At 42.9% G+C, this 72,089-nt stretch overlaps 3 protein-coding genes and 1 pseudogene across 3 annotated transcripts; 3 read left to right on the top strand and 1 right to left on the bottom strand.

The window, feature by feature from the left end:
* Positions 1–14,478: 14,478 nt before the first annotated feature.
* LOC108412890 (olfactory receptor 1-like) lies at positions 14,479–16,617 on the top strand. The gene is made up of 2 exons (XM_037547563.1): positions 14,479–14,516; positions 15,618–16,617. The coding sequence occupies exon 2, from the start codon at positions 15,622–15,624 to the stop codon at positions 16,615–16,617; it is 996 nt and encodes a 331-aa protein (XP_037403460.1). The 5' UTR covers positions 14,479–14,516; positions 15,618–15,621.
* Positions 16,618–24,459: 7,842 nt separating this feature from the next.
* Positions 24,460–25,221, top strand: LOC119266012 (annotated as a pseudogene).
* Positions 25,222–37,548: 12,327 nt separating this feature from the next.
* LOC108412892 (olfactory receptor 1496-like) lies at positions 37,549–38,559 on the top strand. The gene has a single exon (XM_017685121.1). The coding sequence runs from the start codon at positions 37,549–37,551 to the stop codon at positions 38,557–38,559; it is 1,011 nt and encodes a 336-aa protein (XP_017540610.1).
* A 16,129-nt stretch (positions 38,560–54,688) lies between these two features.
* Positions 54,689–59,829, bottom strand: LOC119266011. Its single transcript, XM_037547468.1, has one exon. It carries the CDS (start codon positions 59,617–59,619, stop codon positions 55,558–55,560), a length of 4,062 nt encoding a protein of 1,353 aa, XP_037403365.1. The 5' UTR covers positions 59,620–59,829; the 3' UTR covers positions 54,689–55,557.
* Positions 59,830–72,089: the final 12,260 nt, after the last annotated feature.

Here is a 72,089-nt window from a genome sequence, read left to right as displayed (position 1 = left end):
GTCTTCAGCATTAAAGGTTGGTGAATTAGCTACATTCACTCCAGTATTTAAGACTATTTACTGTGAAAACTGTGAGTTGACATAAAAGATCTGGCGGTAGGCGATTTCCAACTATCGGCAGTTTGTGTGAGTGACACTTCGAAAAGATGCGGTGGATGGCTTCACAGGGCTTGGAGGAGCCTGTGCATAAAAAATGCCTGGATCTTGTGAATAGAATAGAATAGAATAGAATAGAATAGAATAGAATGCCTTTATTGTCACTATACACAGTACAATGAGATTAAGAGCAACTCCATCTCAGTGCAAACACACAATGTAAACAAATGACACGGAATAGAATGGGGAGGGGTTGTGCACAGTTCTATGAGTTTTGTATATATATGTATATGAAATAAATATAGATAAAACAAAATAAAAACTATGTTTTTTACAAGATATAAATATGGAGATATTTACAGCTGTATTGTATGTACAATAAATATTGCACATTGCTAAGTATTGCACATATTCCTGTATAATGTACATACATGTACAGTATGATTGCACATTTCCGTATGCAGAGTATTGCACAGTAGCTGGTAATGGAGTCTGGGAATAGACTGGTATGTAGGTGGTGATGGAAGTCTGGGGATAGACTATCAGTGCATCTGTGAGTTGAGAAGTGTTATTGCTTTTGGGAAAAAACTGTACTTAAGTCTGTTTGTCCTTGATCTGATGCATCTGTACCGCCTTCCTGAGGGCAACAGGTCAAACAGTACAGATCCGGGGTGCGAGCTGTCCATTGTGATGCGTTTCGCTCTGCTGACGCAGCGGGAGGTGTAGATGTCCATCAGGGATTGGAGAGGGCAGCCAATAATCTTCTGTGCTGTCTTTACTACCCTCTGAAGCCTCTCCCTGTCTGCCATGGTGCAGCTGCCGTACCACACTGTGATGCAGTACGTCAGCAGGCTCTCGATGGAAGAGCGGTAGAAGGTCAGCAGCAGGTTGGAATCCAGGTTGTGCTTCCTGAGGACTCTCAGGAAGTGTAGTCTCTGCTGAGCCTTCTTGATGACGGCTGTGATGTTGTCTGTCCAGGTGATGTTGGTAGAGATTTGGACTCCAAGGAACCGGAAGGTGCGGACCCTCTCCACACACTCGCCGTTGATGGACAGGGGGTCTGGGTCAGTGCTGTGCTTCCTGAAGTCAACGATGATCTCTTTTGTTTTCTTGGTGTTCAGAGCCAGGTTATTCTCTGAATACCAAGCTGCCAACTTCAGGACCTCCTTCCTGTAGGCTGTCTCGTCTCCTTCTGAGATGAGTCCGACCACTGTGGTATCGTCAGCAAACTTGACGATGAGGTTGCTGTCACAGGCCGGACTGCAGTCATAGGTGTAGAGGCAGTACAGGAGGGGGCTCAGCACACAGCCTTGTGGTGAGCCGGTGCTAAGCATACGAGTGGAGGAGAGGTGGGGGCCAAGTCTCACAGTTTGGGGCCGGTTAGTGAGAAAGTTCTTGATCCAGGCACATGTGAGGGGGGGGAGTCCGAGGGTGCCCAGTTTGGTGATAAGAATGTCCGGGATGATTGTGTTGAAAGCAGAGCTGTAGTCCACAAAGAGCATTCGGACGTAGCTGTGCTGCTGCTCCAGGTGGCTCAGTGCAAAGTGGAGAGCTGCTGCTATGGCGTCCTCTGTTGACCTGTTTGCACGGTATGCGAACTGGTGGGGGTCGAGGTCTGGGGGCAGAGAGTGCCACTTTAATCTGTTTCCAGCTTTTTAAAAAATGTGGTCTTTGTCATTTCAACATACAATGTACAATGAAGCAGCATCATTGACTTTGAGACACATCTTTTAATACTGTTTTATGACTCCATAATTTCATTTGAGACTAGTGCTGATTTTGCATCATCCATGTGTGTCATCAATCTTTTACATTCCTTGTGTTCATTTCACAGGAAGTTGATCAGCAAGTGACATGTTTGAGAATGTTTGTCTATTGGCACATATTTGTTAACATTAGCAAGATCTAAGCATGTACTGTCACAATGTTATTCTGCTGGTTGATGAACATGATGGCAGCATGTGCACACGCTGTGGCTTCTCTCTCTCTCATCATTTACCTATCTTGAAGTGCACATACAACCGTGAATTCCTGCTCAACATTGGCAGAACCTCATTTTTGAGTTAAACTCACAGCACAAAGAAGAGCTATGGGTCTGTGGTTTGTTTAAGAGTCCAGGACCAACACCGCCCCCCACTCCTGCATCTCACTCAGAGTGGAGTCACCACAAGCAGCATGAGTGGAAGCAGAAGAGGAGTAAGTGCGGAGGTATCCGAGCTAGGTTAGCGGCTAGCCCACACAACCTGGCCATCCCCACCATGCTACAGGCCAACATACGCTCACTGGACAACAAACTGGACTACATACGCCTGCTACTCATAACCCAGAAGTCTGTGAGAGACTGTTGCGTGTTTGTGTTTATGGAAACATGGCTCAGTAACAACATGCCGGACCATGCTATTCAGCTTGAGCGGCTAGCATGCTATCAAGCTGACAGAGCTCTCATTGAAGAAGGTAAGACCCGCAGCGAGGCTTTACATTAATGATGCCTGGTGTCATGACGCTGCTGTGATCTGCAAACACTGCTCACTATTAGGGGAGTTTATGGCTATTAAGTGCGGACCATTCTACATCCTGAGCGAATTTACTGCCATTATAATCATCACTTTTTATTCCCTCTGAACTCCAATAACAATAGGAATGAGGCACTGAATGAGCTGTATCAACACATCAGTGAGCAGCAGACAGTCCACCCTGATGTTTTTCTCATCTTGGCTGGAGATTTCAATCATGCAGATTCAAAGAGTGTGTTTCCAAAAAGATATCAAGACATAGACTTTCCAACATGAGAAAAAACACACTGGACCATGTTTACACCACCCATAAAGAAGCTTACAAGGCCCTCCTCCACCTTGGTGCCTCTGACCACATCACTATTATGCTAATGCCAACATACAGACCACTTGTTAAAGTCACCAAACCAGTTTGGAAGCAGGTACGAGTGTGGCCAGAAGGGTCTTCAGAAACACTTCAGGACTGGAATGTGTTTAAACAAGCGGCGACCTACAACAACACCACAGATCTCCAGGAGTATGCTGACACAGTCATGGTTCAGGCCAACCAGAAGCCATGGCTGACAGGAGAGCTCTACAGACTACTGAAGGCTAGGAATGCTGCCTTCTCAGTAGGAGATGAGGTGGGCTTGAGGGCAGCTAGGACCAACCTGTCTTGCAGCATCAAAAATGTAAACAGACAGTACTCTAGGAGGATAGCCTATCCTATAGCTGCAGCGACAGCAGAGAATACAGAGATACATGAAGCCTGTAGCAGGGGATACAGACCATCACAGACTACAAGCCCCCAACGCAGACCTGTGACAACTCCACCTCTCTGCTGAATGAGCTTAACTTATTCGCCCAGTTTGAGGAATACAAAAACATGCCTGCACAGGAGATCCCAACCACTCCTGGAGACCAGGTGCTGACGCTGTGCGCAGTCAGTGTGAGGAGATCATTCAGCAGGATCAACGCTTGAAAAATTCCTGGTCCTGACAACATACCCGGTCGTGTGCTGAGGGACTGTGCAGGGGAGTTCACAGATGTCTTTACAGATATCTTTAACATCTCGCTGAGTCAGGCTGTTGTCCCCACATGCCTGAAAGCCACCACCATCATCCCTGTCCCAGAGAAAGCATGTCCCTCCTGTTTCAATGACTACCATCCGGTTGCACTCATTCCCATCCTCATGAAGTGCTTCAAACGGCTGGTTGTGCAACACATCAAGTCTGTCCTTCCCCCCTCCCTGGACCCCTTCCAGTTTGCATATCGGCTTAATCACTCAGACGATGATGCCATTTCTATCACCCTCCACTCATCCCTCACACATCTGGACATAAATGCTATTCATAGATTTCAGCTCCACATTTAACACCATCATCCCTCAGCAGCTCGTTCTCAAACTGGACAGGCTGGGGCTGAACACTTCACTGTCTGCTAGACTTCCTGACTGGGAGACCACAGGCAGTACAGGCCAGCAAGAACATACCCCACACCATCACACTGAACACAGGGGCACCCCAAGGACATGATGACATGACTGTGATGGGTCTCATCAGCAACAACGAGTAGAAACTACAGGAGCGAGGTGAGTCGCCTGGCCTTGTAATGTGGACACAACAATCTCCATCATAACATTGAGTAGACAAAAGAGATCGTTGTGGACTTCAGGAGAACGTGCTCCCAGCATGCTCCTCTGACCATCAACGGTGCTGCTGTGGAAAGGGTTCCTTGGCATGCACATCACAGAGGACCTCTCCTGGGCCAACAACACAGCATCACTAGCCAGAAGGGCTCATCAGCACCTCTACTTCCTCTGCAAACTGAGAAGAGCCAGAGCCCCAGCTACAAAGGTACCATCGAGAGCATCCTGACCAGCTGCATCACCCTGTGGTATGGCACCTACACCTGTCCTGCCACAAGACACTCCAGCACATCGTGAGAGCTGCTGAGAAGATTGTTGACACCTCCCTCCCCTCCCTCCAAGAGATACAGCTCCCGTCTCACCCAAAAAGTCCTCTGCATTGCAAGTGATCACACTCACCCACTACACAGCTTCTTCAGCATGCTGCCATCAGGGGGAAGACTGTGGAGTCTCTGGGCCAGGACCAGCAGACTGGGGGACAGCTTCATCCACCAGGCTGTCAGGATGCTCAACTTTTTCCCCACAATGGCTCTAAATTTGGCCAAGATTGCACAGTGTTTGCATTTCAGTAAAGCATAATTCTTAAACCAATTTACTGTAAATAAGTTAAGTGATACTTTTTTAATCCCACACCTGGGGAAATTCTACCTCCACATTTAACCCATCCATGAAGTGAAACACCACATACACACTAGTGAATACACACACACTAGGGGGCAGTGAGCACACTTGCCCGGAGCGGTGGGCAGCCCTCCGGATCAAACCAGCAACCTTCCGGTCACAGAGCCAGTTCCCTAACCTCCAGCCCACAACTGCCCCCAGATTAATGCAATCAGATTACTTAATCTTTAATCATTAATTACTTAATGTTCAGGACTAATTATTTAATGAGATATCTTTATTGTGTCCTGTAGAACTTCAAACCCTCGGGATCCAGGGAATCCAGACTGTTGTCTGCTGCAGTGAAGTTTACTGTTGCACGCTCGGCTACAGAGACACAGCTAGTCAATAAGACATTGGGCTAACATAGTTATATAGCTGGACTGATGCCAAGATTAGACCCAGCTCATACAGAACAAGTAACAGGTGTGACAAAACAACTCTATAGGGAGGGATAACCAATAATAGACAGAAGAATGTTCTAAATACAGTCACAGTACAGGCACACACAATACAGAATATGTAACACAGATATAGCACATTTCAAAACAATACATTGCTTCAGTCCTCATTACAAACATGGCATTATAGATCTATTAAGAGCCTTGTTTAATTTGTTTCTTAAGAGTTTTACTGAGGAGCAGTGCTGTAGGGAATGATTTCACGAGAGACCAAACACACATATAAGTGAGACTTCACAGATATGTTGGCAATCTTTCTCAACGACCTAAGGTACTGTATCAATAGTGCAGGTGTTTTGAAACCAGATGGCCGCTAACTTGACTTCAGTTGTGTCAGCATCATCAACAAATGCAACGTTTATTCATCCCTCCAGCTTTTACATCACTGGACTTTATAATATTCCACATGCAAAGTACTACTATGTGTTTTTGTGCATTGTGTATGCAGTGACTGTTTTGGGGAATTCTTTTATAATGGGCACCATATACCTGGCACACAACTTACACACTGCTAAGTATATAGCTGTCTTCAACCTGGCCTTGTGTGATCTGTGTGGAAGCTCTGCTCTCATTCCAAAGCTTCTGGACATGTTTCTGTTTGAGAATCAATACATATCTTACGAAGCCTGTCTAGTAAACATGTTTTTTGTTTATGTCTTTATGACCCTGCAGTCTCTTACTGTGCTTGCTATGGCCTACGACAGGCTAATTGCTATGTTTTCCACTGAGGTATCATGCAGTTGTCACCAAAACAATGACTTTGATCATCTGTGTTTTGTGGGTAAACTCCAAAATGGAAAAAGCTGTGAAAAACAACTGCAAATTATCCTTGTGAGAGAAACAGTCATGGGATTGTGTTTATTGCTGTTTCAATTATTAAAACCAATACACCTGTCAAGTCGAAAATGTCCACGGATTTTGGCTAAATTAAATATGACTTTATGAATATGTATTTTGCCATTCATTCCAATTATGGAACAGTTTCTAAAAACTGTACAGTACAGTTATATCATTTGCAATCATAATTTCAATCCATCCATCCATCCATTTTCTAAGCCGCTTCTCCGTCAGGGTCGTGGGGGGGTGCTGGAGCCTATCCCAGCAGTCTTCGGGCGGAAGGCAGGATACACCCTGGACAGGTTGCCAGTCCATCACAGGGCAGGCCAGACAGACACAGACATAATTTCATAATTTCAAATCAAATCATTATGATTTTGATAAGTCTATAAAATAGTGAAGCAAAATTTCAAGAATGGGTAGCTACAATTAAAAATTGTATTACCATACTCCACAATTTGATTCCTGTCAGCAACAGTCACCTGCAAGTACATGATTGCATGACATAATTAGATTTTTCAAGTCTCTTAGCCTATTAAACATAGCTGTTTTATTTACAATGGAATAATCTAACTCTATTTTCAGCTATTTATTTTCCAGCACCTGATTTTTCTATTGACTTACTGGTCAATGTACATGCTGTCATACATATTCATCATGAGCTATTGCAAGCTATTGCCTTCACTGGCTTAAAGCACTCTATTTTTTTGTAGTTTTCAACCAAATACACAGTTTGCTGTAATTCATTTCTGTAAAGAGTAAATCTCAGCTTTCAAACTTTCATATATTTTTGTGTTCCATGTATTAGACCAGAACAAGATATGTTACGTAAATATTACCTGTTATTAGTTTACAATTTTTTTTACACTATATCAAGCACATGATTCACATTAGAAGAAGATTTCACAGTGCCTTCCCTGTAGAGACAGAAAACTTTTAAATTCTTTATTCTGTAATAATAAACACTGCAACAAACATACACTAGCCAGTGTTCAAAGCCTGCTTCCACTATCAGAAAAAAAAACAAAAACACACAACTGACCTTTCATACTGCCTTGTTAATTTACAATAGCAGCAGACAGCACACCATGATGGCTACTAAGTAACCAGAGTCTTACCTTTTATAGTACTAGTCAGATGTCTAGGCAAATGAGAGACTGCAATTTTCTTGGTTTTTTTTTTTTTTTTTTAAACTGAACTCTTTCTTGACCACTTTCAATTTTCCTGCCCACTATGTCTATATAAGTAGATTTATTGAGGGCAAATCCATAATCAGGGTCGAGACAGTCCAGGTTCAGGGAGTCAATAGATAGAAAGAGCAGGAAACAGACATAATGAAAAACACAGGATAAACACAATGGAGAAACGCACCAAATGTAACGTGGAGTGAGGAGGCACATGCACGAGCTGAGATAAGTGACTTATCTTGGGCAAATCCAGGGTCATGGTCAAAATGGTCCAGGGACAGAGGAAGGCAAAAACACAGGAACAGAAACAGAAGACCCACAAGTAGACACAGAAGACACAGGAGACCCACGGGTAACACACAGGAAGAACGGAGGCCAACGGGAAACAGCAGACACGGGATCAGGCTTGCCGCAGGGTGCGGCCATGGGATCAGGAGTGCCGACATGGAACCCACTCTACCATTCTCAAGCTCGCAGTGGCACTGGCGAACGAGTCAAGTAACACAGTACGGGTTATCTGAATGTTCCATCCGTCTAGCCCCATCTTGCGCTGCAAGTCACTCCTCCCTGCAGCATTGTTCAAGACGGGGAGACCAAAGGCGCTTACCTGAGCTCTCACTGTCCACCTCGAAGACAGGATGGTACTTCGCCTTCTTACGGGACCAACAAGATGCTCGTGTTCCCTCAGCGCCAGGGGATTTGCTCTCACTGGCGGGGCGGCGTTGGGACGTGGGTTTTATCCCAACAGAACTGCCACAAGCCAGTGTGTCGCTTACTCGCTGCGTCCATAGGTGGCTGGTCTTTCTATAACGTGGAGCAAGGAGGCAGACGCACGTGCTGAGATAAGCGACTTATCATGGGCAAATCCAGGGTCATGGTCAAAACGGTCCAGGGTCATAGAGCCAACACGGATAGAACGATAAACATACAGGATGACAAACAATAAACAAGTTCAAACAGATCAAACAAACAGCATGATCAAACACCAATAACAGAGACAAAGATCAGCACAATCAAACAAAGCAAACACCAATAGAGCAAATAAAGATTCAAACAATGCAAACGAAGACCAAGTGCAAACACAGCGCTTAAATACAACAGGGATAATGAGGGACGGGCAGAAAACAGGTGGAGACAATCAGGGGAGGAGTAACCAAACAAGGGGCAGGACTAGAAAATCAACAACAACACAACAAATGCACATGGAAGATCAAAACAAAGGAGCACATGGAGTAGTGGGAGGAGCCAACCGTGACACCAAACACAATCCAACACTTTAAACAAATCAAACAAAGACCAGCAAACACAGGGGGCAAACACAGGGCTTAAATACAAACAGGGATAATGACAGATAACAGGACACAGGTGGAAAACACAGGTGGGTACTATCAGAGACAAGGTCAGAAAACAAGAGGGCTCGACTGGGAGGTAAACACAACTGGTGGAACATCAGGTTGATTAATAACATGTCAATAACATGACTGGGTGTAAACAGAGCATCCTAGAGAAGCTTTTAGGTATAAAGATGGGGAGTGTCATGTTATGAGATCAATCCACCAGTTGAGTAGAACTGTGCACTGGAAAGGTGTTCCGGCAGTTGCAACAGGCAGCATTAAAGATAAGAGCTGAGCTGCTTGAAACACGACTGGTGTCCATGGTCTGCCTCCATAAACACACCTAACAAAACAGGGAGGGGTTCACCGCTTTGTCACTGAGCTCATCAGTACAACCTATTCTACTGCCAGTGTTTGTCTATTGAGACTGCAGGGCTATGTGCTTAATTTCATCTACCAATGACTGTGACTGAAACACCTGAACTCAATATTTTGAAGGTGTGTCTCAATACTTTTGTCTACATAGTGTAGCAGGTAAGATAAAAACAATCGCTGACTTATTTATACATGTAGAATATGTAGAATACATATAGTAATAAATACAATTCTTTTTCTGTTTTTTAAAGTTTGGCACTGGAACAATAAATAAGATGGCATGTCTAGTGACGTCATTGCCATTTACTGTCATAGTCAAAAGCAAAAGTAAGTATACTCGTAAGTAACATAATTAAATTATTTTTCACTTCATTCCGGGTTTAAGTCTGACTTGACTACAGTTTATTTGGAATAACATAATTAAGGCAACTAGTAAATCCAATGGTCTTGTCTTGTTATGTCTTGTCTTGTCCATGTTCTGTCTTCCGAATCATCGACTGTTGATGACTGGTGATAAAGAGACATAGCTTCCTTCAAGGGAGAAGAAAGCAAGATCAACACAGCGAGGGGCACACTCAAAGTTATAACTGTTGGCAAAATAACTGTAGTGGTTCTTTGGCGTGTCTGAATTCAGATATTCATAATTCATAATTTACTTCTTTTCTATGACAAGAACTGGGAGTAATACTGCGTTACAAGCCTTTGATCAAGGTAGGTCAATGAAGAGGGCTTTCAACAAGTGAGAGTGGACTGCAATACCATCTCCAGGACATCACCAATTGCTGTGCTTGCTCTAGCAGCATCTGGTCTTTCAGGCTGTCCCCTATGGAATTCTTAATCAGAGAAATTGTCCATGTTTGTGGACAGGTGTTGAGAGGCCACAAATGACAAAATCAAGAAAAAACCATGCAGACAAAAAATGGAGAATTGTTACCTATGACTATGGTATAGCTCAGCAGTAAAAATGGTTGCTGTTTCTTATATTAAGAACTGTTATTATTATTATTATTATTATTATTATTATTATTAGCTGTTATTGAAAAACAATATCAATATCAATTTTAATTATTTTTAAACTATCAAAGGATATAAGGAATTAGGTCTATGCATATACATCACTGCTTCTTTGATGAAAGAGTTTATTTTGTCAATAAATTGACCCTTATTCAAAGTACAAACTAGCGATTCTGGTGTTCTTCTGTTTTGAAATTCTGACTGAAAAGCACTTAAAGTGCTTTATAAGTTGGTATGTGCTTATCTTAATGTGGATTACTTCATAGCGCTGATCAATGTCATTATTTTTACCAAAGGTCTGTCAACAGAGCTTGTAAGTTTTCATTAGATGTTGTATGCACTTACAGGAGGAACATTAGGAAGTATGCAAGTTAGCCCACTAGCTAAGCTAACTAACATTAGCTTCACCTAACAAGTTACAAACACAGCCTGCCCGGTCACATTAGACAAGTGACCTGCCAACATTTTACCACAAGAACAATAAATATTTTTACATAGAAACACAAAAAATAAATAAAAAGAGTAAAAACAGAAAAGAAATAACTTACATTTGTAAACTCCTTGGTCGACAAAAAAAAAAAAAAACATCCACTCTGTAGTGATGCGCGGATCGATACTGAAATATCGATTCCATCGATACCAGGTCTTTATGTTCTAAAATCGATTTTCAAATCAAAATATCGATACTTTTGATACTTCAGTCATTTGAGGTAAAGGAGGTAGGCAAAGCACTAACAGGAACACTGTGGAAGTAACTAAAATATTGAGATCTTGTCTAAATGATATGCGGTTGGTGGGAACTACTTTTTCTTCCGCCTGGGTCAGTGCATAATGCGTAAGTACTGCGGCACGCTCACACAGACGCTCACTCAGTCTACGGCGCTGTACGTACGCTATGGCGGAACGCAAGAGAAGTCATGTGTGGAGCTATTTCAGGTTAGGCGGACAGAAGAGGAGAGCACCGTGTCAGATGCTGCTAATGCTAGGGCAAGACAGACATCTCTAGCGGAGTCCTTCGGCTTCGGTGCCGCAGGCAGACACTATCCAGGTACAGAGGGAGAAAATGTGAAGCCTTAAGCAGCACTAAGCGCTGTTACTGTTAAGAGTTGTTCAAATCAATAACATAAATATGGTTATGAAGTAAATAACTAAATAAATACATGATTCAACAAAAAGCTGCATAAGTTTAGCTTAGAGTAAAAAATATGTGCATCACTGGGTGATTTATTCAGGTAAGGTTTGCTAACGAATTGATAAGTATTTATAATTGATTAACTATTGACTATAAATTATTTAAAGTAGATTGCATATACTAGGTGTCACTAAGTTATAGTAATTGTGATAAAACAGCCATGGTGAACTTTCAGTGAACATTTCATAAAATGTATCTATTATTATGTACAGTCAGGCTAATTTGCTGTTAAATGAACATATAAAAATGTAGGTATTGTCAACCTTCTGCAATTATTGTGGCATTTATTTATTTAACTAAATATTTTACTGCCAATTTCAATTTCAGTTACCCAGTATTATAAAACAGCAAGTATTTAATTTGTTTTGCCCTGTGATTTTATATTGTTTGAAGATGATTCCCCAAGAGCAGCAACACTCACAAGATGCCTGGGACAGATGATTGTGAAGGATCTCCAGCCTCTGTCCATAGTGGAAGACCAAGGTTTCCAAGCATTTGTGAGAGCTCTTGACCCTAAATATAATCTCTCAGGAAGAAAAAAACTGACAGAGACTCATCTTGTTAATATGTTCGATGAATGCAAAGGCAAAGTAAGGGCGTCTTTGCGAAATGTTTCTAGTGTTGTAATTACCACTGATATGTGGACTTCAGTTTCCACAGAGGCATATTTAACTGTAACATGTCATCTAATTGAAAACTGGCAAATGAGGGAATTTGTTTTGGAAACCCACACTTTCCAAGGGCAGCATACAGCAGATAATATCTGTTTAACACTTAAACGAATCACAGATGAATGGGGCATAACTGACAAGGTTGTTGAAGTTGTGACAGACAATGGTGCAAATATGGTAGCTGCAGTGCACAAGGCTGGATGGAGGCATCATCCATGTTTTGCACATACTCTAAATTTAGTTGTAAAGGACAGTATAAAAACTGTCCCAGAAGTGGTTAAAGTGCTGGAGAAATGCAGTGCGATTGTGTCCTTTTTTCACCACAGCACACAGGCCACACAAAAGCTCAACAACAGTTGAAAGTGGCAGAGCACAAGCTAATCCAGTCAGTAGATACCCGCTGGAATTCAGTTTTTTACATGCTGGAGAGGATATGTGAACAAAATGAAGCTGTGACCACTGCCCTCTGCCTTTTAGGGAGGAATGCGCTGTGCTTAAATAGGGAGAACTATCCCTCATCAAGCAAACAGTTGATGCATTAAGACCATTTGAGGAAGTGACACGGGAAGTTTCGGCTGATAAGTATGTTTCAGTCTCCAAAGTTATTCCACTTGTATCACTCATTCACAGGGCTGTAGCAGCCTGTGAGTGTCAAGGTAGCTCACTTGCTGCACAACTGGCACAGCAATGTCAGCGCAGATTCAGGGGTATTGAGAGCATTTACTGTCTAGCTGCCAGTACATTTCTGGATGTTAGATTTAAACATCTTGGATTTCGAGACAAGGACAATGTGGAAGTCATGAAAAAACGTCTCCTCTCAGAAATGCAGGAAGTGTATCAGACAAGACAGGCAGCTCCCACTCTAGCCCCAAGCTCAACAGCTACTGTTAGCTCTTCCCCATATACTTCCACTTCAGCGCCTTCTACTTCAGAGCCAAACCAGAGTCCTGCCCCCTCAGGTTCAGCTGTATCAAAAGGAGGCATATGGACTGATTTTGACATGCAGGTTTTGTCAGGACAACATCACAGGTCAGCTGCCAGTGATGTACTCATTGAAATACGTCGGTACACAGAAGAGAAAGTGATTCCCCGAGATAGTGATGCACTGGTTTGGTGGAAAGAACATGAACCAACCTTCCCAGCCTTGAGCAAACTAGCAGTGAGATACATGGGAATTACTGCCACTTCTGTCCCAGCAGAGAGAGTCTTTTCAAAGGCAGGAGAGGTTCTGAGCAAAAAACAGAACAGACTAAAGGGGAAAACAGTAAATATGATATTGTTCCTCAACAAAAACCTGTAAATTAAGTGTTATTTAGATATTCAGTATGTTCATGTTAATGCAATATTTCAGGAGTTCTAGATAATTAAACACTAATTTATTTTAATTGTTTTATTATTTTACTTATTTAATTTTTTTTTGCATGTTTGAAAACAATTTGTGTGAGGGTTCTCTGTTTTTTCTGTTGAATTAGTTCTGTTATATTGTAAATGAGGCTGCTACCTCAATATACTTTATTTAAAATAAATAAATAACTCATCTTGTATTTTTTTTATGATGCTATGACTTGAAATACACTACTTTTTTTAGATTTACGAGACACATTAAGTGTAGTTGCACAAGGTATCGGTATCGGATCGGTATCGCCGATACCAGCCTGAGTTTTACTCAGTATCGGATCGGAAAGGAAATCGCTGGTATCGAACATCACTACCACTCTGCCATATTTCTCAAACACAAGCGATGGAACTCTCAGCTGGTTAACAAGTGAACAGTATTGTGGGATTGCTGAGAAGGACATATTAGATGCTACCTTCAAATTGGGTCTAGATATGGCACCTTATGCTGCCTTCCAAATGGGACAGCCTTTGTCTTGGGAGCATGCAAATGCTGCCTTGAAATCCTGCTTACTCAGACAGCTGCCTCCTAATTGGAGCACACCAAGTGATGAGATATTACATGCTAGCTCAGCAGCAGAGAAGGGTGGGCTTTCTGCAGGACCTGAGGCACCTAAGTGAGAACACACAGCAGACCAATGAGCCAGATGACCCAGCAATACAGCAGTAACTGTGACCGGCAGCGCACAGCACTGCTACTTCATAAGGTTGTCCCATCAGGTTGTAAATGCTAATGCCAGCCCCTCATACTCACACTCAACTAGTAAGAGCAAGAGATATCAACTCTAGACTTCAGCCATAAAACAGCACTGGGGGAGTGGACAGGGACATAAACAAACACTTGAAGGGAGAATGCATTGAAAATGACCTCTTCCTTTTTGAATGCATGGCAAAGACTTGCAGGTGGGCTGTTGTGGCTACAGGTTTTCATTCCAGTTCTTCGAAGACTGACCGAGTGATTAAGCAAGTAGAATAAGGTGTGCTCTGCATGTTTGAAATGAAAACATGAAACCCTTTGAAGATAAGACTGAACACTTTTGTATGAGATCAACTGAACATTGCTTTGGTGGTTGATGTTAGCTGGCTGTAGTTGGTGGAGGAGCTAAGCTTTCAAACTGGACAATTTTTCTGTTACACATTTTTCACAAATTCGAGTTCACCTTTCTTGATGAACATAAACTAATAAATAAATAAGGTACGTTTGGACACCCCTAGTCTACATATTTGCAGAGTTTCTAGAAAAAGAAAATTCTTCTGTCATATACACTGTACTTATGTAACCACAGTTCTAGCCACAGTGATTCCCTGAGATTATAAATATGTCAGTTTTATGTGTATGTTGTGACCAAAGGTCTCACTGCCATGGATTGTATCAAGCCAGTCATCAAACAATCTGACTGTGGCACTCCTTGTTAGCAAGGAAAGACTCAGTATGTCTTAAATAAAGGCTTAAATGATATCACTCTTCATCACATCACTGAAACACATGTAATGGTACAATAGTTTAGCATGCATTAATATAAGTCAAGGAGATGTAAAACTAAAGGGAAAAAATTATAATTTTTCTTAAAATATTTTCGGGGCTTTCAGGGTAAGGTGCACTTGTCCAAAGCCTCACTACCCAGTACCTGGATTATTATTAAACTGAATTATTGCTGAATATCAACAAGACCAAAATAAACAAAATAAAACTGTCCTTTAGTCTTCTATTCTGTTCTATAATTTAATGGTATATTTTACAAATATAATGAAATATTTTAAAATGTCCAATATTTGGGAAAGGTGTGCAAAATGTAAATAAAAGAAATATTGCAAATATGTGCAAATTGTTTAAAGCCTGTATTTATTTGAAATTAGTACAAATACAACATATCAAAGTTTTATACTGAGAAGTTGTATTGGTTTTTGAAAAGGTATATGCTCATTTCAAATTTGATGCCAGCAGCATCTTTCAAAAACAGCAGCATCTGTACCAGAGGGACAGTGCTGTAGAGAATGGTATCACCAGAGGCCAAATATATGTATATGTATATATAAGTGATCTTCACAGATATGCTGGTATTGTTTCTCAGCTGCAGAAGGTACAGTATTAATAGTAATCTTACTCCTCTTCTACAACTATAATGCTTTTATTAATGTTATAAATTATTTATTTTTGAATTATTGTAACATTGAAACAAATATTTTGTTCATACTTCTATTGCCAGCATAAACCTAATTAGTGCAAACGATTTCTTCTCATAGATGTTTTAAAGCCAGATGTCTACTGATTTGAATTTTATGCAGTCAGCATCATCAACAAATGCAACATTTATTCGTCCTTCCAAATTTTACCTGAGTGGACTTTACAATGTCCCATATGCAAAGTATTACTATGTGTTTCTGTGCTTTGTGTATATAGTGACTGTTTTGGGGAATTTGTTTATAATGGGCACAATATATCTGGTACGCAGCTTACACACTGCTAAATATATAGCTGTCTTCAACCTGGCCTTGTGTGATCTGTGTGGAAGCTCTGCTCTCATTCCAAAGGTTTTGGACATGTTTCTATTTGAGAATCAGTACATATCTTATGAAGCCTGTCTAGCAAACATGTTTTTTGTTTATGTCTTCATGGCCCTGCAGTCTCTTACTCTCCTTGCTATGGCCTATGACAGACTGATTGCTATATGTTTTCCACTGAGGTACCATGCAATTGTCACCAAAACAGCAATGATTTTGATCATTAGTGTTATGTGGTTTCTGTCTCTGAGTGCTCATGCTCTGATGGTAGCTTTAATTACTAGGCTGTCTTTCTGTAAATCCACTACAATTAACAGCTATTACTGTGATCATGGTCCCGTCTATTCCCTAGCCTGCAATGATAACTCCATGAATTCCAATATTGGCAGTGTCTTCACTGCTGCATTGCTTTACTTTCCATTGATGCTAATAGCGCTCTCATATGTTTGTATTGGCTTTGCATTACATAAGATCTCACATGGTGTTGAGCAAATCAAAGCTATTAAAACCTGCACTTCTCATGTTATATTAGTAGGCATGTTTTATCTACCAATTATAAGTATTTATACTGTAGCTCTTACAATGTTTATAGATTCAAATGTTGCAATAATCAATACTGCTTTAACACAAACCATTCCATCTATGTTAAACCCAATCATTTATACACTAAAAACAGAGGAGGTATTACAGTCTGTTAAAGTGCTCTACAAACGATCAAAGGTGAACTCTGTGAAAAAGACTGTGAAGAAATAAAGTGACAATAACTGTATAATAGTTCTCCTCAGAAAATTGTTTTTAGGGATATTCAGTTGTGTTTATTTATTACTGCTTCTATTATTTAAATAAAATCAATCAGTCTTATCAAAGAAAATAAATTTGGGAAAGAAAAAATGTATCAGTTTTATTTTGATGTTCATTACATTTAAACAGCTATTTATTTGTATCTCACAAAATTATGCAGTAGATTTATATCACTTCAATAAAGTAGTGACATAAAACTCCAACACTGGGTAACTACAATTTACATTATATTATTTTTATATTTGAAATTATCATCAGAATAATGTAAACAAGACTTATCCATCCTACATACTTTATCCTGTTAACAACAAGTAGGCACTCTATGTATTACAGATAACAAATTAATGTTTTTCTATTTGTTAAACATTTGTTAAGACATGCAGTCAGGCAAACTGGACATGTTACATTGCCCCTAGGTGTGAGTGTGTGAGTGATTGTATATGTCTGTCTGTCTGCCCTGCGATGGACTGGCGACCTGTCCAGGATGTATCCTGCCTTCCAGCCAATGACTGCTGGGATAGGCTCCAGCACCCCCACCCGCACCACTGAGGGAGAAGCGGCTTAGACAATATGTGTTTGTGTGTGCTCATTAGAGCATTTTTCTGTAGTGTCCTAAAAATATCTGTTGTTTAAATTAAACAATTATATATGTAGCAAGGTGCTATTGAACTGTAATACAGAATGAATTAAGTAAATCAAAGGGGTACACCAAGCTTCTAACTAGGCTCGGGAAAAGGAGGGTTTTGAGCAGCGACACAACAAACACAGAGGTGAAATTTATAATGGTGTATTCAAGAATTGACATTTATCAGCAACCATAGTAGACATTTGAAGAAAATAACAAAAGGGAAGCATTGAACTTTAGTCTTTTTTTTCTTTTTTTCCTATGTGCACGTTAAGTTCAATTTATCAAAAAATTGGTCCGTATATACAAGTGTGTGTGTGAGGGTGTGTGAATGTCCAGCTGGAAAAAAAAACTTGCGCGTCCATGGATATCTTGGTCTCTCTCTCTCTCTCTCTCTCTCTCTCTCTCTCTCTCTCTCTCTCTATATATATATATATATATATATATATATATATATATATATAGAGAGAGAGAGAGAGAGAGAGAGAGACCAAGATATCCACGGACGCGCAAGTTTTTTTATATATATATATATATTCCTGCAGCTGCAGGAATATATATATATATATAAAAAAACTTGCGCGTCCGTGGATATCTTGGTCTCTCTCTCTCTCTCTCTCTCTCTCTCTCTCTCTCTATATATATATATATATATATATATATATATATATATATATATATAGAGAGAGAGAGAGAGAGACCAAGATATCCACGGACGCGCAAGTTTTTTTATATATATATATATATATTCCTGCAGCTGCCTGTAGAGCTGCTGCACTGGAGGTCACGATCACGTGGTTCACTGGCTCGCCATCTCTCCTTCAATCTTGTAAAACTTTAACCATGAAAAAAAAACAGTCTGCATAATGCAGAAAACCTTGTTAAATATCAATCCCATACTGAAACACTATGAAATACTGCTCCAGATACAATACTTCGTGATAACACAAATACAAAGGCTCATACTAATGTATCTGGAAACTCCATGTCTTTAGGAACTTATTAACTAGCCTTACAATGTCATACAAAACAAAACTCCTTACTGAAAAGAATTACAGATAAGCGCAATTAAATTATTCTACATTTGAACGTCTAAGGAAACAACACAAAAGAAAGCTTAGCCGCGTTAGCCTACATGCTAATCGGAAACAATTAGCTCCAGTATCAGCATAAAACATCACTGATGCGGCTAAATAAACTTTAGTCTCCTTCCGACTGTTTTTTATAGTTACACACCTTTAAGATTCATCATATTTCTTAGGATATAACTCATTTTCAGCATGTTTAACTCTTAATGTAGCATCATGAGCTAACTGGCTTAAAAGAAGTTCGGCAAATAAGCTGGAATACTATGACTTTCTCTGCTAAGAGTTCTTTGGTGGTTCCTATCTTGTGTAGTTAGTTGCAATTTGAAGCGTCTTGCACCAGGGAGAAAAAGGGAGGGGGGGGTCTTCTCATCTCACTGAGCAGTAGGTACTGTTATAACACTGAATTTAACCCCGTAGTGTACAGTTAAATTTAGGAGGGCTACATACGGTTGTTATACATACTTATTATCTAATGCCTTGATTGGCATTAGCCAATGAATACCCAGTGACATATGTAAAATGTTCCATTATTTAATATATTTTTTGACCCAAAACCACAATTTGGGATTTGTACATTTATTTAAAGAGAACATTCGAGCTATCAGTTGATACGAATATTATCTTTGTGTTTCATGTATTATACTTGAGAAACATATACAACCCCAATTCCAATGAAGTTGGGACATTGTGGAAAAATAGAATATGATGATTTGCGAATCCTTTTCAATCTATATTCAGTTGAATACACTACAAAGACAAGATATTTAATGTTCAAATGGATAAAATTTATTGCTTTTTGCAAATATAAACTTATTTTGAATTTGATGCCTGCAACAGATTCCAAAGAAGTTGGGACAGGGGCATGTTTATCACTGTGTTACATCACCTATCCTTTTACCAACACTCCATAAGTGTTTGGGAACTGAGGACACTAATTGTTGAAGTTTTGTAGGTGGAATTCTTTCCCATTCTTGCTTGATGTACAACTTCAGTTGCCTAACAATCTGGGGTCTCTGTTGTCGTATTTTGCACTTCATAATGCGCCACACATTTTCAATGGGAGACAGGTCTGGACTGCAGGCAGGCCAGTCTAGTACCCACACTCTTTTACTACAAAGCCACACTGTTGTAATACGTGCAGAATGTGGCTTGGCATTGTCTTGCTGAAATACGCAGGGACGTCCCTGAAAAAGACGTTGCCTGGCTGGCAGCATATGTTGCTCCAAAACCTGTATGTACCTTTCAGCATTAATGGTGCCTTCATAGATGTGCAAGTTACCCATGCCATGGGCACTAATACACCCCCATACCATCAGAGATGCTGGCTTTTGAACTTTGTGCTGATAACCATCCTTTTCCTCTTTGGCCCAGAGGACACAACGTCCATGATTTCCAAAAACAATTTGAAATGTGGACTCGTCAAACCACAGGACACTTTTCCACTTTGAATCAGTCCATCTCAGATGAGCTCGGGCCCATGGGTGGTGTTGATATATGGCTTTCACTTTGGATGGCAGAGTTTTAACTTGCACTTGTAGATGGAGAGACGAACTGTGTTCATTGACAATGGTTTTCTGAAGTGTTCCTGATGTGATAATATCCGTTACAGAATGATGTCAGTTTTGCAGTGCTGTCTGAGGGATCGAAGGTCATCTGCCAGGTTTTCTGCCTTGCCGCTTACTTGCAGAGATTTCTCCGGATTCTCTGAATCTTTTGATGATATTATGGACTGTAGATGATGAAATCCCTAAATTCCTTGCAATTGCATGTTGAGAAACGTTGCTCTTAAACTGTTGGACTATTTGCTCACGCAGTTTTTCACAAAGTGGTGAACGAGTGAGCCTTTCAGGGATGCTCCCTTTATACCCAATCATGACACCTGTTTCCAATTAACCTGTTCACCTGTGGAATGTTCCAAACAGGTGTTTTTTGAGCATTCCTCAACTTTCCCAGTCTTTTGTTGCCCCTGTCCCAACTTCTTCGGAACGTGTTACAGGCATCAAATTCAAAATGAGTGAATTTTTGCAAAAACAATAAAGTTTATCTGTTTGAACTTGTTTAAATGTCTTGTCTTTGTACTGTATTCAATTGAATATAGTTTGAAAAGGATTCGCAAATCATCGTATTCTGTTTTTATTTATGTTTTACACAACGTCCCAAATTCATTGGAATTGGGGTTGTACATTTTTAAATGTTAACTGTCATTTTAAGGCTCTGACAAGACTCAACATCATGGACTGATGAAAAACAGGAAGATAGAGTTGAAGAACGTTGAGTTCAGCAAACTATAAAAACATTTTTATGCAGTTAATTAAAAGTCTATAAATAGTCTGAATATGCTCACTGTTGCTCCATAATTAGAAATTTTGAATTGTGAAATTTTCTCACTACTAAATATTCCACAGTCAACTGTCAGTGGTATTATAACAAAGTCGAAGTGATTGGGAATGACAGCAACAAAGCCACAAAGTGATAAGCCACATAAAATGACTGAGCGGGGTCGGTGGATGCTGAGGCAAAAAGTGCGCAGAACTCATCAGTCAATCGCTACAGACCTCCAAACTTCATGTGGCCTTTAGATTAGCTCAAGAACAGCATAGAGAGCTTCATGGAATGAGTTTCCATGGCCAAGCAGCTGCATCCAAGCCTTACATCACCAAGCACAATGCAAAGCGGCAAATGCAGTGGTGTAAAGCACGTCACCAGTGGAGCAGTGGAGACATGTTCTCTGGAGTGATGAATTCTCCGTCTGGCAAGCCGATGGATGAGTCTGGGTTTGGCGGGTGTCTCATGTATATATATATATATATATATATATATATATATATATATATATATATATTTGAGTAAGAGCGCACTGTGAGCTGCTACCGTGTACTACAACTTTACGACACTGTATTGCTTTAAGGCGCTAGACTGCTTTACGGTAGATAAAAAGAACGCAAGCTCACGTGCTCAGTGCACCGTGTGTTATGCCCATGCCATGCCAGCCTTGTTACTATTGTTCTGCTAAATAAAAACACTTTATAGAATTAAACCATCACTTGATCATTCTACAGTGGGTGCCAGGAGAACGGTACTTGTCTGACTGCATTGTGCCAAGTGTAAAGTTTGGTGGAGGGAGCATTATGGTGTGGGGTTGTTTTCAGAAGTTGAGCTCGGACCCTTAGTTCCACTGAAAGGAACTCTTAATGCTTCAGCAGACCAAGAGATTTTGTACAATTTCATGCTCCCAACTTTGTGGGAACAGTGAGTTTGGTGTGGAAGAACTTGGCTGGCCTGCTCAGAGTGCAGTGTGTTTGTGTGTGTGTGTGTGTGTGTGTGTGTGTGTGTGTGTGTGTGTGTGTGTGTGTATGTATATATATGTATCTGTTGCAGTCATCTACAAACAAACCAAGGTCAACGCTACAATGGAAAGAGCTGTGAAAAAGACTGAATAGAAATAAAGTAACAATAACTGTGTAAATGTTGTCATGAAAAAAAAATCATGTTTTTTTCATGTGTATTTATTTATTACTGGTTATATTATTAAAACAGTTCAAGACAAGACAAATTTCATCAGTTTCTAGTTTTGTGGTCATGACATTAATGCAGTAATTTCTTCATATGTGCTAAAACTATACAGCTCTATTTCAAAGTCTATAAATCGGTGATGTAGAACTGGACCATTGGATTGCTATACTTCAAACTGTATTACATTAACATTACAAATTTTCATCAAAAATAGATGACCAAGAGTCATCCTTCATTCTTAGTCCAGTCAACGACAGTCCTCTATAAGTGGCAAATCTGTGGATTACACATAAAACATTAAAATGTTCCTATTTGTTCATACTATATTACTATAAATGTGTTAGAATTTTTTTTTTTCTAATGGATTTTACTTTATTTTGACCTTTGTATAAGCTGTTATGTGAACTCATTAGCTATCGCCTTGATTTGCTTATAGCACCCCATCACATATGCTCCATTGTTTAGCATTATTTTTGACCCAAAACTAAATTTAATCTAATCTAATTTAAATTACAGTTTTCAATTAATACCTATTATCTTTGTGTTGCATGTATTATGCCTGAAAAATACATGATGTTTTTAAATGTTGACTGTTATTCCAGGGGTATGAGGAGACTCAACATCAGGGATTGATCTAAGCATGGCTTGCCATACTTGGAGGAAACACAGTGCTTCTCATAAAATTTCAAAGTGTCTTTACTACAAAATATCCAAAAACAAAATATCCAAAAATCTCATTTCTTTATCCTGTAATCATTAATAAAATTACAAAAAACACCACTACACAAAGAGTTTTAAGTCTGCTTAAAACAAAGGTGCAGATTTTATACTTGATTTTAATAAGTATTCAGTGCAACCATAAGCTGCATTAAAAAAACACTGGTACCGGTGTATCATTTGAGTCCTATATCAGTAACAACTCTAACACTGCATTCACACACACACACACACACACACACACACACACATCTTCTAAGCCACTTCTCCTTTTGGGTCGCGGGGGTGCTGGAGCGAAAGGCAGGATACACCCTAGACAGGTCCTTCGCAGGGTAGACAGACAGACAGATACATTCACTCACACACTCACACTTAGGGGAAATTTAGCATGTCTTAACAGCCTGACTGCATGTCTTTGGACTGTGGGAGGAAACCAGAGAACCCGGAGGAAACCCACGCAGACACAGGGAGAACATTCAAACTCCACACATAGAGGACCATGGTCGCCCAGCCGGTGACTACACTGCATTCATTACTATATAAATATTTTAAACAAACATATGCCAAATATGATACATGCTATTTCTACAAGACGCTAAGATATTACTACATGCTTTCATAACTGCGAGATTGGAGTACTACAATCAACTCTCAACAATCAACTCTCAATAATTATAAGGAGAATTCTATTCTAGCAACTAACACAGAGCAATTATGCTCCTACAGTCAGGAGAAATAGTACAGCAAAAACTGTTGTTCTGTGCCTCATTAATGGTCATATCCAGCTATTTAAATATTGCCATTGTGATAGCACTGGCACTCACTTTGATTCGTGTACGGTCAGAAAAAAAATGTTTTGCTCTGTTGTTGGTCAGGCAGAGTTAATTTCTACAACCTTAAACCAGGAATTTTATCAGCACAATGTAATGGCAAAAAAGGGAACGCTCTAAAAGGATTTACGTTCAGTTTGAGATAACACTATGGAGACAGTCATCTTGCAGTTAATTATAAATCAACATACATTCAGTGTCCAATGTCAGAAGCTGGCAACGTTCTTTGATAATTTAATGTTGATCCAGCATGACTTGCCCATTTCTATAATCTAGGCAAAACTCCTCTGCTAAAAAGAGCCCATTTAAGATTTGCTTATAACCATTTTCATGAATCAGAACTCTTTTGGAAAAATGAACAATGGTCAGATGAAATTAAAACAGAACTCATCGTCAATTTAGCTTGTTGTTCTTGAAGAACGAAAGCTTGCATCTATGATCCCAGGAAAACTATATCCACAGTGAATTATGGAAGCAGTCTCCTAAATTGAATGTCATTGAAAATTTATGGAGGATTTTGAAATTGCAAATCATCAGGATGTACAGGACGAACTTGGCAACCTGACTAGGTTAGCTAATTAACTCCCTGTGTATTCTGTTCATAGCGATCCAGTACCCACTGAGGATTTGAACGCCAAGAGCTGCATGCTCACTTTTGTATGGGTGGCATCCGTTGGAATTTTTGCCCATTCATCCAGAATAGCATTTATGAGGTCAGACACAGATGTTGGACGAGAGGGCCTGGCTCACAATCTCTACTCTAGTTCATTCCAAAGGTGTGGTATCAGTCAGGGATCTCTGTGCACAAGTGAAGTTCATCATTCACCCAACCATGCATTGATTTGTGCACTGGGGCACAGTCATGCACAATCAAGTCATCAGCGAGACACAAGAATACCTCATTTCGAAACAGCCACCCACCTTTTTCACCAAGAATTGACTCTTGCACGTGAGAGGGTCAGTGTCTCTACTGCAGGCAACACAGCCACCCTAAACCTAAATATAAGTGATCGTCACAGATATGCATTCTGTGTTTCTGTATGAAGTGACTGTTTAGGGAAACCTGTTTATAATGTGGACTATATACCAGGCACACAGCTTGCACACTGCTAAGTACATAGCTGTCTTCAACCTGGCCTTGTGTAATCTGTGTGGAAGCTTTGCTCTCATTCCTAAGCTTTTGAACATGTTTCTGTTTGAAATCTGTACAAATCTTATGAAGCGTGTCTAGCAAACATGTTTTTTGTTTGACTTTATAACCCTGCAGTCTCTTACTCTGCTTGTTATAGCCTATTTGGCTAAATGCTATATGTTTTCCACTGAGGTATCACGCAATAGTCACAAAAACAGCTTTGGTCACCTGTGTTATGTGGATTCTCTCTATAAGTGTCACCACTCTGCTGGTGGCTCTAGTTGCTAGGTTGTCTTTCTGTAGATCTACTTCAAACAACAGTTATTTTTGTGAACATGGCCCTGTCTGGAAACTAGTCTGTGATGATTGCTCCAATTCTATTATATGTCTGTACTGCTACACAAAGCTTTCCATGTCATATTAGTGGCGGTGTATTATTGCATGTAAAATTCTGCAGGTCATACAACATCTGTAAGTGCAAATGTTACAAGAATCAATGTTGCTTTAACACAAGCCATTTCACTTCTATTTAACTCTGTCATATATACATTAAAAACAGAGGAGTTATTGCAGTCTATTAAGGTACTCTACAAACAACCCAAGGTGAACTCTACAATGGAAAGAACAGAGGGAAAATCTCTGAGGAATTGAAGCAACACAATCATTGTAAATTGGCCTCGTGAGAGAACAAATCATGGGATTTTTAGTTGTGTACTTACTGTTTCTATTTTATTGCTCATTACATTTATGCTACTACTGCTGTATTATAAAACTGTGCAGTACAATCACAGCAATACTCATTTTGTACCTAACCCACAATCTGAGGTTGCAATATTTCTGTAAAGAGGAAATATTAGCTTTTAGGAAATTTCAGTATTATCTTTCTGTTCAAAGTATTAGACCATTTTTACACAATACCATGGGCATAACTGAACTCAACATTGGCCACTGAGATCTGTGTGGTTTCATATGTCTACACACATCACAGTACTAAAATGTGAGTGGATCAGACACAGCAGTGGTGCTTGAGTTTTAAACACCTTAGTGTCATTGCTAGACAGAGAATAGTCCACCAACCAAAACTATCCAGCCAACAGCATCCAGTGGGCAGCGTCTTGTGACCACTGATGAAGGACTAAAGGATGATTAGCTCATAGTGTACAGCAAGAAATGAGCTGTCGTCTCTGGCTTTACATGTACAGGGTGAATCGACAATGCAGGTGCGTATAATAGAGTAGATAGTGAGTAGACAGTATTTAAAAACTTGAGCGGCACTGCTGTGTTTGATCGACTCGTACCAGCACAACACACACCAACACACCACCACCACCAAATCAGTGTTACTGCAGTGCTGAGAATGATCCACCACCCAAATAGTACCTGCTCTGTGAGGGTCCATGAGGGTCCTGACCACTGAAGAACAGGGTAAAAAGGGGCTAACAAAGTAGGCAGAGAAACAGACAGACTACAGTCTGTAATTGTAGAACTACAAAGTGTACCTATATAGTAAGTGGAGCTGATAAAATGGACAATGAGCATAGAAACAAGGAGGTGCTCATAATGTTACGTCTAATTGGTGTGTGTACAGACATTCACAAGTTTTTATTAAACTTCAGCAACACTTTAGCCTCAAAATCCTCATCAGTGACTCTAGCTCTGTTTGAGATGAGAATCAGGCCTGAATAATCTCTCCACTGCTGCAGAGCTGCTGCAGCTCCACAGCAGAACTAGATTTCTAGGTAAAATAACATAATCATCCTTTGCTGTAAAATCGTTAACACACAGTTCTAACACAGTTTTCACTTTATTTAAATTATTCTTTAATGCTGGAGTGTATAACTGCTAATTCACCAACGTTTAACACTGAAGACTGACGCGCAGACTGCTGCACACACAGCAACGCAGATAACGAAAAAGAGAGAGAGAAGACGTACATCAATAATTTGGAGATGAATGGACTTATTTACATTTATAATCACTCAGCTGGTTTCCTGACATGTTTAATCTGCAGCAACTCGCGAAACTTAAGTCAGCTTCTCTTTCTCCTGCTTCTTGTTCGAATTCTCCTGTTCCACCTTAAATTGCGCAGCAGGACAATCTGGCACCTGTGGCACCATTTAAGATAGAACAGGACAATTCAAACAAGAAACTGGAGGATGAGAAACAACTTCAACCTCATAAAAAGTCAAACATTGAGAGACATTGTACAAGAAACTCGTGGAGAAGTTTCCTGAGATGTGAGAAAAGTGTCTGCAGCAGAGCTAAAGGTTAAAGCAGAGCAAAGTAAGTCTGCGTTTTTGCTTATATTTTCAGCCTGAACTATCAGAACATATAATATACTGAGATATATTTACAGCCAAGAGGGTAAAACTGACATAAAATTTGGCTCCCAAGGTGGTTTGATTTTCGCTGAAAGGACAAAAAACGGCTCTTCTTAATATTTCGGTTGCGACCCGTGAGTTAAACCTGCTAGTTAGGGGTGATCAGTGCGTGAGCCGAGTGCATGCAGGTCTCCTCAAGCTGTCCGTGGTTCAGTCAGGATTACACAGTCGCCACCAGCCCAGTGAACGACCACACTCTATGGTTCAGGTTTTGCTCGGATTGATCTGAAGCATGTAGCAAAATTGTAGCGAATATTTTCGCTATAGCTACACAAAAAATTGTAGATGTTACAGCTACTAGCTCCATTTCATAAAACTGTAATGGCTACAGCTACTAGTTACTAGCTACTAAAATATGTAGCTAACTATGAAAAGTAGCGCAGTACTTAGCTACTCCCCCATCCCTGCTTTTGGCAATACTGTGTAGACCAATTTATGCCCAACAATGCAAGTTAGCTACAAGAGTGACATCATGTTACAGTGCAGAGACATTAAAAAGAATTGTTGTTATTGAGCTTTAATGAACATGAACAGTGTCATTCTTGACTGAACTGAATTAATGTTCTAATCTGATGTTGATTCTTAATCACTTTTGCTCCTACAATAATATTTGAACACAAAGTTTAACAGGAAATCAACACAACATTAATCATATTTCATTCAATTTTACACGTTTTAAAAATTCTAATACTGCAGTAAAATATTGTAAAATCCATAATGCCAATTGAAACAAAAAATTTCAAATTTTCTAGACAACATATGTCTTTGTTCACATTAACAAGTTAACAATGTAACAACAAAATGGTTTAAATGACATTTTTAAAAGTGCAAAAATAATCACATACTCAAACTGTCAATCATCAGTTCATAATCATCAGATGACTGACTTGCTCCATGGGATGTCCTTTTTTATTTGCTGTTCTAAAAAATGAAATAAGGAATTAAACTAACTGCAGGAACCTTTATTGACTCCTTGCTTGCCTCAGACCTATGGCCATTGGTAGAGACTTTGGCCATTTTAGCCATCCATGGGCGGTCATTGGACTCTGGCCAGGTACCAAATACAGCCCCTTACATTATGGGTAGGCCCCCACACTGAACAAATATAGCAGGCTCCATATATCCAATTAATTGTAGGGTACCCCTGGCTCAAGCGACACAACCCACACATTGGCTGGTGCACTTAGTCAATGTATGCATGGGGTCCGTCCTGTCAGGGATTTTCAGGGCCTAGATTTGAGCCCCTATCACCTCAAGACCCAGCATGACCCCTGCCAGATCCCAGAGGTATCCTTGGATCTCCAAGAGGTCTTCAGTAAAAAGAAGGCTCAAATCCTACCCCACAAGAAGAAGTGCTTTGTCAATCTAGAGAAAGTATCTTTGCTAGTTACCAATAGCTTAGAGAAAAAGACAGTCCTGAGCTCAGATACTGCTAGAAACAAAATGTCACTGCAGACAGCAAGAGAAAAAGAAACAGAGTTGAGCGCAGAATACAATGCAATACAATAACAATAAGATACAATACAATACAATACAATAAACTACAATACAAAGTGCAGTACAATAAAATAAGTGCAGCTTATAATTCAGTGCTCATTTAAGTGCTGTGTAAAGAGATGAGTCTTCAGTCTGCATTTGAAGATAGCAAGAGACTCTGCTGTTTGGACAGCCAGTGGGAGTTCATTCCACCACCTGGGTGCCAGTACAGAGAACATTCTCGACGCTTGTCTTCCATGCGCCTTGAAGGATGGCGGGTCAGGCCGAGCTGTACTTGAAGCTCGAAGGGCTCGTGGTGCAGTTCAAGATTTCACCATTGCCATCAAGTAGGTAGGGGCTGGTCCATTTTTGGCTTTGTAGGCAAGCATTAGGGTTTTAAATCTGATGCGTGCAGCTACAGGAAGCCAGTGAAGGGAGCGCAGCAGTGTGGTGACGTGGCTGAACTTGGGCATATTGAAGACAAGTCATGCTGCTGCTTTCTGGATGAGTTGCAGAGGCTTGATGGTCTGCACGGGAAGACCAGCCAAGAGTGGGTTGCAGTAGTCAAGCCTTGAGATAACAAGAGACTGCACTAGCACCTGGGTGGCCTCTCGGGTGAGGAAAGGTCGGATCCTTCGGATGTTGTAGAGGACAAACCTGCATGACCGAGTCATGTTCGCGATGTGAGTTGAGAACGATAACTGGCCATCCAGAGTCACACCAAGACTTCTTGCCTCTACATGATGAGGACCTGTAGTTGCAGGGATGAATATCAGCTCAGTCTTGCTGGGATTGAGCTTCAGGTGGTGAGCTGCCATCCATTTAGAGATGTCAGAAAGGCATGTTGAGATGCGACTGGAAACCTGTGTGTCAGAGGGAGAGAAAGAAAACATTAGTTGAGTGTCATCAGCATAACAGCGATAAGAGAAACCATGAGAAGATATTACATCACCAAGAGAGCTAGTGTAAAGAGAAAAGAGAAGTCTTGGGGGACACCAGTGGAGAGCCTGCATGGAGAGGATGTGAACCTTCTCCATGTTACCTGATAAGAGCGATCCTCCAGATAGGACATGAACCACTTCCACGCATAACCAGTGATTCTGAGGTTGGTGAGGTTGTCCAGAAGGATCGTATGGTTGACTGTGTCAAAAGCTGCTGAGAGATCAAGAAGGATCAGGACAGAAGACAATTTGGCTGATCTTGCAGATTGGAGGTTCTCGGTCACTGCGATGAGGGCAGTTTCTGTAGAGTGTGCTGGTTTGAAGCCAGACTGGTTGGGCTCTTGGAGCTGGTTCTGTGTGAGAAAGAGTGAAAGTTGATTATAGGCTGCACGTTCAAGAACTTTTGAAAGGAAAGAAAGAAGTGATACTGGTCTGTAGTTGTTGACATCAGAGCTGTCAAGCATGGGTTTCTTCAAGATGGGGAGTACTCTTGCAGTCTTGAAAGTTGATGGAACGTCACCTGATGCCAAGGACTTGTTAATGAGAAACATGATGAAGGGCAGTAGGTCCTCAGAAGTTGACTGAAACAACGGCGATGGGATGGCATCCAGTGGGAAGGTGGTTGGGTTACTAGATTTGATCAGTTGAAGGACAGCATCTGTGGAAAGAGAAGAAAAACAGTTTAAGGGATTGAGAATGAGATGATGCGGTTTAGTGGAAGGTGTGGGGACAGAGGGAAAAGACTGGCAGATTCTATCAACCTTCTCCTCAAAGAAGGTGACAAAATCCTCAGGGGTGAGAGAACAGGGTGCAGGGGGAGGAGGAGGGTTGAGAAGAGAGGAAGGTTGCAAGGTGTGCACATGAAAAAAGCGCCCAGGTCACAGCCTCAGGGGTTCTTCCATCCTGTACCTATTCCAGCCTGTCCATGGTCACATATCTCACTAGACTTTGTCACAAGCTGGCCTCCGTCAAAGTGCAACACCTTCATCCCTGCCATTGTAGATGTAAGTTTGTGGCATTGCCCAGATTTCCCTCTGCCAAAGAGACAGCGGACCTGCTCCTCCAAAACATGGTCAGGGTACGCGGGATGCCCACCAATGTGGTGTCTGACCGAGGACCCCAGTTCACCAGCAGATTCTGCTCATGTGAACAACTGTGAGCTTGGGCTTTCACCTGGAGTCTAATGGCCAGCAAAAGCAAGTCAACCAAGACCTGGCCCAGACATTACATTGCCTGACATCAGCAAATCCCACTTCCAGGATAGAGAGGTTGCCATAATACCCTCTAGCATTTGTCTATTTGGCTTTTGGGTGCCAGTTAGGGTACCCACTGTCCATGTTTGCTGAGCTGGAGAGAGAGGTTGGGGTGCCAGCAGCTGAACACTATGTTTGCTGATGCCACCAGGCATCTCGAACTTGAGCATGGTTTTGTGTTCTTTTTAGTTTCCCTTTTCAAAGAAGTTCCTTTGCATCAGCATGCTGGTCTTAAGCGTCTCCTTTTTTGTTATTACCATAAGTTTTTTAACAACACCTAGCATAGCGTTTTTTCCACCTTCTTCCAGCTCCTGTGATACAGTGCTAGAACTCTGCTCCCTAATGCAACAGGTCACCAGTTGAAACCCCGCACAGTGATGCCAAACATATCTATTTCACTTTATCACCTTATACCAGTAAGTATTCTGCACACTACAGTAACAAATAAATTGAATAAACACCCAAGAGTTCTGCACTTGGCCCACTCCCACCCATTTGGTGTCAGTGGTGGGATGGCTTGCTACAAAAACACATGATAAAAACTATAACTAAAAAGACTGGAAGAGCTCCGGTCCTTGGCCTGGAAACTGTGTGAGTCAGGAGAAGCAGATAAGCCCATAAAATGGAGGAGGAGGAGGAGGAGAAGAAGAAAAAGATGATTATAAAGGATATGCAAAGGATATTTCCAGTGGCCCCTGCTGTCACATTAGCACCAGCAACAAATGTGATGACACTGATGAAAGACTTCTTGCTAGCCTAGCAGCAGAGAGAGAAGCACTTTCTGCAAGAGCTCAAGCACCTTTCTGAGTTCTGGGCCAGATGACCCAGTAACCCAACAGCAACAGGGCAAAACACAGCACTGCTGCATCAGAATGCCCCGGGTTGGAGCTGCTGATGCCAGTCCCTCATCCCTATGCTTAATCAATTCCAGATTACAGCTAGCAATCATGTTAGTAGAATGACTCTAGCCACCACCAAGGGCAACAGAAAGAAGTCACACACAAAGAGCTGTAGGTCCTAGTATATCAATATGGGGAAGGCATCCAAATATTTCTTTTTTGGTTTGAGTGCATGGCTAAGACTTGCAGATGTTTGGGGCTGGTGCTGAAAGACTCATCCATCCATCCATCCATTTTCCAAGCCACTTCTCCGTCAGGGTCGTGGGAGTTATGAATCAAAACCAGCTTAATAGTTGACCTGAGGGATGTGCCCTTAGTAAAGTCTGCCATTCCACTGGACACATACAGACAACACTTCAAAGCTTGAGAGAAAATCTGTTTATTGAAGACCTAATTCATCATCAGTTCTATTCTATTCAGTTCTATCCTAGTATTTAGTGTTACATTTTACAAATATACTAGAAAATATTATATGACCCTGTGAAGAAGGGGGTGTGGCCGAGCGTCGATTGCAGGACAGAGAGGCTGGTTCAGTTGAACCAGCGGATTAAGTAATTGATGATGCTCACCTTTGCCTTGTTTCTGCCAGCCTACTTATACTCATCTCTCCCTTCAGTAGGCAGCAGAGCTTTGAGAGAGATGGTGACCCTGGCAAGGCGTGAGAAGCTGCCAAACAGAGTCCATGAGACATTAATGTGACATGCTGAAAAGCCATGTAAGTTGTGTGCAACAAATAAATCTGCTCTCTAACTTAACCCCTGCCCCCAGCGTCTTCCTTCCCCACCCATTCAGAACATGACAGTGGTGCCAAAACCAGGGACAGAGTGACCGGACGTCGCCATGGAGTCTTCATTCATTTCATTCATGGAGAGTAGGTGAAAGCCCTCTCCCTTCTGCAGCAGCTTGGGTTCAGTGGAATCACTGGATGAGGCCACAAAGCTGGCAGAGGCGCATATGCCGGTGTATTTGGGGGCCGGAGCCCCCACCCAGCAACCCTCTCTCTCTCCTTCTCTCTCTGTCCCTATGCCTGCTCCTCGAAAAAGGGTAGCCCTGGGCCCCAAACCCCTTCCTCACTCTTGCTCTCCCCACACCCCACCCCACCCCTTCCACTTCACGGTACACTCCTGCAGCAACTTAGGGTCTCCCTCCTCTCTCAGCACAGGGGCCAGCAGCTGAACCAGAGTGGGGGCGAAGCCTGGGCAGGTGTGTTGTCGATGTGGGGAATCCAGATACTTCCAGGACCACTTGTACCACATGGAGGTCAGGACTTTGTTCCGGGTCCCCATGTCACCACCTGCCTCCCCCAATTGGGCAGAAACATATTCCATTGAGTGTTCAGGGGGGAACATATCAAGCCTTGGTGGATTCGGGATATAATCAAACCATTGGTTCAAGACACGGCATTGGGGGGGGCATATGGGGTGAAGGTTCAGTGTGTCCATGGGGATGTACACCATTATCCCGCCATACCCATAACAATCGAGTTCAGGGGAAAAAGGCATAGCATTAAGGCAGTGGTTAGCCCTCGCCTTACCCATCCTCTAATTTTGGGCATGAATTGGCTGCAGTTTGGGGGGGTTGGTGAGAACTCTAGTAGAGGATGGGTCCCGCCATGAGACGGGGGGGCATGTGCCGTGCTCAGGGCAGGTGGGCTTCTGCATCCATTGCTGACGTCTACTGAGCAGAGGCGAGCTGTAGAGGGAGCCTCGGGGGGTGGGGCCAAGCTCGACCGCTTGGCTACACCTCCCAGGGTTACCCTCCTGGCTCCCATCAGGGATTTCCCTCTGGAGCAGTCACATGACAACTCGCTGAAGCATGCCTTTGACCAAGTGAAAGTCATTGACAGGCAGCTATTCGAGCCGGAATATGCCCTATCCTACCTGTACAGAGTCATGCGGGACACTCAAACATCGGAGACGTCAACCCAGATATTGGTGCCAAAAAGCTGTAGGGAAATGCTATTCCATGCGGCTCATAATAATCCCATGGCAGGGCATTTGGGTCAGGAGAAAACACTGAATCGCCTCATGGTCCATTTCTAGTGGCTGGGCATTCGTGCAGATGTACACAGGTGGTGTGCAGAATGTCACACGAATGTCAGCTCGTAAACCCTCCGGCCATCCCAAAAGCGCCTTTGTGGCCCATTCCACTACTCGAGGTCGCCTTCGAAAGAATTGGCTTGGACCTCGTCGGACCATTGGAACGAAGTGCACAGGGGTATCGGTTTGTATTGGTCTTGGTAGATTATGCAACGCGATATCCAGAGGCGGTGCCTCTTCACAACATATCAGCACGTACCATTGCGGAGGCACTCTTCAAAGTGATCTCCCGAGTCAGGATCCCAAAAGAGATCTTGACTGATCAGGGCACAACATTCATGTCTCTCACTTTACGCGAGCTGTACGAAATGTTTGACATTAGATAGATTCGTATCAGTGTTTACCACCCCCAAATGGATGGACTGGTCAAATGCTTTAAACAAACCCTTAAAAACATGATTCAGAAGTTCTTTCATGAGGATGCTAGAAACTGGAATAAGTGGCTAGAGCACCCTTCTGTTTAGCATGCGAGAGGTCTCACTAGCCTCCTTGGGGTTTTCTCCCTTTGAATTATTGTATGGGAGGAGATCCAGGGGCATCCTAGACATCATCAAGGAGTGCTGGGAGGAGGGGCCTTCGAATAGCAAAAACGAGATTCAGAACATTCTTGACCTGAGAGCAAAACTTCAAGCACTAGGGCACTTAGGCGGCAGGGCTTTGAGAAAGAAGGACACCCCAGCAAGGTGCAAGAGGGAGCCAAATGGAACGAGTCTGCGGGACGATAATGTGACAGGCTGAAAAGCAATTTAAGCTGTGTGTAATGAATAAATCTGCTCTCTACCTTAACCCCTTCCCCCGGCGTCTTCCCTCCCCGCCCATTCAGAACGTGACAGACCCTATTTTCAAAAAAGTTGGGTTGCTGTGCAAAATGTAAATAAATTATGCAATAATGTGCAAATCACTTACATTTAATTGAATTTAATACAAAGACAACATATAGAATGTTGAAACTGAGAAATTATATTTATTATTGGGTAATTATATTATATATATATATATATATATATATATATATATATATATATAATATTAAAAAATAAAGGGAACACTTAAACAACACAATATAACTCCAAGTAAATCAAACTTCTGTGAAATCAAACTGTCCACTTAGGAAGCAACAATGATTGACAATCAATTTCACATGCTGTTGTGCAAATGGAATAGACAACAGGTGGAAATTATTGGCAATTAGCAAGACACACTCAATAAAGGACTGGTTCTGTAGGTGGGGACCACAGACCACTTCTCAGTACCTATGTTTTCTGGCTGAGGTTTTGGTCACTTTTGAATGTGCTTTCACACTCGTGGTAGCATGAGACTCTACAACCCACACAAGTGGCTCAGGTAGTGCAGCTCATCCAGGATGGCACATCAATGCGAGCTGTGGCAAGAAGGTTTGCTGTGTCTGTCAGTGTAGTGTCCAGAGGCTGGAGGTGCTACCAGGAAACAGGCCAGTACAGCAGGAGACGTGGAAGAGGCCGTAGGAGGGCAACAACCCAGCAACAGGATTGCTACCTCCGCCTTTGTGCAAGGAGGAACAGGAGGAGCACAGCCAGAGCCCTGCAAAATGACCTCCAGCAGGCCACAAATGTGCATGTGTCCGTACAAACGGTTAGAAACCGACTCCATGTGGATGGTATGAGGGCCTGACGTCCACAGATGGGGGGTTGTGCTCACAGCCCAACACCGTGCAGGACGCTTGGCATTTGCCAGAGAACACCAGTATTGGCAAATTCGCCACTGGCGCCCAGTGCGCTTCACAGATGAAAGCAGGTTCCCACTGAGCACATGTGACAGACGTGAGTCTGGAGTCGCCGTGGAGAGCTATCTACTGCCAATGTTTCAATGTGTGACCAGTTTTGCAGAGTCTTTTACTATTAAGCCATGCTGTTATAATATGTGCAGAACGTGTTTTGGCACATTCATTCATTTTATTCATTTTCCAAGCCACTTCTCTCTCAGGGTTGCGGGGGGGTGCTGGAGTCTATCCCAGTAGTCATGGGGCGGAAGGCAGGATACACCCTGGACAGGTCACCAGTCCATCGTTTTGGCACAGTCTTGCTGACAAACAAAGCCTTCCCTGAAAGTGACGTTGTTTAGATGGCAGTATGTTGCACCAAAACTTGTACATATCATTTAGCAGTAATGTTGCTTTCACAGATGTGAGTCACTGTAGTACATCATGCACTGCCCTGGGCTCAAGGAGGATGCTGGAGGCAGGATTCACTGTTGCAACAGTCATTTTCACTAAACAAAGAACACAAACTAAAAGAAAACCAAAACTAAGCTGGCCACATTTCAGTCGTTTTCAACTAGACTTTCCAGTCCATGTTTCAGTTTTGTTCTTCAGCTCTTCACTCAGTCTTTTGCTGCTGCTGCTCCTCTCTCTTTCTTTTTCTGTTCTTTCTCTGCTCTTTTAAAATTCACTTTTTATACACAATCATATTACTGATCTGTTGCCATTTAACCTAATTAGTTTTGAGTGTCACACTACTCAGTTCCTCCAGTGTCTCCAACAAACCTATGAACGCCATCTCCAGTGATTCATTGGGTCCTGACAATTACATATACAGCATTTGGCTGACACACTTATCCAGAGCGACTTACAATTTGATTCGTTTAAACAGGTAGTTAAAGGTAGTGTTAGTGAGTCTTGCCTAAGGACTCTTATTGGTATAGTATAGGGTGCATGTCCAGGCGGGAGAGTGAACCCCAGTCTACAGCTTAGAAGGCAGAGATGTTACCCACTACACTATACACTACACTAAACTGACATCTTAGTCACATGCCCACTATCTAACAATAATAAACCATTGCAACGATCTTCCCCTGAGTTCTAACTGCTTTTACATGCTTTTAATTGTTTTTGTACGTATGTACCTGCTCAGTGTTGCTTGTCCCCTGTGAGGTATGGACAATTGACTTGTCTTTTGCATACTGACCATTTTTTCTTGTTTGTGCTTATGTTTTTCAGACCTTTAGTATTTTAGTCTTTGGATTGTTTATTATCCTGCCTTTTGGACCTATGTATGTTTACTCACTCTGGTTCCTCACATACCTGAAAATTTCTGTCACAGTTCTGACCTTTCCCGGTTGTGGACTACTCCTCTGGTTTGCCTCTTAAATAAATAATTTATTCTTTTACATCTACGAGCAACTGTTCCATTTGCCTAACATGACAGTGAGACCACCAGGTTATTTTTGTTTGTTTGTTTTGGTTTTTTTTTGCAGTACAGATACAGCTATACCTTGTCTCTTGTTGCCCTTTCAAACTTTTTTTAATTATTTGGTCATATCAAATTGAAAACAGACCTATTTTTTAAAAAAAAAAGAAATTTCTCACTTTAAACATTTGATATGTACTATTTTCAATTAAATCTAGAGTTTAAATTATTTGCACATGACTATATTTTTATGTATTTGTTGCATGTATATAAATAGATAGATACATATGTGTGTATGGAAATTCTGAAAAAAACTTAATTTGTTCTCAGTCTCAACTATTAATGAGTTGTTCCTTTTGTTTTTTTCTTTTTGTTACAAATATGTCAGTAGAAACCCATTGAGGCACGGGTCTTATTTGTTTTGATAAAGTTCTAAAGAGGAGCCCTGCTGTTGGGAGTGATATCACCAGAGACCAAACTGAAATATAAGTGATCTTTACAGATATGCTGGCATTCATTCTCAACTGATGAAGGTAGAGTATTACTAATGCAATTGACACACTACCAATAGTGATCTCATTCCTCTTCTACAACTTTTATGCTTTTATTAATATTTTTTAAAAATGGATTGTTGATTTAGTTTAATTATTACAACACTGCAACAATTTTATTCATACTACTACTGTAACAAAAAATATTATAAGGTGTTTCAGCACAAATCTAATTAGTGAAAACCTTTTCTTCATATAGGTGTTTTGAAGCCAGATGTCTGCTGACCTGACTTTCATGAAGTCAGTGTCATCAGTAAATACAACATTTATTCGTCCCTCCAGCTTTTACATCACAGGACTTCACAATGTCCCACATGCAAAGTATTACTATGTGTTTCTGTGTTTTGTGTATGCTGTGACTGTTTTAGGGAACTTGTTTATAATGGGCACCATATACCTGGCACGCAGCTTACACACTGCTAAATATGTAGCTGTATTCAACCTGGCTTTGTCTGATCTGTGTGGTAGCTCTGCTCTCATTCCAAAGCTTCTGGACATGTTTCTGTTTGAGAATCAGTACATATCGTATGAAGCCTGTCTAGCAAACATGTTTTTTGTTTATGTCTTTATGACCCAACAGTCTCTTACACTGCTTGCTATGGCCTATGATAGACTAATTGCTATATGTTTTCCATTAAGATATTGTGCAATTGTCACCAAAACATCAATGACGTTGATCATCTGTGTTTTGTGGATTCTCTCTCTGAGTGTCACTGTTCTGATGGTAGCTCTAGTAACCCGACTGTCCTTCTGTAGATCCACTACAGTTCACAGCTATTTCTGTGACCATGGTCCTGTCTATTACCTAGCATGTAATGATAACTCCATGAATTCCATTATTGGCAGTGTCTGTACTGCTGGACTGCTTTACATTCCATTGATATTAATAGCTCTCTCATATGTTTGCATTGGCTTTGCTTTACAGAAGATCTCACATGGAGCTGAGCGAAAGAAAGCTATAAAAACCTGTATCTCCCATGTCATATTAGTAGGCATGTTTTATCTACCATTTATTAGCGTCTTTACTGCAGCTGTTACAAAATTTATAGATACAAATGTTGCAATGATTAGTATTGCTTTGACACAAACCATACCATCTATGTTAAACCCCATCATATATACACTAAAAACAGAGGAGGTATTGCAGTCTATTAAAGTACTTTACAAACGAACAACAGTGAATTCTACAATGGAAACAGTTGTGAAAAAGACTGTGAAGACTTAAAAAGACAATAACTGTACAATCTTTCTCTTTAGAAAAATAATATGATTTTCAGTTTTATTTATTACTGTTTCTATTATTAATACTGGTCCACCAGTCTAGTTCAAGAAACTCAATGGATTTGGGCAACATACATTTCATCAGTTTCTAATTTAGTATTCATTACATTTACATAGCAATTTCTTTGTCCATCCATCCACTTTCTAAGCCACTTCTACCTCAGTGTCGCGGGGGGGTACTGCAGCCTATTCCAGCGGTCATCAGGTGGATACACCCTGTATCCACCAGGCAGGATACACCCTGGACAGGTCGCCAGTCCATCACAGGGCAGTCAGACAGACACTGTCACTCACACACTCACACCCAAGGGCAATTTAGCATGTCCAATTGGCCTGTGTCCAATTGCTTGTCTTTGGAGGAAACCGGAGAGCCTGGAGGAAACCCACGCAGACATGGAGAGAACATGCAAACTCCACACAGAGAGAAGGTTTATCTATCTATCATACTGTGTGCTTTCAACAACAGGCTCCTATAAGTAGGCAATCTACCATTTTCTGTGGATACAAAAAAATAGATTTTAACTTATTTAGACATGAAAGTTCTGTGTATTTTAGCTTTTTTATTTTAAAACTCTACATTTTTTTCTGACTCACTTTACTGGCCATCACACATACTGTTATACATTTAATTGCTTATAGCACTCTGTGACATATGTGACCTGTTGATTTTTTTAACATAATTGTTGACCCAAAACCACAGTTTGGGATTTATATATTTCTGTAAAAAGAAAATTTTAGCTTTTAGATGATAGCTGTATTGTCTTTGTGTTCCATGTATTACATGAAAAAAATTGTAAAAAGAGACTGAGCTCATGGACCATTTTGCCAGGTTTTTCTATATGTGCAGTGCTTCCGCTAAATGATAAAGTGCTAAAAACATCTGAAAATCTCTCATTTCTTTATTCTGTAATCACTAATAAATATTACAGAAAGGGACACTAACCAAAGTGTTTGAAGTGTGCTTGCAGATTTTATATTGATCTTAATGGTTTTCAAGTGCAACCTAAAGCTAAGCCCACTGGTACTGATGTTTCAGTTGAGTATTGGTAATATCTCTAAGATTTTATTATACTGTGGAGAATCTGGAACAGAAGACAGGTGTTTCAGCAAAACAGTGACTTCAAACACAAAGTCAAAGTAACCTAAGACTGGTTTCTAAATCAAAATCATGCAACCTAGTACTTTTCATTGCCTTAAGTTCTTTTGTAGCCTGTGTAGTAGAACACCTTCTGTTTCTTTTTTTTTCTCTGTGGGGTATGTCAGTAATTAGGATATTCCTGGATGTCCCGTGTTGTTCCTGGAGGAACATAATTTCACTCCACTGTGTACTTGTACATAGATGAAATAAATAAAGTCTCTTGACTTAACTTGATTGCAATTGCTCTAGTTTTACCACTTCTATTATTCCATTTTTTTGGGTTGGGGGGGTTGTGTTTTATTTGAGAGTTTTATTTAAGATGCTGTTCTAACTTTTAAAAAAAGTATTTTATTGTCTAAGCTCCCCTCTAGCCTGCAGCCATATTGTGTGTGCAAATGTGTATTTCATGTATTGTGAGCCACTGGCTAGAGGGATTCCAACCTCTTTTAGTTATTATTACTATTATTTTTCTTTTAGTTATTCTCCAGTCTATGTGGGGTTATGTCCAGTCAAGGGAGTTTGGGACTGAGGAATGATTGGGGATGACTTTGTTGTCTTCACTAGAATGGTAGAAATTTGCAGTGCAGTGTACTTGGAGTGATTAGCATGTATTGCTGGAATGCTGTCCTTTTTTCTTTTTAATCTATTGACGTGTGTCATTGAGAGAATAATCTTTTAGTCATCCCAACAGGTCTAGGCTTGAGTAACCCCAGTAGTACTGTGAATATTTTTAGTACTGTTTGTTTTTATTTATTTTTATGTTTGTTTTACAAACCAAACTGACAGTAGGTGTATGGCCTTAATAAAGACTGTATTTTTGTATTTTCCTGAACCTGCATTTGTGAATTTACTGCGGTCAGAGCTCCACTTTGCTCTAGGTATAAACCAAGGGGTGGCGTAGTCTGGTATGCAATAACGGGGCCACCACATTCTGGCACAGTTGGTAGGATATTTTCTGAGGTTGTCTCCCTGTCAGTTTGGTACTAGACTTTTATTAAGGGGACTAGAGGAGCATCAGTTTGTGTGGTTGGTGGTGGAGAACAGCAGCTGCACATCAACGGAGAGGAGCCCACTGGTGAAGAGTCTGCACATGAAGGGCGAGCTGCAGAGGTTGCAGGAGCAAGTGGAGGGGCTCCAAGCAGAAAATTAGAGACTTTCCTTGGCACCAAATGGAGGTACTGGGGATAGTGTTAAAGAAAATGGCACCCAACCTGTATGGCGAGAACAGGCATTTTACTTTCCAAGAGAAAGAAAGTGCTCTAAGTTTTCTGGTTTAGCAGCAGCAGGGGCCATTTCTATGGATGAGTGGGCTGAAGAAGTTCAAAGCTGTATTAGATAAAGATATGTCAGATTTAGATTAAGCTCACAACAAGATCAAATATAGACCTGCAGCTATCAGAGAGAGTCCTGGTGAAATTATCACTTTTTTAAAAGTGGTGTATTGGTGTACTTATGTGTACTGACAGCAATGTTTTTTTATAGCAACAAGAGGGTGAGTCTTTATTTGAGTTTCCACATCCATTAACGGAACTCATGGACAGAGTAAAACAATGTAATAGTGATTCTATTGCTAATTCTAATATGGTTTTAAGGGACCAGTTCTGCGAGAATGTTAGGGACCACACTTTATGTCAGGAGCTTAAAAAACTTGTGTGAACGGATGAGGATATGTCTCTTTTAGATGCATGACATGAAGCCATCAAGTGGATGTAGGAGGGCCAGCCAGGTCACAACAGGGGTCATCACACTCTCCGGTGCAGCAGTGAAATTCAGTTAATATCCCAATGTGAAGCTACAGGTACATCATCATCTGAGTTATCTGTTCAAAAAGACATGGTTTTAAAGCAACAAGCCCAGCTGGATCTTTTGGTTAGACATTTGGGCCCCCCTACTACTCTGGCTTTCTCTATACCTAGAAGTCATTTTAAATGGTTAGGTCTTTAGGCTATTAATGGGCTAGAAATATGCTTCATAGGATATATTGGGTTGGATATGGTGGTTCTTGGGCAGTGCATTCCTTGGAGGGGAATCCTAATTGTCCCTGTGAATGTTACCTGTAAGGTGATTATGCCAGGCATATTGGGGATGAATGTACTTGGGGACTGTTATCGAACTCATTCTGAACAGCATAGTTCCCAGCTTTTCCATTCTCCCCCCAGTGCAGTCGGTAGTCCCAGCAGTTCAGCATGCTTTGAGACACTGCGAGAAGGTTGAAGCCATTCTGAATGCCTTTTAAAGTTAAAGTGCACAGAAGGTCTGCAGTTTGCATTGGGGCCAGCACTCTCATGATAGTTCCTGTCCTCCTGTCAACAAAGTTCTTGTTGGAGCCTTTGGACTTTCAAGGTGGTCATCTGCCTGAAGGCTTGCTTGTGTCCCCTACTCTTGTCTCCATTAAGAATGGTTTTTTGTATGCCCCAGTGGTTAAACTTATGTACTTATGTGGGGCTTCCCCTTCGCCACTGTACCGTCTGTGGTAGCAACATCAGTGGCAGCACGAACATTCATCTCTGTTGATCCATCTTGGGAAGACTGTCTGCCATTTCTTTCTGCACTACTCCTTGTGATGATCTCTCTGTTCCTGATCTTGAGGTGTTGACAGAGCAACAGGTTGCACGGCTTAAAGCCCTTTTCTCAAAGTACAGAAGTATATTCCAAAGGAGGAGACTTGGGGTGTACTATTCTGATTACTCACAAGATCCCGTTGCTAGATGATGTTCCAGTCAGACCTATCGATGAAATCTCTCTGGCAATGGCTTGGAATGAGGAGTGTGAGCATGTATTCCAGCTTCTGAAAGAACAACTTACCTCTGACATATGCTGATTTTAACAAGCCCTTTATTTTGGAAGTGGAAGCCAGCCAGGAGCATGATGGAAAGGTGTGCCTGATTGCATTTGCCAGCAGAGGATTGAGGCCTACTCAAAGAAACATGGAGAACAATAGTTTCATGAAACTTGAACTCCTTGCTGTTAAGTGACATTCAGTCGTACTTAACACAACTTATTGAGAACATTACCACTGGCTGAAAGAGACACTGGCTGCACCACCTGCCCCAGCTGACCTTTGCATGTAAAACCAACCCCCACCAGACTATAGGCAGACATATTATTATCTTAGGTTGTGATCCAAGGCTACCTGTAGATTTTCTGTTGGGGGCTGAAGAAACCATACCAAGTTGGGGTAACATTGGAGGAATGGATTCAGAAACATGATCAGAGTCTAAGGATGGTCAACTTTGAAGCATGCTGCCTGCTTCAGCATCTTCAATGAAGATGCCACAATACATTTGTGTTTGTATTTATAAGTACAAAGTAAAAAGATATTATGCCTGTACATTTGAAGTAGATATGCACCCAGCAGGCATAACATTATGAGCACCTCCTTGTTTCTATGCTCAATGTCCATTTTCAAACTTCACTTACTATATACGTGCACTTTGTAGTTCTACAATTACTGACTCTAGTACATCTGTTCTCTGCATACTTTTTTAGCCCCCTTTTACCCTGTTCTTCAGTGGTCAAGACTGTCATGGACCCTGACAGAGTAGGTACTATTTGGGTGGTGGATCATTCTCAGCACTGCAGTAACACTGATGTGATGGTGGTGTATTAGTATGCGCTATGCTGGTCTGAGTGGATCAGACACAACAGTGCTGCTGATAAACTGTGCAGCAGCAGGGTGAACTGACAAGGTAGAAGTGTCTAATAGAGTGGACAGTAAGTGGACACAGTGTTTAAAAACTCCAGCAGCACTGCTGTGTCTGACCCACTTATACCAGATCAACACACACTAACACACCACCTGACTACTGAAGAACAGGCTAAAAGGGGGCTAATGAAGTATGCAGAGAAACAGATAGACTACAGTCTGTAATTGGAGAACTACAAAGTGTGCATATGTAGGTGGAGCTGATAAAATGGTCAGTAAGCACAGAAACAAGGAGGTGGTCATAATGTTATGCCTAATCAGTGTACGCACTGGGCTGTTTCGCAAACCTTGTGCTGTGCAAGATCTGTGAAATGGAATGATTTTTTTCTTGTTTTGGAGCATTTCACAAAGAAATGGGAAGTTATCACTTATCGCAGTGTGTATTCAGGAGGCTGCTTCTTACCAACAACCAGATTATCATCAATTATTATTTGAGTTCACCTGCCTAGCCAGGCTGAACTTCAGCCTCCACATGCCAAAATTGTTTTTCACATTTTCCTCATTAACCTAAAATAATTTCACATGTTATGGTTAAATAAGTTTGTAAGTGAATTTTTCTAAAGAGGTGTGCACCATAATCATCCCATGATACCGTAGGTCCTCCTTCTTTTCTCGCCTAGGACCAATTAACTGCAGCTTCTTCACTAGGCCCCAGGTGTTCACCATTGCTGACAATGTGCACTGTTGAGGACTGCTCAGTGCTTGATTCTGTGATGTTTCAAGCCACTGCCCCAACTATGTGGTCAATGGCCTAGGTCTCATTTGTTGAGGTACTTCTTGTACCTGCAAAGAAAACTTACTTAACCAAGAAAGCTAAAATTAATAAAGAGCTTAGTTTTAGGGACAGGCAGGGGAAACACAAGTTAAAGTGCCTCCTCTGTGGAGTAGCGAGGGGCAAGTTCAGAGCAGGCTGAGGTTGATTTTGATATCTTTTCCACAACCATGTTGAATGCAGATTTTCTGCCTTTGTCAATTCTTGACAGTTCCAGACAAGGGTTAAGAGGTTAAGTGGTCGCAACCACTGAGCTTCGGTAGATAAAATATTGAAGTTAGCATTGGTTAGACTGTGCCCAGACCCCCCAAAACAGTGGTTTCACAAGATAAAGCATTTTATATAGAGTTTCATTGTACAAGCAAGGAGTGTAGACACACAAACGAGTTGGTTGTCAGCATGCACAACTTGGCAGATTAACTAGGTAGGCTTCTGAACTCACAGTCCATTCTGCATAAAGCTATTAAGAATACACTTGCACCTGCTTAGGATGCACATGCTTCAGAAGAGCTGCTAAAATTAGCTCTTCTAACCATGTGCATGCATGCTCACCACCAAACATGGCTGGCTGAGTGCTTGTTTCCTGGGCTGTGCCAAGCTTTGCTGAGGTTTGTGCCCTTAACATCTTTTAAAGGCATTCAAAAAAGATTCTTCACTGTCCCCCTCCCCATGATCCAGAAGATAATGAAAATAATGCCTTATCTTGATGAATCACTGGTATGTGCCCCATTGAAGCAACAAGTACATGAGGACACACTCAGTGTGCCCTCAGAGCTTTCCTGCCTCTGGACCATTCTTAGGTCATATTCTCCTCCATTCATCACCTCAAGCTTGGAGGTACAGTAATTAAGTCTCTTGAATATGCAGGGACTGTTTAAAGCAAATGCACAGGTAGTTGCATTGGGAAAACTTTCATAAGTGGCTTATTGACTTGTGGCTGGATGTGGTGCACCACAGGCATGCATTTATATGCATTTCCAGAAATTGCTTGACAACCTACAGCATTTGGAACTTCCCATCACTGCCTTCCTCCTGCAGGGGGTGACAATGCGGCAAATCCCCTCCATTAGGAAGGTGTTAACCACAGATGCCTCAACAACCACCTGGGGGACTGTGTGGTGTTACAAGTTAGTTCAGGTACTCTGGTCGATACAACAAGCTGAAGACCACATCAACACTCAAGAGCTGTGTATGATAGGGCCAGCCTTGAGACATTTTCAGTGTGTGTGTGATAGGGCTGACCTTGAGACATTTTCACTGTGTTCCAGGGGAGGAATGTTTTAATGGACTATTTATCAGTGGTTTATCATGTGCATCACTTTGGAAAAAGTGAGGCTCACTCATCTTTCAAGTTCTTGTTACTGAAAGCAGCTCACCTAGTGTTTTCAAGATCACAACATGCTTTCTTGCTGTAGTGTGTTCTAGTCGATGTGGTGGTTGTTCAGGGAAGTGCAAATGTATCTCTTTGCCCTTTTGCACACTGTTCAGAGTATGCAGGACAAGGATGCCCTTGCCCATGATGGGTTAAGAGCCCTGCTTTAATTTTTTCCCCTTTGCCTCTCGTTTCAGCTCTCCTGGACAGGGTGTCTGAGGTGGCATTGAGTCTGACTCTGACTCTGATTTTATGGGCATACTGTGTCTGTTGCCCAGTTAAGGGCTCAGTTTTTCGGTGCTGGCAGGGCACTGAGAAAAGAGTGGGGGCCTTTACACTCCACCTCCGTGAAATACATCAGTGGTGTGTGGTAGTTCCAGGTCCAGAGGGAGGTGGCGACAAGATGCTGTGTGCCCAGTTCACTATGGGACTTTGACCAAGCCCTGTTCAACAGAAGCTACAGCACCAAATGCGACGGAGGCCGGATATGTCCTTCATGGACACATGCAAGGAGGCCAAAGCTCTTTAGAAGGAGATGGGCCCAGGGGATGTCCAGGTCTGCCGAGCCCATGCCCTGGAACCAGCTCCATTTCCTGTGGCCCCTAACTCCACCTGGCAGTAATGGAAATACTCCTTGAAGTCAGAACTCCAGCAGGAGCTTAAAGACCAGATAGGCAAACCCTTATCGGATGACCTCCAAAATCTCCACTGCCAGAGTCATAGGGCTGACCCGCCCTAGAGAGGGTGCCACACCCCAGACACCACACCTCTATCTAGATCCCGCACTGTTAGGGCTGCCCCAAGGGAGTCACAGCCCTATTGGTGGGATGCCCAGGAGAGACATATCTGCCAGGAATGTGGAGAATTGGGCCACATCCAGTGGTCCTGTTCTCAGTACCAACACCCACCCAAAATCCTCTGATTTTTAGTACCCTCAGTCGCTGTGGGGCAAGACACAGAGGAGGCAATGGCAGTAACAATTGCAGTAAAGAAGCCCTTGATGGTGGGAGAATGCCCTCAAGTAGAGGTTAATGTCTGAGATAAAAGAATTCCCTGCATTCCCTTAGATACAGGATCCCAAGTTATTTTATTTAGTTACACTTTTTTCCAGAAGCATTTTTGTATGGATGAACTTCATGATGCAGGTGAGGTCCCAAGGCTAACTTTAAAGGCCACAAATGGTCTAACCATTCCTTATGTGGGGTATACTGTGCTTGACTTTGAAGTGGGTGGAATGCAGCTTTCAGATAAAGGGGTGGTGATTGTGAAAGATTTATGCCTTAGGGCTGACCGTGGGATATTGGCATTGAACATTATTGCTGATTGTTGGACACAGGTCTTCCGAGGGACCCATCCAGGGGAGATGATGCTTAGATCGACCAACAGCCCAAGGGCAGGGGTTGCCTGGACTCAATCTTTTGCAGGCTGAAGACAGACATTGATGTCTGCACCAGGGCCTTGTCTCCAGGAGGTCGTGAAGCTGGAGCCCTAACTGCCAGTGGTACTTCCCCCTGAAAAGGAGGTGATGCTGTGGACCCAGATCTCCCAAGGTAAAGGCTTAGCTGACTGTTTAGTTATAGTGGAAGATTTGGATAATGGAGACCATGAGAGGTGGGTGGCAAGGACTCTTGTATATAACCCTAACCCTTTCCCTGTCCAGCTTCCCCAGGGTCATCCATTGGCAGCAGTGGTCCAAGTGGCTGCCAGCAATGTGCAGAGACAGAGTGAGCTGGTGCTGACTAGCACAGAGCCGGCGGTGGTATAGGTAGTGGTGCAGCCTATTCAGATGGCAAAGGCTGAAGACCACCCTGCACAGGCTCTACAAGGCGAAGGTCTCACCAGGGACCAACAGGACTAGTTGGCTGCCATGCTGCGATGGTGGGCATCGGTGTTTGCCACTAATAAAGATGATTTTGGGTGGACAAATGTGGTTTTTGCATCAGATTCCCTCAGGGAGTGCACCACCTGTACGAGAGCAACTTCAACAGTCTGTACCCTGAGTTGCGTGCACTTTTACAGGGCATGTTAGAGAGTGATGTTGTGAAGGAGAGTGCGAGTCCCTGGGCTGTTCCTGTTGTGCAGGTATGGAAGAAGGATGGATCCTGGTGCTTTTGTGTCAATTATCACAATCTGAATGCTGTAATGCATGAGAATGCCTATCCTGTTCCCTGCATCGAGGAGTCCCTCACCACCTTGAAGAGGGCAACATGGTACTCCACCTTGGATCTGGTGTGTGTGTGTACTTGCAGGTCGAAGTGTATCCTCGTGACCAGGACCGTGTTAACTATGTCACTGGAGTTGTGGAGATACCCTTTGGTCTGTGCAATGCCCCTGCCGCAATCCAACGACTAAAGCACCATTGCCTAGGTAATCAGGTGAACGATTTTTTTATTAGCCACACCAGCCACGATCTACTCTGCGCTGGGCCGCCTGAGAGGGAGTTACACCGGCCGCGATCTATGCTGCGTTGGGCCGCCTGAGAGGGGGCTACACTGGCCGTGGTGGGTAAAATCATTGTTAATGGACTGGACTTTTGTTGCTAAGAAGGATGGCTATGAAAGTAATACAAAAGGATATGGAGGAATTAAAAGATGCCATGAACATGATGTCCGGTGAGTTGGCGACATTGACTAAACAACAGATAACTATAACTGAACTGCTAAATGAAATCAAGCAGCTTAAAATGCTAAACATGGAACAAGCCAAAAGAATTGAAATTTTGGAAAACAGAGTAGCTGACTTGGAGCAGTATTCTCGAGGAAATGATGCCATGATAACAGGATTAGAAATAAAACCCCGGAGCTATTCACAGGCTGTGAGAAGGAGCAGGAATGACAACAATTTAGAACATGAAAGTACAACAGAGGAGCAGGTAATTACATTCCTGCAGAGTAAAGACATTGAAATTGAAAACAAGAACATTGAAGCTTGTCATACTCTACCAATCAAAAATCAGAGAGGAAAGTCTGCAGTAGCACCAATAATCATTTGGTTCAATAATAGAAAACATAAGATTGATTTGTTGAAGCAAGGAAGAAATCTGAAAGGTACAAGTGTTTATATTAAGGAACATCTCACTAAAAAGAATGCAGATATTGCCAAGAAAGCCAGATTATTAAGAAAACAGAACAAAATCCAGGCAACATTGGACAATGAACTGTAAAGTTTTTATAAAAACAAAAGATGCACCTGAGAATGCCAAAGGTCTATGGATTAGATCCTTAGAGCAATTAGACAGGTTATAAGTTGATAAGTAGTGATGCACAACAATAACAGTAAAATAACAGAAATAAACATGGGTTTACAAATGCTGTGTTAAATGAATATTGTAGTGTCACTCATAGCTGAACTGAATCAATGATCCAATCTGACGTTGACTTTTATCACTTTTACTTCCATAATTAATTCTTGAACATTAAATGTTTAACAAAAAGTCAACACTAATGATATTTCAATTTTACACTTTTTTACTGCAGTAAAAAAAACATTCCTTCCTGCCAACTGAAACAAAAACCTTCAAGTTGTTTCAGACAAAATACAACTTTTCACATTAACATGTTAACAATCTAATAACAATCAAGGTTTGAATTAAGTTTTGGTGCAAATCACACACTCAATTTTCATTTTATAATCATAAGATGATTGGCTTGCTTAAGGGGATGTCCTTTTTCATTTGGTTGTTTTAAAACAAATAACATAAGGACTAATTTGTGCAAAAACTGAACAGTGTGGATGTTTATTTCTCTCTAACATTTCAAAAGTCAACAGATTAATTTCTGAGCATAATGGATGACTTTTAAATAGTTTCTATGGGTAGCAAAGTTACTATTCACATCCATGACAAGGCAATTTTTTACCATGATGAAATGGTAAATCTTAATTATTTTAAAAAATCATTTAAAAAGATTAATATTCAGTTTAGACAATGTTATATATCATTCAAATATTAAACTTTTAAAATTGTTATGGATGTAATGCCCACTTTCCTGTCATACAGATTGAGGAGGATTTGACCTATTTATGTCCATGTGTCCATCACATGAACATGGTCAGCTATGAATCAATCTATATTCAGTGTCATTTTTCCCACATTATGGTATTACTGGTAACTTTGTTAAATTCAATATAATCAAACAAAACCTGGACATAGAACTTTCAACAACAAAGGCAATGATGATGAAAATGATTAGGATTGTACAAGCAAAGCCAGCAGTCACTCAAAGAGTTGCTGAATGAAATTACAGGAACACAAAGAACAATATTTCAATATATCAATAGCTATTCAATATATATCAATGTTCATTTCATATATATCTTTGTACCACTGAGATATATAGAACTAATGTTGATATATATACAATGAACATTGATATATATTATATGAACTTTGATATATACAATGAACTTTGATATATATTGAATGAACTGTGATTATATATATATATATATATATACAATGAACATTGATATATATTGAATGAACATTGATATATATGGAATTAACTTTGATATACATGGATCAAACATCCATCCATTCATCCATCCATCATCTTCCGCTTCTCCGGGGTTCGGGTCGCGGGGGCAGCATCCTGAGCAATGAGGCCCAGACCTCCCTTTCCCCAGCCACTTCCACTAGCTCCCTGGGAGGGATTCCGAGGCGCTCCCAGGCCAGCTGGGCGATATAGTCACGCCAGCGTGTCCTGGGTCTTCCCCGGGGTCTCCTCCCCGGTGGACTTGCCTGTGACACCTCCCAAGGGAGGCGTCCAGGAGGCATCCTAACAAGATGCCCGAACCACCTCAACTGGCTCCTCTCGACATGGAGAAGCAGCGGCTCTACCTTGAGTCCCAATCTGCCTGTCAATCTCCCGCTCCCTTGTACCATCACTCGTGAACAAGACCCCAAGATACTTGAACTCCTCCACTCGAGGCAAGAGCCTATCCCCGACCCAGAGAGGGCTCTCCACCCTTTTCCGCCTGAGAACCATGGTCTCGGATTTAGAGGTACTGATTCTCATCCCAGACGCTTCACACTCGGCTGCAAACCGATCCAGCGAAAGCTGAAGTTCGCGGCCTGATGTCCCCAATAGGACCACATCATCTGCAAACAGCAGTGATGTGACCCTGAGGTCACCAAACCGGACACCCTCCATCCCTTGACTGCGCCTAGAAATTCTATCCATAAAAATTATGAATAGAATCGGTGACAAAGGGCAGCCCTGACGGAGTCCAACTCTCACTGGGAACGAGTCTGACTTACTGCCGGCTATGCGAACCAAACTCCAGCTTTGTTTGTACAGGGCCTGAATGGCTCGTAGCAAAGAGCCATGTACCCCGTACTCCCGAAGCACCTCCCACAGAATACCCCGGGGAACACAGTCGAATGCCTTCTCCAGATCCACAAAGCACATGTGGACTGGTTGGGCAAACTCCCATGAACCCTCCAGAATCCTGGAGAGGGTGAAGAGTTGGTCCAGTGTTCCACGACCAGGGCGGTGATCAGTTGACAGCTCAGCTCCTCTCTTTACCCGAGTGTCCAATACACATGGCCGCAAGTCCGATGACACGACTACAAAGTCAATCATTGAACTGCGGCCTAGGGTGTCCGGGTGCCATGTGCACTTTTGGACATCCTTGTGTTCAAACAGAGTGTTTGTTATGGACAAACTGTGGTTTGCACAGAAGTCCAAAAACTGAACACCACTCGGGTTCAGATCAGAGAGGCCATTCCTCCCAATCACACCCCTCCAGGTCTTACTGTCGTTGCCCACGTGAGCGTTGAAGTCCCCCAGTAGGACAATCGAGTCTCCAGGAATAGCACTTTCAAGCACCCCTCCCAAGAACTCCATGAAGGCTGGGTATTCTGAACTGCTGTTCGGTGCATAAGCACAGACAACAGTCAAGACCTGTTCCCCAAACCGAAGGCGTAGGGAAGCTACCCTCTCGTCCACCGGGGAAAACCCCAACATACAGGCCCCGAATCGAGGGGCTATGAGAAAGCCCACACCTGCCCGCTGCCTCTCACCATGGGCAACTTCAGAAAAGAAAAAAGTCCAGCCCCTCTCAAGGAGATTGGACCCAGAGCCCAAGCTGTGTGTTGAGGTGAGCCTGACTATATCTAGCCGGTATCTCTCAACCTCGCGTACCAACTCAGGCTCCTTCCCCGCCAGTGAGGTAACGTTCCAAGTTCCAAAAGCCAGTTTCAGCAACCGAGGATCAGAACGCCAAGGCCCACACCTTTGAACACTGCCCGATCCACAATGCCCCGAACCCCTACTACTGCCCCTCCCATCAGTGGTGGGTTGATGGGAGGGGGGATCAAACATCGAGATATAAAAATGAATAATATAATTCATAAAATGTTTTGTTCAGACATAGAGGGATAAAACTTGGGGTTGTGTGTGTTGTAGTCTCGGGCCCTCCCCCACCAGCAAAACAGACTGTTTAGGTTGTTATTTAATGTACTTATGTTATTCTTTACAGTTTGTGCTTGTGTTCAGCTCAGAGTTAGTGAGAGTGTGCTTGTTTTTTGTCACTACAAAAACACCGGTGTTGTTACCAACTTATCTTTCAGGGTTTTAAATGCCCGTTTGCAGTCTCCAATGGCCATCCAGTGAGCACACCCCTGATCTTGATTTGCACTCTCGTAGCCACCAGCTTGTGAAGTGGAACAGCACGCTTTGTAAAATGTTAAACGAAATCACAGATAATATGATGCAAAACCGAGGAAGTATCACAGCTCTTTTGTCATAGTTGGGCGCTTATATTCTGAAACAGCAGAAATTTTGTCATTTTGTCACCCCCAAAGCAGAGCTCACATGTCCCAAATAGCGAACTTCAGGCTGAAAGATATGGCATTTCTCTAATTTTAACTTGTTGCTGCAATCTTCCGTAAACCATCTCAAGATGCTGTAAGTCTCCAAAAATACGTTCCATGAGTCGCTGGAATTACAGTTACAGTTCCTGAAATGCCCAAAGGGTGGTGTGGACGAAACCAGTCCTGCGTGTTCGTTGATGCAAAGTAAATGAGACAAGTAGATCAGACTGAAGTGAAACAAACGGTTTTATTACAGAATTCTGGAGAGGTTACAAACAGAGAACATGCATCATGTATCTCCCAAGTAAGCTCTGACCCCTTCTCATCTGACTCCCTTTTTTATAGTTGCATGACCGCTCCTTCCTTACCCCAGCCTCCAATATGTGCGTTAGGCCATCTCACTAATCCACATCATAAAAGTTTAAGGATGCGCTCGTGACATGAGTGCATCTGCAAGGTCAGCTTAAGGTATTTCCTGTGTTTATCAACTCCCCCCGTTTTCCAAACAATGGCTCTGCTTATCTGACCAGATGAACCACATGTGTGGTGTGCTAATCCCAGGGTCTACTACTATCAGCTTCGAGGTATTACCTGTTATCTGACGTCCTTGTGTATTCCACCATTAGTCAGCACACAGCCTTATGTGCTGACTCTTAGCTCTTAGAATAGCACAATATAACCATTAAGCTTTCTTTAATACATCTTAAAAGAGTAATATGAGCAATACTAAGGCTAATAATTCCACAATTCCCCCTTTTGACCTTTCACCCGAAAGGTCAACATTCAGACATAATATTTAAACATAAATTGTACCCCGATTTAGTTCCATGTTATTCTCCAGATCGCTATCCTGGTCACCAGAGCGGCCATTGCTATCCAGGAGAGGAAGCATAATGGCCCCCTTAGGCTCCTGTTTATGGAACATTGAAGTAATAAACCTCTCAGCTAATGTCCTAATACAAGGAACGCAGCAACAACCGCATATAATGAGGATGGCCAAAAACACAGCGATTGACATACATAGAGAGATAAACACGGCCTTCCATTTACCAATACCTTATCCAACCACCCCGTGATGGCGTTGTCCAACCCAGAATTGTCATGCATTTCTTTAGAGAGAGCTTTGAGGCCCTCTAGGGCTTTAGTAACTGATCCATCCGGGGCGGTGTTGTTGGGGATGAATGTACAACACATATCACCAAACATGTGACAAACACCTCCCGTTTCCGCCAAAAGCATGTCTAAGGCCATTCTATTTTGTATAGCCATTAAAGACGTGGCCGAGAGTTGTGCGCTGAGGCCCTCAACGGCTACCTTGGTTAAATTGGCAAGGCGCATGACTTGGTAATTAACATAATTGATGCGATCTACATTTTTGTTGGGGGTGACGGGGAAGAGGGCAGAGATAATAGGAATATTTTCAAATCCTGCGGCTATTTGATCAACTAACTTATATTCGTCGGGGACCCCCCTTGGGACCCCTATGGCGTCTATGTAAGTGAGTGAATTTTTGGTGAGATCAAAATGATCCTCTGTAGTTTCACGTTTTCGCCTATGCATAGTAATGTGTTTAGCCTGTCTCTGACCTACTAACAATATTGGAGACACCAGCCTTACCATGGCACAGAGACCGAATGTGTGAATAGGCATCCGGACTAAAAGAATAGTGCCGCCGCAGTAATAATATAGCCCTGCTCTGGCCCATGGGCCTACGGAGGCATTCCCTGAGTATGTAATGTGACACCAATCAGGGTTAATCTGGCCTATCATTTTACCTCGGCCGGTGCCATCAACGTAAGTGTGATTAAAACAGGTGAAGTTGCCGCTAAGTGGTGCTCTAAATGGGCCCGTACCCGTCGTATTGGCTATAACTGGGAAAATATCGGCTAATGTAGTGCAGTTAATCGGGTTCGCTTGTTTTGTGAGCTCAATCATACATTTAAAGCCTGTCATATCTGTGTCTGGAAATAAAGGAGCTGGGGCTAAGGAGAGCGGGGCACGAGCCTGTGCACAAGCCACGCAGTCCTCCATCCCAGCTTCCCCAGCCTGGGCTGCTAACCATTTGAGCCACAAATTATCCCCTACGTATCCTGTCGTTAATTTAACAATATCACCCGGTGACCACTTAGTATAGTCCGAGCCCTTAAGCCCTGGATCAGTCACCTCCTGGGTGGCGGGGGTAAATGCATTAGTCATGGTACTAACCGATGCTGATACAACTTTATTGTGCATATTTATTTTAATTAACCCTAATGGGTCCTTACTCGATACATCTACTCCTAATATGAGGTATGGAGAACGACCAGTCCTACCCCGATGCGCATCCATAATCGATTTCTCCCATTTAATAGATAAGGTCAATGGATTTTGAGTCCTACTAAAGTCTCGTTGAAATGACATATGTTCCCAATCTGTCTTATGAGTGTAAGCATCTCTTGCAGCTAAGGTGGGTTGCCATCTACCCGTATATTTTATCACTGAGTGCCAATACCTACACCACCTATCATCCCAGCCCCAACCAAACCCACACTTAGTCGTGACCTGCAGATCCCAGCAAAGATATACGTCATAACCTCTATATGTTGAGTTCTGACCTGCGCAGTTAATGACGTCACACAAATCAAAGGTCCATGCTGTGGAGCTGCCTAGGGTGTAGTCTAATTCTATTCCCCCGTATTTACTAATACAATGGTCTTTGTTTGTAGTTGATCGTCTACTTCTGATTTTAACTATGTCCGGTGGTGCTGTAACATGGTCGGGGTTAACGGAGGTGTTCATGTTAAGATACTGTGTTATCTGAGTGATATTATCATTTGTAGTATTGGGGAGGGAGGAGCTGTCATGCAAGGTGATCTGAGCGAAGCTTGCAAAACAGAGCATAAAAATACCAAACATACATAAAATAATCATGCCCGCATATAAAACACATTTCTCCTTTTCTTCAAGTCCCTTTCTGTCTTCTAAGGAGAGTCTCCTAAACCCCTGTGTTCTGTCATTTCCGAGGAACCACATGTTACCCCAAAAGCTAACGAACAATAATTAACTATATGTATATGTGTAAAGGTGCTCTTCGCCAGATGTTGGCCCTTCTGCGCTGGAGGCAGGGTAGACTTTCCCTGTTGTGCCTCTGTCCCCGGGGATTATTCTGCCCCGTTGGATGGGGACTCCTTTTCTGCCTTCGGTAGGTGCGCTGGTCTGCACTGGGAGAGATGGTACCAAGCAGGTCCTTTGCCACTAAGCCGAACGGCGTGAGACGTTCGCTCGACCACTCTGTAGGGTCCTGTCCACCTGGGCTCACACCACTTCCGCTTGATAACTTTCAGATAAACCCACTCAGCTAGTGCTACCTCCGGAGGGGCGTCAATTTCTGGTTCCCCCTTGGAGCGGACCTGCACAGAGTAAGCTTGACACAATGCTTTCAGCTCATTAAAGTAGGCTTGGTGAGATTTGTATTGTATGTCTTTACACGCTAGCGCAGTATGGGGCCCCGGAAAAGATCTACCTGTCATCAGTTCAAAGGGCGTGAACCCTGTAGCTCTGTTTACAGAGCTTCTGATGCTAATTAATACAATTGGTAGGGCATCCAGCCAATTTTGCCCTGTAGAATATACAACTTTGTTCAATTTTGATTTCAGTGTTTGGTTCATGCGCTCCACCTTCCCTTGAGACTGTGGATGGTACACTGATCCGTACGCATGTTTCAGGCCTAGTACTTGCTCTACCCATGCCAAGGCGTTACTTGTGAAGTGAGTACCATTATCTGAGTGTATTCTTTTGGGAAACCCGTGTTGGGGAATCCAGTGATTGATCAACATTTTACAGACTGATTTGCTGTCTTCCCTCATAGTGGGGAACGCTTCCACCCAACCCGAAAATACATCCACAAACATCAACAGATACCTGTACTTCCTGACTGTCTGAATCATATCTGTGTAATCTATCTGAATATGTTCCCCTGGGCCATTGGGCTTAGGGAATTTTCCTACCCCTGGTTTGCAAGTTTTACCCACATTATTTACATTACATACTTGACATTCTTTTACATGTGTGGCTATCATGGCAGATAGAAATGGGTGCCACCATCCTTTCAGGTTTTCCTTCATCTGTACCTTTCCTACATGTGCCAACCCGTGAGCTTCTCCCAGCACTGCTTTTGCCAAAGAGGCTGGAAGTATTGGGAGTCCATTGGGACCTTCCCAGACTAACTCACCCTTTGTACCACCTTTATCCAGCCAAATAGTCTTTTCTTCTGGGCTAGCCTGGTCCTGCAGTTGCCTGAGCTTTTCTCCTGTCGGAATTGGTTCCCATAGTTCACCTTCCTTCAACACCATCTGCAAACTTGATTCCTTATAACCTGCTGCTTCCTTTGCTGCCTTATCTACTGCCTTATTACCTCTTTCTACCAATGAGTCCCCTTTCTGATGTCCCTTGCACTTTATGATGGCAACCTGTTTTGGTAGTTGTATCGCTTTCTCTAGTGCTAACAACTCCTCCTTGTGTTTAACGGGTTTGCCCACACTGGTGAGATAACCTGTCTCCTTCCAGTGGGGTAATTCAATGTGAGCTGCTCCCACTGCATAGGCTGAATCTGTGTAGATGTTAACTGCCCTGCCTTCTGCTAATTCGAGCGCTGCAATGACTGCCAATAGTTCCGCTTTCTGAGCTGAGGGACAATTCTTGACTTCTTTTGAGATCACTGTACAAAAATCATCTACTTCCCCATTCATTTCTTGTACTACCGCAAACCCTGCTTTTATTTCTCCCCCTTCTCCCCTATAACCACACCCATCTGTCCACAAATTTAGTGCCCCTTCTATTGGCGTGCCCTTGAGGTCTGGTCTTATTTTCCCTTCTATTTTTACCTTTCTCGCACACTCGTGCGGGGGTCCTTCTAACATGTTATCTGCCATGTTAATCCCATCATGAGTGTAAGTAATGTTGGGGGCCGTCAGTACTTTATGTATGCGTCTTTGCCTGAGGGGAGTGAGTGTGAAGATCTGAGAATTTATATATGCTACCACTCCGTGTGTGGTCAGCACATGTAATGGATATCCTGCAACTATGTGTGCTGTTTTTTGTACTAATTTGGCTAGTCCTGCAACATGTCTGGTGCAACATGGTTGTCTTTTCTCTACTAATTCTAGAGGAATACTCAGATACATTAACACCTGTCTACCTCCCCCCTTTTTCTGAAACAACACCCCATTTACCAATGAGGGTGTATCAGAAACATCCAGGTAGAATGGAATGGTGTAATCTGGTCTAGCAAGGTCAGCCGCATGCGCTAGTTCCTGTTTTAGTTCAATGAACGCCTGCTCTAGTTCAGGTGTCCATGACAAAATGCCTGACAAATTTCTCATCCCTAATGTCCTTATCATCTCACGAAGCGGTGCGGTGCGACCAGTAAAATCAGGTATGTATGAACGACTGTATCCTACCAGCCCTAAAAATGCCAACATGTCTCTGACCGTAATTGGTTTGGGATGGCTTAAAATAGAGGACCGGTGCTCAGGGGACATACCTGTACTCCCCTTAGTGACCACTCTGCCAAGAAAGGTGACTCTTGACCTACAAAATTGCAATTTTTGCTTCGAGACTTTATATCCGCACTCAGCCAATTTCTCCAATACTGCTATTGAAGCCTCAATACAAGCCTGTTGGGTGTCTCCAGCAACCAGGAGATCATCCACATACAGAATTAAAATGGAACCTTCAGGGAGAGAACAAGTATCCAAACTCTGCTTTAATGCTTGGTTAAACAGGCCGGGTGAAAGTGCGAAGCCTTGTGATAAACGTGTGTACCGGTACTGTCTGCCACGATGTGTAAACGCACAAATGTCTCTACACGCTTCATGTACCGGAACACAGAAAAAGGCATTGGCCAGATCTACACACGTGAACCAAGTTTTGTTGTGGTCTAGTTCAGATAGTGCGGTATATGGGTTAGGAACGGGGATGGTTTGGGTGGCCAGGGCTGCATTAATGGCCCTTAAATCATGTGCCATTCTGTAGTGCCCAGGTTCTTTCTTTGGAACTGGCAAAATGGGAGTGTTCCACCTAGACTGACATGGTTCTAGCACTCCAGCTCTAAGGAGTGCATCAATAGTTTGGTCTAAGGAGGCCATAGCCTCAGGTTTATGGCGATATTGGGGAAGCCAGATTGGTCTAGTCGAGGTCATATTAAATGAGACTGGAGTTTGTTGTATTTGCCCTACGTCATCGGGGCCCTCAGACCACAATCTGTCCGGGAGATGTGACAAAAGGACAGGGGTGTCAATATGGTCAGCTGCCTCACAACCATGATGTCTAGTTAACAAATCATGTGTCAACGTGATGCGATTATGGGTCTCACCCCTTATGAAATATGTTTTTGTGGCTTCAGAAAAGGAAACATCAGGAATCTGCGTCTGTACCCAATCAGTGGCAGCGTTTGCCCTTTTGGTCATGCCCCCTAACTGCTTTGCCATATGGCCTGGATGTAGCGCTAACGAAATATGTGGCGCCGCTGAGGAAGACATTCTATACCACTGTGATTGTGCTGGTGTTAGTGTAATTGGAGCTGCCACACCCTCAGGCCCAACATATATACCCGGAGAAAAAACTTCCCACTCTGCATCTTGCAGTTCAGATTGGAATAAATCATAATAGGGCAAATCTGCCGAAGGGTCATAGTAGAGGGTGAGATGAGGGGGGTCGGGAGGAGGACCATAGGGTTCCAACCGAGATATCCATGGTCTCCACTGGATAAATAAATTCAACGCCCCTGTAGTTGTATCATTGATCAGGCCCCAATAAATATCCACCATGTCATCACTTGTGGCAGATATTAAATACATGCTTGGGCTGTTCTCACCATAACAGCTTGTGACCTGACCATTTGGCCAAGTTAAAGTCAGTCCTGTGGGGCTGCACAGAATGGAAGCCCCCATTTTCATCAGCAAATCTCGTCCACACAAATTCACTGGTGCTTGAGTTGCAATGATAAATGTGTGCATGACAGTCTGTGAGCCATTATAGACAACCAATGGCTTGGTTTTGGGCAGAGTCATTGAGTCCCCTGAGAAACCTCTGACTGAGAGATAGTTACTACTCATCATATCTGGTGGAAGTTGAGAGTTGATCGCAGAAAAGGTGGCTCCTGTGTCAATCAGGAATAGCAATCTCAGGTGCCCCACAGTCAGTGATAGCATGGGTTCTGCCATGGCCACGCTATCAGGGTCCCCCAGTGGGCCCCGTCAGTGCTCTCCCCCCCATGGACTCATCTGGTACTGTCCCCCTGGGGCAGCACCTGGGTGAGGGGCCGGGTAGTAGGTGGCTTGGTGTTGAGGCTGAGGATGGTGTGGTGCTCCTACCAGCGGATGGGGGCATTGTCGTGCCCAATGATCCATGGCGCCACATCTGAAGCAGCCTAAATCATACTGCTGCGGACTACGGCCCCCGCCCCTGTTACCCCTCCCCCTGCCTCTGCCACGTCCCCTGTACAGACCCCCATATGGTGGGGGTTGATATTGAACCACAATTGACTGTGGTTGATTTGGCAACAGCTGGGTCTGGGGAGGCAGCGTCTGTGAAATGGGGGATTGTGATTGTGGTTGCCTCCCTGCATAATTAACAGAATTGTCTTCATCAGCGGTAATCACCATATTGCCTGGGTTGTTCCTTTTCTTGTCCTCACCTAAAGTCTTTCGAGCCTCTGCCAGTTGAGCTTTCATCAGCTCCAACTGCAGTTTGTCTACTTCACCTGTCCTGGTGTCTACCTGTCCCTTATGTTTGTTCATATAAAACAGAATAGTTTTCAACCATGAGTCATGTGAGGCGTCTGGTCCCATATTGGGATCATCTTCCATTTTTTTTCTAACATAATCTGGCATACCTTTTAGGATGGCTGTACGGAACCATATTTGCTGTACGCCCCCGTGGCCTGGGTGTGCGCTAGTTCTGTTGATCCAGTCCTCAGCTGCAAGACCCATATACTCAGCTGGGTTGGTCTTGCCATCCCACGGGTAGGAAGGGACAGTAGAGGAGGCCTGCACTGGCCACTTTTTTCTCATGACATCAGCAATGACGTCTGCGTGTCGGGTGAGACGCTCTGAATTATGTACATGCTCAATGTCTGCCTGTTTCTCTACGTCTGTGGCATCTAATACGGTAGTGGCGCGATTAAGGAGATTTCTGAAATCCCCTATAGCTAAAAAAACTCCTCCTGTGAGTTTAGCCAATTGTTTTAACCATGGCCCTCCTCCTGCTGTTAAAGGTGGTAGTTGCTCAGCCAGTCCCGCCGCATCAGACAGGTTAAACGGGACGTATTTCATGTCGCCTTGTGAGGTGGCTAACAGGGGGGCCATTAAAGGGGTTTTATCGCCACGATTGTTACGTACGTGTGACCGAGTACGTGTGTGTATTCCCCTATCTTCCCGATCGACATCCTCCCTAATGTCTATTTCTAACTGTGACAATTGCTCACCCAAATTAACTCCCATCCGTTCTAAGGTTCTGAGCCTCTCGTCTATTTCTAAACTTGTTCTAACCGAAGCCTGGCTCGCAAGAGACCCGGAGGATACCTCTTTATCTTGATCTTTACGATATTTACCCTGAAATACACATGTGACCTCCACTGGTGTCTGCTCGAGCTGACACTGGGGATCAGTGGGAGGTGGGTGGGGCTCCTGTCCACCACACGTTTGGATGGCCTCCGGGGAACCCCCCGTTTCCATCACCAAGGGGCATGGCTCCGCATTCCCTTGTGCTCCACCTCCTACAACACGTAAGAGTGCGGAGGCACGTTGGGTCGGGCGCTGCTGACCGGCGGGGTCACCCTCAGACTTTGTGTATACGTTGGGTGGATTTGGTTTTTCATGTGCTATTCTGTTACAAAAGGGGTTATTAGGGTTAAAATTATATTCGAGCGAGGTGTTCTGGGCTGCATCTGATTGGTTCTGGGTTTGACACACCCACTCCCGAACACGCTCAGTAGATTGCGTCGAGGGGCCGGGCTGTTGCGGTCTTATGTCTATTGTGCCTGATTGTACGTTAATGACGAGGTATATGCCTGGCGTTAGGTTATCGTAGGAGGGTGGGGATACTTGGGCACCACTCCGCACCATTCTATCCAGGTTGCCATTATATGTGCATGTGGCTTTTCCTTTGTTAAACATTCCTGCCTTTTCATGTTCTGCCTTAGCCTCGTCTAATTCCTTTATTGCTCTAGTTGTAAAATCATTTAACGCCTGTCCCAAAGAAATCTGGTCATGGGGAGACAGTTCTTTATCCAGCATCCATTTTCTCAACAGTTTCTCCGTTTCTGCTCTCAGCCTTTTCCACTTTTTTGGATCTATTTCCAAGTCATAAACCGCTTTAGCCAAAATAATTATCTGTTCCTCCAATGTTTTCCATTGCCAATTCCCCACCCCAACTGTATTATCCAATTCTTTTTCTAAATCTCTTTTACTGTATTCAGCCATGTTGATCAAAAACTGGTACTCACCAAGACGTCTTCGAAGTTTTACTTGCTCAACTCACAATGCTCAGTTGTCACCGTTAGGTTTGCTGCATGTGAGGAACTTCAAACTTATCACGAATGGGCGCTTTAGAGGACCACCCTCAGGGACTCCAACCCGGTACTTTAGAGGACCACCCTCAGGGACTCCAACCCGGTACTTTAGAGGACTCAAACCTCAAGGACTCCAACCTGATACTTTTAGAGGACTTGAACCTCAGGGTCTCCAACCTGGTGCTTTAGAGGACTTGAACCTCAGGGACTCCAACCCTGTTTTAGGGAGAGCCAATCCCAGGGACTTTCAACCCAGTCCTTATCCCATTCACTCGTCAGATGACGGGAGGGGTTCACCAATTCCCGGCAAAAAACCACAGACCCAATACCTTATTAAACACTCAGTATATTTTTACCTTATGTTTGTTCCAATTCAGTCCTTTAAATTTAATTACCTGATCCAACCTCTTTTACCCATCTATAATTTAGCAGTTGTCAATATGCAGAATTTATTTAAATAGGTTTCTGCTTACCTTTTTTAAATGGCGCGCCTGTGATGAGTAATGGAGGAAGATCAAGCCTGTTTTTCTAATGGTCTCCTTTGCACCACGTCGGGGTCATCAAATTGTGGACGAAACCAGTCCTGCGTGTTCGTTGATGCAAAGTAAATGAGACAAGTAGATCAGACTGAAGTGAAACAAACGGTTTTATTACAGAATTCTGGAGAGGTTACAAACAGAGAACATGCATCATGTATCTCCCAAGTAAGCTCTGACCCCTTCTCATCTGACTCCCTTTTTTATAGTTGCATGACCGCTCCTTCCTTACCCCAGCCTCCAATATGTGCGTTAGGCCATCTCACTAATCCACATCATAAAAGTTTAAGGATGCGCTCGTGACATGAGTGCATCTGCAAGGTCAGCTTAAGGTATTTCCTGTGTTTATCAACTCCCCCCGTTTTCCAAACAATGGCTCTGCTTATCTGACCAGATGAACCACATGTGTGGTGTGCTAATCCCAGGGTCTACTACTATCAGCTTCGAGGTATTACCTGTTATCTGACGTCCTTGTGTATTCCACCATTAGTCAGCACACAGCCTTATGTGCTGACTCTTAGCTCTTAGAATAGCACAATATAACCATTAAGCTTTCTTTAATACATCTTAAAAGAGTAATATGAGCAATACTAAGGCTAATAATTCCACAGTGGAGACATATTAAAATTGATGGACATATAATTAATTATTCTTAGTAGATAAGTGCACTAAAGCAATATGACATGTCTGTATCTTTTGTTACTGCAGTAGTGTGTGTATGTCATGTTTGTGTTTTTAGGTAACCCTTGCCGGTAGTAATGGTACGGCCCAGCTTAATTGGGGGTGGGGCTACCGGTTTAAGAGGGCTTGCTGTTGGAGGAAATGGGGTTGTTGGTTGGTTGGTCTTGATGGATGGCACGGACATCGGCAACTATCACAAAGTAAAAGACACTATCTTGCAAAAATATGAAATAAATAAAGACACTTACCGCCAGAGTTTCCGGCTGAACGAAATACACGAGGCAGAGACGCCACGTGAGGTCTACACCAGGCTGAAGGGTCTCTACGAGAAGTGATTGACTCCGCAGGAGAAATCCAAGGAAGAGATTGGTGACGAGATTGTGCTGGAACAGTACCTGCAGATGGTCAGGCCAGAGCTCAGGAGGTGGATCATTGAGCGTAGTCCCGGGTCAACTCTTCAAGCTGTGGAGATGTCAGAAGCATTTGTGGCAGCGAGGCAGTCCGAAGGCAACTTCCGCTTTGACGAAGTTAACAAACCACGGCAGCACGTGGAGCTGAGTAAGCTGATGGGGGGCGGGGTAGTAGTCCTATGCCGCAATATAGTAGACCACCCACACAGGGGCGCCAGAGCGCAATGAATGTGAGAGCAGCTAGTGATAGACGCCCCGCGGATAAAGCACTAAGGTGCTTCAATTGTAGCCAAACCAGCCACAAAATTAGCGCATGCCCCAAGTTATCGAGTAGCTCCAGTCATTTGTGTTACAATCCAAGGAAAGAGTCTAGCTTTAACACTAGAAGTCCCAGAGAGGGGTCATTTAACATTTCTACCTCTGGAACCCAGAGACGGGTCGAGTGACCTGAAGGATTTTAGCTAACATCCTATAATCACTGTCTTTTGTTCTGTAAATAAGGCCATTACTGGCGCACCACCTGAGGTTGTTGTTTGCCATTGAGTTTAGCTATTTAGTTTCTAGTTAGTTCTATTCAGTTTATTGTATTTGATAATATAAAGATTGTACATTTTGTATTTAGTTTAGTTTTATTTGAGCAAAAAAGCAAACAATTAATTATTTATTTATTTTTATTTTAAATAGAGAATTAGAAATTTTACAGCAAGGTACAGCTGTGAGTAATGACCAGAAGCATTTGTGTCAAGAGGACTGAAATTTAAAATGTTTTGTTTTTTTTTTTATTTAAAAGTATTTGTTTCCATGCTTTTTATTTTTGTTATAAAAATAATACAAAAAATACAAGGAATAAAACAATTCCACACATATTTACAATAGTCTGCAGTGGGGGGCTGCGTGTGTGTGTGAGTGGCATTTCTTTGTTTGGCTAGCATTTCAGCACTCACTCAGCAGTCTGTCTGCACTGTCAGAACATACCTGGCACTGCCAGCGTATATCCCTGGTACATTTGCCACACGTATTTGTAGCAGTCGACACATCTCACAGTTGCACAATTGTTCGTGCATCGATGGTTGACCTGATACTTCGCCCTTTTGCCAGGGCTGGGTGTGGAAGGTTGTTGCCGAAGCAGTTTCTCCTTGCGTGCCTTCTTCTCACTCACATGAGAGTCACCCAACTCTTTTGCAAGCTCAACCAGGAAGTCCACCCGTCTCTCCTGCACCCCAGTGCATGCCTGATAAAGCACATGTGCATTTAGTGCTGCCATGTCAATCATGTTGTAGAACACGGCGACTGGCCATCTCCATGTTCCTGCACGCACACTGTAACTCCTGCACCATTTGGTCCATTACATCCACCCCGCACTTTGTGTTGTTGTATTGTGTGACCGTGTTTGGCTTCCTTTTGGTGGTATCCTCAGTCTCAAACACACTGTGCATGCTGCTGAGAATGTAGACGACCTTCTTCCGTTTGGGTGCATACACCGTCAGTGTTGCACCAGTGGTTGAAAACACCTGAGTGGTGAATTCAGTGCGGTCCATCTGTTTAGCGGATTAAGGAATTTCCCGGCGACTCTTGTTGTCTGTGCCAAGGATAGTGGTTTTCCAGCTAAGCAGTCGTTGTGCAAGTGAGAGTGAGAAATTGAATTGAGCTTGAAATCTCTGGGACTTCTAGTGTTAAAACTGTTGATGACAACAAAGACGGCACTATTACTGTAAAAATAGGCAGTAAAAAATTTAAAGCGCTCATTGACACGGGAGCTAGTCAGACGCTGGTATCTGCTAAATGTTTTCCCAATTATGAAATAATGCACACTGGGAAATTACGGGTAAAGTGCATACACGGGGATGAGCAGGTGTATCCCACAGCAGAAATAAGCATAGAGGTCCAGGGGCAGGCTTATTTGTTAAATGTTGGTATAATTCAGCAATCTCCCTAGTCCGTGATTTTGGGCAGGGATGTACTGGTTTTAATAGACCTCTTAACACATAAGCAGAATACAGCAGATGTAATGGCAGTGACCAGGCTGCAGGCTAAGCAGGAAAGCATAGCAGGGGAAAATCAGACCCTCCTGAGGGAGTTACCCTACAATGAGACACCTAAAATAAAAAACGTCAAAGAAGTCAAGATAAAGTTAGAGGTACAAACGTCAAAGAAGGCAAGATAAAGTTAGAGGTACAGCTATAGTGGAGCAATTAGAATGTCCTGATATAGAAGTAGACTCATTGTGCCACTTGTGCCACTATTCCTAAAGGTAGAGAGCCCAAGTGTAGGTCCCTTACCCAAGAGTCAAAGCGGCAAACGTTACATTTTAGTAATTTCTGATTACGCAACGCGCTACCCAGAAGCGTTTGCACTGAGTAAGGTGAAAACACGCCAGCTGGTTAATGCTCTTCTGCAGTTAATTTCCAGAGTAGGCATACCACGCGAAATACTTACAGATCATGGAACAAACTTCACGTCCAAACAGTTTAACACTAATCTTCCGCGAGCTACGAAAATTTTCGTAAGGGAAACCAGCCTCCCTGTAGCCCACCCCCCTGCTGTGAAGCGATTAACGCCTATTGTCTTGGTAATGAGAAGGAATGCGTTGGAAGCACCAACCCCCCCATGCCCACAGAAAGCTCCTACAGCTCCCAAAGCACCTAACATGACACAACTTGAAGGTGAACTTCAAGTTACAACCCGAGTGTATATGTTACCGATCCGACAGCGCGACGGAGAATCTGTAGAATCGTGTTTCAAAAGTTATAATTCAAGGGCGCGTAGTGGCGACGGACGGAGCAGTGGCGATTTCTCTAAGACTGCAAGGGAAGCTCAGCTTGCCTTAAAATGTCAAATATGTTCAGTTGTGTTAACATTTCATTCACTACAAATGCGTTAAAAGCTGAGTGTCTTTTCACTTCAACAGGACCGCTCATTCAAACGGGACGTTTTTGAAGTGAACTAGCCAGCAAACAAGGTTCACACAATGGCAGACAATGCTAATAGTGTCAACCTGATTCTGGCAAAGCCATTTGATAGTCTTCCTTACGAGGAAAAGGTTAGAATTAAACAGTTGGGCACATCAACACCTAAGATTGATTTGGTGCAAAAAGTAGAGTACAGTTTGAAGCTACTCTAGACAGAATATACTCAATAAAGGCAATAAGAGGATGAAACAAATATATGTGGTGCTAAACAACATTATTTTGATCAAATCAGATACAAAAAAAAATAATCTGATATACAACAAACATTTAGCAGAATATTATATATTTGCAGAGGATATTAGTAGTAGTATTAGACTTTCTGTGTGCACCACAGAGCTGCTGTCTCAGTCCTCCTCTGTGAATTAACATAATAAAGGGTGATGTATGGTCCTGCTAATTGCTGGCAAGAAGGAGGGGTGATGTCCTGAGGATCTTGAAATCTCAGGAGGGCTAGTGTTAAAGACGTCTTTGCATTAATGGGTATAAAAGGTATTAGGACTACCCCCTTTCACCCACAAACAGATGGCTTGGTGGAGCGCTTCAACAAGACCCTGAAGTGCATGCTTCGCAAGTTTGTATCAAAGACTGGCTCTGACTGGGACAAGTGGCTCCCCTTCTTGCTGTTCGCGTATCAAGAAGTGCCACAGGCGTCGACTGGGTTCTCTCTGTTCCAGCTTCTCTATGGAAGAGAAGTGAGAGGCCTGTTAGATGTCCTCAAAGAGGCATGGGAAGGACCTAATCCAACCAAGAGACTGAACATCCTGTCCTACGTCCTGAAAATGAGAGACAAAATGACAACATTGACTGAATTGGTTAGAGAGAACATGAAGAAGGCCCAACAACGACAGAAGGAATGGTATGATGAGGCAGCAAAAGACAGAGAGCTGAGGCCAGGGGAGAAAGTATTAATCTTATTGCCTGCTTCAGACACCAGCCTGCTTGCAAAATGGCAGGGTCCGTACGAGGTTGTACGACGAGTGGGGCAAACCTCGTGTGAAGTGTTGCTTCCGGATAGGAAGAAAAAGCATCAGATACTGCATATCAACATGCTCAGGCCATGGACCGAAGACAAAGTAAGCACCACGGAACAGCTATGGGTTCGGGCCATGGATGAAGAAGAGGAGTGTAAAGAGCAGTACTTTCCTGGAGCCACTCAGCCACTCCACCACTCAGTCTCTCACACCTGGGACCACAGCACCAGCTACAGCTGAGGAAACACATTCCAACAGACGTCTTCAGCGAGGACCCAGGGAGAACCAATGTCACACAGCATAAAATACGGCTGCTGAAACAAGAGCCCATCAGGCAGAACAACTGCAGAGTCCCTGCACGCCTGATCCCGACTCTCAAGAAGGAGGTGGAGAAGATGATCGAGCTGGGGGTGATTGAGCCATCTACGAGTGAATGGTGCAGCCCAGTGGTCTTGGTCCCCAAGAAAGATGGTGAGCTTCGCTTTTGTGTCGATTTCTCCAAGTTAAATTCAGTATCTGCATTTGACCCTTACCCCATGCCACGAGCAGATGAGCTGATTGAGCGGCTGGGTAAGGCAAGGTTCCTGACGACACTGGACCTGTGCAAAGGTTACTGGCAAGTGCCGTTATGCCCAGCAGCAAGGGAGTTGATGGCGTTCCGGGTACCAAGTGGATTATATCATTTTCGGGTTATGCCGTTTGGTCTCCATGGAGCAGCTGCAACGTTCCAGAGGCTGATGGATGCTGTACTGAAGGGCACGTACATTCATTCGCAGCAGCGTACATTGATGATGTCGTCATATTCAGCGCGACTTGGAAGGAGCACGTCCAACACATGGGCATAGTCCTTCAACGCATCGCCAGAGCTGCATTGACGGCGAACCCAGCGAAGTGTAACCTGGCAAGGGACACGGTGTCATACCTGGGTTACGTCCTGGGAGGAGGGCTCATCCGTCCACAAGTCGACAAGGTGGAGGCGGTCAAGGGGTGTCCAGCACCAACGACGAAGAGATGAGTGAGGTCCTTCTTGGGTCTCGTTGGCTGGTATCGACGGTTCATTCCCAATTTCTCCAGCAGGGCGGCAGCATTGACAGACCTGGTCAAGAAGGACAGACCTCAACGGGTGAAATGGACTGAGGAGTGTGAGACCGCGTTCAAAGATCTCAAGGCTTGTTTATGCGCAGATCCAGTATTGCGCAGCCCAGACTTTACCAAACAGTTCGTGGTACAAACGGACGCTTCAGGCAGCGGCCTAGGGGCAGTACTGCTTCAGGGTGAGGGCGAGGACCAGAGACCACCCTCTACATCAGCAGGAAGATGTTCCCTAGAGAGTTGAACTACTCTACGGTCGAAAAGGAAGCACTAGCAATTAAGTGGGCACTGGATTCGTTGAGGTACTACCTCACCGGTGCTGACTTTGTCCTGGAAACGGACCATAGAGCATTGCAGTGGATGCACCGCATGTGCAACAGCAACGCCAGGATTACTCGGTGGTACCTGTCACTGCAGTCCTTTAAGTTCCAGGTGCGCTACCGGAAGGGCACCCAGAACGTTACGGCAGACTTTCTTTCTCGTCATTCTGATGAGTGACTCCTTTAAGGGGGGGGTGTGTGATGATGCCAGTAGTCCTGGTTCATCACTGACAGATTCTAGAGACATTTAAATTATATACAATGTTATACTTACCTGCTCCTTTGGGATTTCCAGGGGGACTGGCGGCCAAGCCAGCTCCTTCTCTTGTAGTTGCCGAAGGGCCCTCGGCCTACTAAAGGGGGGAGGGGGGTTACAGTTCCTGAAATGCCCAAAGGGTGGAGACATATTAAAATTGATGGACATATAATTAATTATTCTTAGTAGATAAGTGCACTAAAGCAATATGACATGTCTGTATCTTTTGTTACTGCAGTAGTGTGTGTATGTCATGTTTGTATTTTTAGGTAACCCTTGCCGGTAGTAATGGTATGGCCCAGCTTAATTGGGGGTGGGGCTACTGGTTTAAGAGGGCTTCCTGTTGGAGGAAATGGGGTTGTTGGTTGGTCGGTCTTGATGTGAGTCTGTGTTCCTGTGTTTGGCCTAGATAACGTCGTGGCTAGACTTGCTGGCTGTTGATAGCAAGTCTCAGTGCAGGAAGTGCTGCATATAAGTCTTTACGGACTTGAGTACTTTTTAGATGTTTGTTCTGTTTTTATACAGCTTTTTCTTGTTTTTGCTCTAAATGTTGGTGGTTTGCTCATGTATGCTGGAACCCACGACTAAATACACCTGGGAATTGGAACTCATAAGGCTGTGTTCGACTCACTCTCTGTGGTGAACCCGTCTCCAGAATCTCCCACTCGTCCCCACATGCTCACACACCCTCGCTCTGACTAAAATTCCACTATGCTGCTGAAGCAAAGCCTTAGCCTTTTCTTCTTGAGCAGGGGACAATGCAGGCTATGAAAGTCTACCCAAATCCAATAAATGGCCTTCTGTATGTAGTGACTGGATGACTGCAACACACCCTTGACTTTCTACCTTCTCCTCAAATGTGACCACTTGACTATTTATTCTGCACAAAATAGACTTCCCAACACAGTACGATAAGGTAGCCACACATCTCTGGTCTCAACATTAACAACTGGCACTGTATATGGTGCGCGGTATTCGATTACAAACAATATCATCATATCATAGTTATTTTTCCAATAAGACCAAAAAGAAATGTACAAAGAGCGAGATTCAGTCCTTAGTTTTTTTATTATTTAGCGGGACTCTTTAGTTTATACATCTGCAACTACGTGCCCTTGAATTATAACTTTTGAAACATGATTCTACAAATTTTCCATTGCATTGTCATAGCGGTAACATATGCACTCAGGTTGTAAATTCAGGTTCACCTTGGAGTTGTGTCACGTTAGGTGCTTTGGGAGTTGTACAAGCTTTCTGTGAGCATGGGGGTTGGTGTTTCCAATGCATTTCTTATCATTATCAAGACAATAAGCATTAGTCGCTTCACAGCAGGGGAGTGGGCTACAGGGTGGCTGGTTTCCCTTACAAAAATGTTTGTAGCTTTAGTCATTCTAGTGTTAATGTAAAGGCTCTAGACAGCAAAATACATGGTGGCAGCCTACTGTTCACTAAAGCAACACCGAATGCAAAGAAGACCCAAAATGTTGATTGCCAACCACTTCAACTAGTTTAACTGAACCTGCAGGAATGTGCACAGCTGCCTGTCCTGCCACCTTAACAGAATCCAAGTAACCAGTAGGTGGCAAACAGTCTAACTGGTGACATTCCTTAAAAACTTGTTTCCAGACACCCCCTACTGACTGCAGAGATGGGGCCCGGAACAACTCAGCTCATCATAACACTGGCTAATCACATCCATGCCCACTAATCCAGCCACCATAGCCTTTTGGGCTTTAGTATGGGGTCAATAGGGTCCCTGACCACCAAAATACCCATCCCTAGCAAAGTCCTACCTAACACTTGAATATCCAGCTCCAAAAACCCCAAATATGGAACTTCTAAGCCATTGGCTGCTGTGACACTTCAGCAACACTTCAGTAAAAGATAAGCGGAGGACTGGAAATACTGATTTAAAATTGCTCAGTGACCATAGTCACCACAGAACCTGTGTCTAGTAGGCAAGGAACAGAAACCTCTCCCATCTCAGCCCTACATCAGCTACATCTGTTAGATTCTTTCCTTTGTACTTTACTTTTTGGATTGTTTGTTACTCTGGCTTTGGAGCTGTCACACATCCCTCCAGCTCTAAGGCACACTCAGACACCTGACTCACATGACCCCTGACCCTCCCTTGCAATCCAATCAGCACTCAGAGTCTCCTAAATACTAACTCTGTTCACCTGTGTTCCATGTTACATGACTTGTTTAGTTTAGTTTAAAGCCCGGGCTTGAGCTTAGGCAGGTTGTGAGGTATTGCTTCTCTTGTAGAACTACTGAGCATTTCTCCTGTGTTATTGTGAGTGCCTTTTTGTGTGTTTGGATTTATGGCTGCTATTGTGCACCTTTTTGCTGTTTTGGATTTGACCCATGTCTGTTTACTGACCATGATTCTTGTTAAACCCTGGATATTAAAGCCTCATCTTTTGGCTTTTACCGTGAGTGTCTAGCCATTTCTGTCTCGTTACAGGAGCTGCCTATGTTTATTCACTCTATTCTCTGGTTCCTCATGTACTTGATAATTGTCACGGTTTTGACCTGGCCTGGTTTATTGACTACTCCTCTGGTTTCTGACTTTGGAGACATATTTATTGTTTTATTTCTGCAAGTGTCTGATCCATTTGCATTGTTCAGCTATTCCGGTCTTTTTTTGCCATTTACAGGTATACCAGTCTTTTGTCGCCCATCCCAACTTTTTTGAAAAAAAAAGTTACTCACATAACACTATATATTACACAAGAGGGCAATAGCACAGTCAATATAGTGCACATCTGCCACCCATAACAAAGGTCAAAGGGCACAACACCAGTCGTATAATGAGACAGGCAAAAAGTCAGTGACTACAATTTTCCAAGATTGGTTCTGTTGGATGGCCAGCTGGATTGTGTGT

Source organism: Pygocentrus nattereri, chromosome 18 (assembly GCF_015220715.1).
Source record: "Pygocentrus nattereri isolate fPygNat1 chromosome 18, fPygNat1.pri, whole genome shotgun sequence".
In the NCBI taxonomy this organism is placed as follows: domain Eukaryota; kingdom Metazoa; phylum Chordata; class Actinopteri; order Characiformes; family Serrasalmidae; genus Pygocentrus; species Pygocentrus nattereri.
This window is presented reverse-complemented; position numbering and strand designations above follow the sequence as displayed.

Excerpts from the sequence above, each read along its gene's own strand:
- LOC108412890 (XM_037547563.1), top strand. The coding sequence starts at position 15,622 with ATGTCTACTGATTTGAATTTTATGCAGTCAGCATCATCAACAAATGCA.
- LOC108412892 (XM_017685121.1), top strand. The coding sequence starts at position 37,549 with ATGTCTGCTGACCTGACTTTCATGAAGTCAGTGTCATCAGTAAATACA.
- LOC119266011 (XM_037547468.1), bottom strand. The coding sequence starts at position 59,619 with ATGGCAGAACCCATGCTATCACTGACTGTGGGGCACCTGAGATTGCTA.